The sequence below is a fragment of the Syngnathus acus genome, chromosome 21, assembly GCF_901709675.1.
Source record: "Syngnathus acus chromosome 21, fSynAcu1.2, whole genome shotgun sequence".
Lineage (NCBI taxonomy): Eukaryota > Metazoa > Chordata > Actinopteri > Syngnathiformes > Syngnathidae > Syngnathus > Syngnathus acus.
This window is the reverse complement of record NC_051105.1, coordinates 11989210-12045454: the sequence shown is the minus strand read 5'-3', so window position 1 is coordinate 12045454 and position 56245 is coordinate 11989210. Positions and strand designations below refer to the sequence as shown.

The 56245-nt window shown below is 43.5% G+C and overlaps 2 protein-coding genes across 4 annotated transcripts; both read left to right on the top strand.

Annotated features, from left to right (window-relative positions):
• Positions 1-3217: 3217 nt before the first annotated feature.
• si:dkey-3d4.3 (actin-fragmin kinase) lies at positions 3218-24572 on the top strand. Of its 3 annotated transcripts, none has more exons than XM_037239340.1 (8): positions 3218-3450; positions 7902-8094; positions 8602-8684; positions 8803-8881; positions 10442-10488; positions 13117-13237; positions 15995-16184; positions 24483-24572. In XM_037239340.1, the coding sequence occupies exons 2-8, from the start codon at positions 7935-7937 to the stop codon at positions 24568-24570; spliced, it is 768 nt and encodes a 255-aa protein (XP_037095235.1). In that variant the 5' UTR covers positions 3218-3450; positions 7902-7934; the 3' UTR covers positions 24571-24572. The 3 variants fall into 3 exon arrangements, with proteins under 3 accessions (XP_037095235.1, XP_037095234.1, XP_037095233.1); XM_037239339.1 differs by lacking the exon at positions 24483-24572 and adding an exon at positions 20192-21067 and having other exon boundaries at positions 7902-8029; XM_037239338.1 differs by lacking the exon at positions 24483-24572 and adding an exon at positions 20192-21067.
• A 10427-nt stretch (positions 24573-34999) lies between these two features.
• On the top strand, positions 35000-45035 carry inhbb (inhibin subunit beta B). Its single transcript, XM_037239343.1, has 2 exons — positions 35000-35935; positions 42661-45035. The coding sequence occupies exons 1-2, from the start codon at positions 35560-35562 to the stop codon at positions 43473-43475; spliced, it is 1191 nt and encodes a 396-aa protein (XP_037095238.1). The 5' UTR covers positions 35000-35559; the 3' UTR covers positions 43476-45035.
• The last annotated feature ends 11210 nt before the right edge of the window (positions 45036-56245 follow it).

Sequence of the window (56245 nt, the reverse complement as noted above, 5' to 3'; positions counted from 1 at the left end):
TTGCAGGAAATAAGTATTTGATACATCAGAAAAACAGAACTTAATATTTAGTGCAGAAACCTTTGTTTGCAATTACAGAGATCAGATGTTACCTGTTATTCTTGACCAGGTTTGCACACACTGCAGCAGGGATTTTGGCCCACTCCTCCACACAGATCTCCTCCAGAGCCTTCAGGTTTCGGAGCTGTCGCTGGGCCACACGGACTTTAGGCTCCCTCCAAAGATTCTCTAATGGATTCAGGTCTGAAGACTGGCTCGGCCACTCCAGGACCTTGAGATGTTTCCTACGGAGCCACTTCTTGGTTGCCCTGGCTGTGTGTTTTGGGTCGTTGTCATGCTTGAAGACCCAGCCGCGATCCTCTGTCTCCCTTGGTCTGGGGCGCCATGCACGATCTCACCTCGTTGGGCATCAATGATCATGAGGAAGGTGAGGAATGAGGCCAGAACTACACGGCAGGACCTGGTCAATGACCTGAATAGAGCTGGGACCACAGTCTCAAAGAAACCCATCAGTAACACACTACGCCGTCAAGGATTAAAATCCTGCCGTGCACGCAAGGTGCCCTTGCTCAAGCCAACGCATGTCAAGGCCCGTCTGAAGTTTGCAAATGACCATCTGGATGATCCAGATGACGAATGGGAGAAGGTCATGTGGTCTGATGAGACAAAAATAGAACTTTTTGGTTTAAACTCCACTCGTCGTGTTTGGAGGAAGAAGAATGATGAGTATAACCCCCAAAACACCATCCCAACTGTGAAGCATGGCGGTGGAAATATCATTCTTTGGGGATGCTTTTCTGCAAAGGGAACAGGACGACTGCACCGTATTCAGGGACAGATGGATGAGGCCATGTATCGAGAGATCTTGGCCAACAACCTCCTTCCCTCAGTAAGAGCTACAGAAATTACATGGGATTTTTTTTTAGTTTGTGACCAAAATATCGTTATATAACATGGATACAAAATGCTACTGTGTGCCCATAAAATAGATAATAAAGGGTGCACTAAATAATTTGTGCGTTAAATTAAGAATTTTGACATCTAGGTAAGCAAATGGCACATGCGTTTGCTAAGGACCTTAGATAAGTATCTATTACTAGTCTATTTCCATCAAAAGCCGGTAAAGCCAGGTTTTCCATATTACTTTAGTACCTTATTACCAGCCTAAAAGAAAATGAATGCCCCCCCCCCCCCAAAAAAAGAAGATAAAAAATAAAATTAAAATAAAGGTCCATGTGCTGTCTTTTCAATAATTACTTGCCCCTCCAGAGGTCTCTGCACACCTCTGGTTCAGAATTCAATGAAATCTCAAGACTCTCAAGTTGCTTCAGAGAAATGAGCTGTCCAGTGTTGGAATTCTTGGTCTCAGGTGCAGGTCATGGATCTTGGAAAAGGATAATGACCCAAAACACAAAGCTAGAAAGACCGACCCAAAAATGGCTAAGAGCAAAAAATTGGACTATGCTGAAGTATGACTACTTTTTACCGCGGCACCATTGAGAGCGTCCTCTCCAGCTGTATTGCTGTCTGGGGTGGCAGCTGCACTGACCAAGACTTGAAGGCCCTGCAGCGCATTGTGAAAACGGCTAGTAAGACTATTGGTGCTTCTCTCCCCTCCTTGAAGGACATTTACACCTCCCATCTCACTCGCAAGGCGACCAAGATTGTGAGTGATGTGAGTCACCCCGCTCACTCTTTGTTTGAACTTCTGCCCTCTGGGAGGCGGTACAGGAGCCTGCGCTCCCGCACCACCAGACTTTCCAACAGCTTCGTACTCCAGGCTGTTAGGATCCTGAACTCGCTCCCCCTTTCAGCGTAGCGTCCTGTTCTTGCTGTATGCTCACTGGCTCGGTTTTGCCCCTCATATTCAATGGGTTATTGGTCTGTTTTTATTCATCGCTCATTTTATTTTATTTATTATTTATTATTTATGGTTTGTGCCTTCTTGTTTTTGTTTTGTGTCGCCTACTTGTATGTCTCGTCACCGTGGGATGGAGGAAACGGAATTTCGGTTTCTTTGTGTGTCTTGACATATGAAGGGATTGACAATAAAGCTGACTTTGACTTTGACTTTGAAGTAGCCTTTAATGATCCCTGATCTAAAGCCTATTGAACATCTGCATAGGGAGCTGAAGTGTGCCATCTGGAGAAAGCATCCTTCAAACTTGAGACAAATGGCTGCTCAACTTGCTCATGTGGACATAAGTACCTACTGAGAGGCTCATGCCTCAGAAGGTTGTTCAACAAAATATTAAATTATGGGTGCCATTTTTTTTACCAGGACAGTATCATGAGGTAGTTTTTTAAACGTATTCTGTTGAACCACGATTGAAAACCACATTTTATTGGTTAATTAGAATAGAATAGAATAGAATAGATCTTTATTGTCATTGTACAATTAATTGTACAAACTCTAATTGTCATTAGAGTTGCATGTATAATGACTATCCTATTTTTGTTTTACTCACATTTAGAGAAAACCAAGAGCGTAATAATAAATTGCACCCCCAATTTGGGGGCCCCAATACACACAACAACCGTATTTTTCGACGGTTATCATGTGTGATGGCATGTGTAGGCGTCGCGCTGTCGCCATCTTCTGGGAAGTATAAGAAACGTCAGAAACTTATTGAGACTTCCTTACTCGTCCCATAGCTTCATCTTCTGAACCACTTATCCCCACGAGGAAGAAACAACCAAATCTAGCGGTATTGATATATATTTTTTATTTTTAAACAAAACCCAGTGATTTTTCCATTTTTTATACTATTTTTTCCCAAACGTAATATCCATATGTAGCTGTTATTCACCCGAGGCGCCTGAGGATGATTGCTCTCTCTTCACATAGGAGACACGGATCCTATGCAGTGGCTGGTTAATGTTCATTGCCGCATCAATGACGAAACTACTTTTAGGCACATTCTTCTGTTGGTATTTGAATTCAACAGTGGTATTTTGCGGTCACAGTCAATATTTACTATACCACTAACATTCTTGTCGTGCATTGGTTTAGCGATTTGGATTTAAAAGTTAAACGTGACATAATCGGACTTTTGTAATTTAGTGTCATCTGATGCCGAATGGTATATTGAACTGAAACTAAATTATGGATGGCATGTTAAATGCACTGAACCAACACCCTTCCTTCCCTTCGCTTTGTCCAGCCTCCGGAATACAGATGCGTTCAACGATAATGCGTTCATTTTGGGGAAAGCATCTGTGGCTAGGCATGTTTCTTCTTCAGAAGACAAGGGAAGCGTGGATTTAGTTAAATAGTTATACATTTTTACGTACCCCCCCCCCCTAAAGAAATAACACCAATTGTATTCCTGAGAAAACTAGCGTAAATCCAACCTCCTCACTAAACATTGAATTTACGAGGTAGCTTGAATGCATCTTCAGTCATTTTTGCGAGGCAGCCTTTGATGGAAGAGTAGCGGCAACGATTTCGTAAGCAATACATTTTATACACTATTACTGAATGTTTTTCGGATATGGAATCGTTCAAGAACAACCTACGCATATAGCGTTAAGTTTCAGTCACATCAGAAACCTTATAACCGAAGAGACGTCGACTCGTCCCACATCTTGTCTTCAACCTTACCGTTATTATTGTTTGCTTCGCAGTCGACTGAAAATTTGTAAAAAAAAAAAAAAAAAAAAAAAAAAAAAGCATATCACTGTTCGCATATGCTTTTCTTACATTCCCGGCAGTGCTTAAGGTGCTGCTATACGGCAGACAACTCCGACAACGATGCCTCTCAAAGGAAATTCAACCGTGGCGATGTATTACATGATTTAAAGTCTTCCTATCGCACGACACGGAATTTGGCGTTTGATTACACCAGTTAAAGTGGACGAAAATATAGAATTAAACTGCTTCCCCAAGTCGTTTTCTTTTCAGCTGTTGTGTAATTGAACACACTGTCCCAAAAACATGCATTCTAGGCTCATTGAGCACTCCAATTTGCCCGTAAGTGTGAGTGCGAATGCCGATGGTTGTTTGTCTCAGTGTGCCCTGCGATTGGCTGGAAACCGGTTCAGGGTGTCCCCTTTCTACTGCACGATGACTACTGGGATAGGCTCCAGCACACCCGCGATCTATTGCAATTTCACGATTGTTGTTCACCTTATATATACTCTACAGTTATTTAATAACCCTTAATAACAAAGACAGTTTGTAGCAAACAGCAGGTGTTTGGACAATGTGTGACCTTCTCTCGTGACTTTCGGGCTGTTTGCACAAGTGGCACAGATAAATTAAACAAAATAGTAAAGTTCAATGTTGGGAAGGTGATGAGACATTTTTCGAGAATACCCGAGTACTTGGTCATACATAGTAATGCAGTCTGGAACGTCAGCATAATTAAAAATAAAATATACCCTTATCATATGACTTTATTCAAATTGTAAAAGTGCAGTGTTATTGAACACATTGAATATGTTATTTAAGACCACCACATGTTACTATTTAGTTTCTGTTGCTATTTTTATTTTGCACTTTTATGAGATCAGTGTTACTCCAAAAACGGTTAAGTCATGGCTATTTTTTAGACTGCCAATTTATCTTGTGCGTTTGAAATCTCGAGTGGTGCGCTTCACTCCTAATGATAGCGCCTATAATAGCAGTCCCAGTTGGAACGCTTATAAGCTCTCCATAACGACTAAGAGACACTGACTCAACATACAAAACTCTTTGTGGAGCTGACTGGTAAATGGAATGGAGTTATGTGTTGTAGTTTGCTTATTCTTGATCATTATGTTAAATAATCATGGTTTCATTATTTCATTATACTTTCTGCCATGTAATGATGATGATGATGATGATAGAACTTTATTCATCCCACAGCAGGGGAATTTACTTGCCACAGCAGCGCATACGAGTGCAAGAAAACAAGTGCCAAAATTTCAAAAAGGATAAATAACAGACAAAGACAAAGACTAGTGCCGCTAGTAGAGACAAAACACACTTTTTTTATCAGGTGCCACACGTGTTGTAAAGTCTGACAGCAGAGGGAATGAAGGACCTGCGGAACAGTTCCTGCCTACACCGTGGGTGTAATAGTCTGCTGCTAAAGGAGCTGCTCAGGGACTGCACAATGTCATGGAGGGGGTGGGAGGTGTTGTCCATGATGGATTTCAGCTTAATCAACATCCTCCTCTCACCCACAACCTCAATGGAGTCCAGGGGACAGCCCAGGACAGAGCTCGCTCTCCTGACCATCTTATTCAGTCTCCCCCTGTCTCGGTCCGTACTGCCCCCACCCCAGCAGACCACAGCGTAGAGGATGGCAGAGGCCACCACAGAGTCATAGAAGGTCCTGAGGAGAGCCCTGCACACACCGAAGGACCTCAGTCTCCTCAGCAGGTGGATGCGACTCTGGCCCTTCTTGTACAGGGCGTGGGTGTGATCAGTCCAGTCCAGTTTGTTGTTAAGGCGAACACCCAGGAATTTGTAGTTCTCCACTCCCTCAATGTACGATCCCTGGATGTTCACCGGAGTGAAGTGGGGTGCTATCCTCCCGAAGCTCACAATCATCTCCTTCGTCTTGCCGGTGTTCAGCTGAAGCTGGTTGAGCTCACACCAGCTGACAAAGTCCTTGATGACCGTCCTGTATTCCAGATCGTTCCCCTCCGAAACATATTCAACAATGGCCGTGTCGTCGGAGAACGTCTGGATGTGGCAGTGTGCGGTGTCGTGGGAAAAGTCTGAAGTGTACAGGGCGAAAAGGAAAGGAGAGAGCACCGTTCCCTGGGGGACACCTGTGCTGCAGCGCACCACGTCAGACTCACAGCGATGTAACCTCACATACTGCGGCCTGTCGGTGAGGAACTTTGTTGTCCATGTAGCAGGCGCTGGTCCACACCCGCCTTCTCCATCTTCACCCTGAGCAGTCACAGCTGGATGGTGTTAAAAGCGCTGGAGAAATCGAAGAACATGATCCTCCCAGTGCTCCCGATGTCCTCCAGGTGAAGCAGTGTTCTGTGCAGTAAATAAATCACTGCATCGTCCATCCCAACAACAGGCCGGTAAGCAAACTGCAGGGGGTCCAGCTGCACTCCCACCAGTGAACGCAAGTGACCCAGGAGGATCCTCTCCATAGTCTTCATCAGGTGGGAAGTCAAGGCAATAGGCCTGAAGTGGTTAGGCTCCTTGGGGCGCGGCACCTTCGGTACGGGGACCACGCAGGAGGTCTTCCACAGGGCTGGAACTTTGTTCAGGCTCAGATTGAACAGGTACATGACCACGCCACTCAGCTGGTCCGCACAGTCCCTGAGCAGTCTCGGACAGATGCCATCTGGGCCCGGGGCCTTCCCTGCCTTGATCTTTCTGAGGTGTGATCTTTCTGAGGTGTAATGGAATAGCATTAAGTTCTGCATTTCACTATTCGGTTCTGGTACAAATAGATGATCAAAGATGTATTTGTAGTTAGTAAAAAATATTTCAACTGTGGCGTGTGGCATTCACAGTTTGGACTTTGTCTTAAAAGTTTAACATGACACATTCTGATTCAGCGTGGACCATAAAACATTGTAATTTTGTGGCTGTGGCAGAATGTAATGAATTATTGTAATTCTGGAATTATGGCCTAAAAATTTCAAACTTGGTGTCATTCGACCATAACAAAATATTCCAAAAAACTACTATGGTCAGTGATGCCAGTAATGTGTTACCAAGTAGCGTGTTATTTTTCTAATATACACATTTCTGAGGAACTACTAATCTACAGTTGTAACCGAAATGATTAGCCCCCCCATTAAGAAATTACACTTGATTTATTCACAGAACTTGCCAAATGCCATTAACAACACGTTTGTTGTTTGTGAAACAAATACACTACACAGCAAAAGTGAATCTTAGATCAGGATAAGCGAAAGAAGATGGATGGATGGATGGATGTTTATTGAAATGATTAGCAGGATAAGTGGAAGAAGATAGATGGATGGATGGATGTTTACTGAAATGATTAGCCCCCCCATTAAGAAATTACTCTTGATTTATTCACAAAACTTGCCAAATGCCATTAACAACACGTTTGTTGTTTATAAAACAAATACACTACAAAGACAAAAGTGAATCTTTGATCAGGATAAGCGGAAGAAGATGGATGTTTATTGATGCAATGAGTTTAAACAAAAAAGGGTAAAAAAGGAGAAATCCAAAATTATTACCCCCCTGGCCAGTATTAATCAATAGTGTACCCTTTTAGAGGCACAACTGCAAAGGATGGCACAGGTGTCCTGAGGGCTTTTGGGCCATTCTTCCAATGCATATTATTCTAGTCAACCTTGTGAAGAACTATCCGAAGACAACCATTATTTGAGGTTAATCAGAGGCAGTTTAAATGGTGGCAAATGTGTCCTGACGCCCATTTAACATGAGTTTAAATATGATTAATTGTTATTAACACAGCCACGTCCCAGTTATGCAACCACATTATTTCACTTCTGCTCTCAAAATGATTTAAAATACAATAACAATTGATTTATACAGGTATAGGACACATTAATGATGGAAAATCTTTTGAAATTATTTATTGCTCTTATTTTTTTATATCGCAAAAACTTGAGATGGGTTATCTTGACTTTTTATAATCCAGATAGAGAACGAGAGGTGGTAAGAGACATTTTATTCATCACCTAGTGAAATTCACTGAACGCAACATCAGCCCAGAATCCTGCTTCTTATTTATAATTTGCAATATGAATAAATCACATTACTAGCACACACAGAATGTATTAAACTCAAAAGTTATGGAATCGCTCTGTCTCAGAGACTGCTGTGCAAATAAATGTCTGCCACTAAAATTAACCTTTGAAATCCGTTTTCATGAGGGTTGTGAAAGTATGTGTTGCTTACGTCCGTTTTCCTCCTTTCTGGTTTGCTTTTCCCCATTTAGAAAATGGTGCAGTAAGGTTGGCATGGACTAACAATGAGTCAAAATAATCCCTGCCTGTGGAGCCAACTTCCACAGAGCATCAGTGCTCCTTGTAATCGCTACAAGCATGCCTGCTGCAGCTATGAGGGGAATGTCTATATTCTGGGAGGAAGAGACAACAGCACTCTGAGGGACTTTTGGAGGTACAGTGTAGGTAAGCCATAGACAAACGATGACTGTTAAGTATTTGATTTGAAGAAGCCATTTTAGGCATTTTCCCCAATTTGAAACAGTTCTTAGTTTTTTTTTTGTTTTTTCAACATGTCTGACGTGCTTACATAAAGGATAACCCAGGGATAAAAACTTACTTCACTCAAAGAGCGGTTCAAATGAGACATTAAAAGCCCAAAATGAATGTGACTTTTGTGGGTACTATGTTAATTTGAAACTCTATAATCGCAAAGTTGAAATGAAAGTTTCCTTCAATAATTTTAAATAAGACATTTAAAAGGCCTCTTTAGCCTACTTTTGATTATCTCTGTGTTCTGCACGGGCCAGCACACAGGCAAGGCAGGGCCCCGGTGCAAGCTTTTCCATATGCTTGGTATATTGTATATTGTAATACATGCTAAACAATTGGATTCGTCCCAAGTCTGCTGCTTTCACAAAGGTCTTTGTTACCATTCTTCTGAAATGCGTTTTTTCAATGCTTTTATTTTAGTCGGTAATGAATGGACAGAGTTGAGCTGCATGGGTGAGACCGCACCAGAAGAAGTGGAGGAACATTCTATGGTTGTTCATAAGGTGAAAATTATTTTCTATTAGTTCTTAAATGTTGTATTTTTTTTAAATATACATACATGCTTGAAAATGTCAGATTTCTCACAATGACTGGAATATATTTATTAATCTGAACTTTCAGGGCTTTATATATGTGTTTGGAGGCACATTGGATTCAGCATACACTCCGCTGAGATGTCCTCTCTGGGTGTTTGACATAGGTAAGGTTTTTAATGAAGACAAAACATGTTGCAACATGCTTGCATGCCAATGTGCTTCTTTCTTTTGCTACTTAAATTCACAAGTGGTGCATAGTCTCTTCAGAGTACACCCAAAGTTCCTTTTGACCTATTCAACGGAGCATATGGTATCTTCAGGACTTTATGCGGATACACTGCCCATCCACTCCCAAAATTTCCACTGTTCTATTTATTTGTATATAATTAGGACATGCAAAATTCCTACATTCATCAACTAAACTTTACTTTAAAAACAACAGCTGTAACAAAGTGCTGCACATTAGCTCAAACGCAATAAATACTACTGCTGCTATAATGGACCCTTTAGTATAAGGGATCAAACTCAAGGCCCGGGGGCCAGATACGGCCCGCCACATCATTTTATGTGGCCCGCGAAGACAAATTGTGCATCAAATTCGTGTGTCATTAGTAGAATTGCAAATAGTCTTCACTTTTAATAATATATATTTTTTAAAACATTTGACCAGTTTTTACTCGTCTGATTTGGAAACGAGTTATTTGTCATTTTGTTTTGTAGCTTTTACTGTATACAATATGAGGTGCTCATACATTTATTTGGGTTGACAGTCATAATGGCCCTCCAAAAGAAGCTATGACTACAATGCGGCCCGCGAAAAAAATGTTTGACACTCCTGCCTTATACAGTATAATTGACACTAACTATATATTTTTATTTTTGTTTGTTTTTTTGTTCCAAAAAACACGGGTAGCGCTGGCTAAAAGCATTCTCTATTGGGGGGAGACGACAGCAACAACAGAAATTGCCTCCTAAATAAGGTTGTGAAAAAATCTTGAAAAAAATCTGCAAATTGGAATATGCGACTGGCTACTCACTCCATTACTACAGTGGTACCTCAAGTTATGATCATAATATGCTCTGTGACCCGTTTGTATCTCGAAACATCTGTAAATTGAAGTAGCCTTTCCCATTTGATTGAATGGAAATGCAATTAATCCTCTTAAAGTTTTATTTGGTTTTAAAAGGAGGAACCTTTTGGATAAATGTCTGTGCATCACTCAATTTTTTTGTTATGGCAGAAAAAGCCTCATCCGGAGTTTTATCTTGCTTTGCTGAAAGCTCTTCTTGAATAAGGAATGTCCATTTTTTGTCCTTTCAATTATTTAAGACACATTTCAATACAGTAAAAACTACATATACATACCGTCGAACCTTTTCAACACGTGAATCAGAAATTTAGATGGACTGTTAGAATTGAACACACACCAGCTTTTGAGTTGCCTTTGCATAGCAGACAATCAAATTGAATGTGTTTTTCGGGAGGGCATTTACAGCCAACAGTAACCTTTAAGTCATTTTCTTAATGATGATATGACTACTACTTCTACCACTAATACTTCTACTACTACTACTACTACTACTACTACTAGTAGTACTACTGGTACTACTACTACTACTACTACTACTACTACTAAAGTTATGTGACAAAACAGCACAACTTGTTGGTTTATATTTTCCTTTGGAATCACATTTTCCAACATTGTTCTTTTTGTCTATTTAAGTAAAGCTCAAATGGGTGCACTGTCCAAGAAAAGCAAATGTTCCTAAGGTAAGGTTATGTTTTTGTTCTTTGCATTTTTTTCAAATTAATTTTGCTCTTTTACAAAAAGGTTCTGCTTCCTGTTGATGTAATGTCAGGTTAAAGTTGGGGAAAAAAATGAAAAATCTACGAACCTGCTTGTGTTGTGGTTTTAGAAAATGATGGGAATTGTAGTTATTTTACGAGAGCCGTTTCTTTAGGCTCGGCTTCCTAAAAAGCCCTCGTTCCGCTCCCATTGGGCTTCTCATTATTTTGTTGCTTCAATTAATTAGCAAATTGCAAAAACTAACACCCACATGAAAATATGAAAATCAATTAATGGTGACATGTGAAGTTGGCTTTTTTTTATTAATCGATGAATTGGTTTGACACTTTTTTTTAATGCATCAAATATCTTGGAAAAATAAATTATGATTTAACAAATTTAAAAAAAAATGTGAAAGTTGGGTTCAAATTAAAAAAAGACCATGGACCAAACAAAAACATACCAATATATGCTATACAATTACTGCTAAAAGAACAAAGTGTTTCTTTTGTCATCCCCTTTCACTTACTACTTCTGTCTTTGCAGTCTCAACTACCTTGCCCAACCACTCACCACTATCGTTCTGTGAATCGAGTGACAAAATCATCACATTCTCACGCTAGATCTCTATAAATTATATGTACTTAAATTTTACAATATAAGACATTAAGTGATGAAAACCACAAAAAAAGTAAAAATACTCATTAACATTTGCATGTTTATTGGTGGCCAACTTGTTAGCACATCCGCATCACACTTCAGAGGTTGTGGGTTTGACTCTTTTTTTGTGGAGTGTGCATGTTCTCCTGCATGTTCTCCATGTTTCAGTTTTCTCCCACAATCCCAAAACATGCATACCAGGTGGATTGAATGCTCTAAAATTCTAAATTGTCCATGAATGTTAATTTGAGTGTGAATGGTTTTTGTCTAGATGTGCCTTGCGATTTGCAGGCAATCAGTTCAGAGTGTACCCCACCTCTCGCCCAGCTGAGATAGGCTCCAGCACAGCCAGTACCCTAGTGAGGATAATTGATACGGAGAATGAAAGAATGAATGAATGAATGAATGAATTATTATGTTCAAAATCTGAGCGATTGATCAATGTTTGTCAGTGAATAAGTGAGTGAGCATGGTCTAGATCAGGGGTGGCCAACCCGCGGCTCGCGAGCCGCATGCGGCTCTTTGGCTGGTTTCATGCGTCTCTTTTACGTTCATATCAACATTTGTGTTTATTTTTTGTGCGTATTTGCTTCGCTTGAGTTCAATATGGTATTTTGGTCAAACGCGCATGCGCGTGAGGTGAAATCCCGCAAAGGAGGAGGGACAAACCCATTTGAGGAGTGTCAATTTCGCTCTCAAAATGGCAAGGAAAAAATGCACAGCTAAACGAATATATGACGATGAACACAGGATGTTTTTAACAGAGTTAAAGTTGTTTTTTGTTGAACGCAATGGCAAGCCATTCTGCCTGATATGTCGGACGTCATTAGCGCATTTAAAAGCTTCAAATGTTCAGCGCCACTTCAGCTCACTTCATGCCAGTATCGATAAGGACTTTCCAAAAGGGACTGAATTTCGCAAGCACAAGTTTAGACACTTTGAAAAGTCAGGCAGAAACATAGGTACAGTTTTTCAAAAAAATTACGAAGCACTCAGAGACTGTCACGCTTGCATTGTTTCAACTGGCTTGGAACATTGCACGGGCTAAAAAGCCATACAATGAAGTGGAGTTCGTTAAAAAATGCCTCAGTGACGTTATTGAAATCTTGTCTCCTGAAAACGACAAACTAAAACGAATGGTTTGTCCCGCCACACATAGTAAATGAAAAAACTTATGTTTTTGTTTGTGGAATTTGTTGAACTGAGAGTTTGTCTGTGTGAGACAATGCACACAATGTTCATTGTTGAAAATGTGGTCTTTGGTCTGTGGTTTTAGTACAGTAGGAGTCAATTTGTCATTATCATGTTGGTGCGTGACATGATAATGTCACACAATAAATTTGGCTGAGCAGAGGTGTGTGTGTGTGCGCGCGCGTGTTTGTGTGTGTGCGTGTGAGTGTGCATGTGTGTGTGTGTGCGTGTGTGTGAGTGTGTGTGTGGGGGGTATGTTCATGTGTGCTCATGTGTATGATGTGGCTCTTTGCGATGACAGTAAAAAATGTGGCTCTTAGTCTCTGACTGGTTGGCCACCCCTGGTCTAGATCAGTGGTTCTTAACCTTTTTCCTTGTTCGCACCCCATTCAATCACCAACCAGTTCTCGCACCCCTAACCCTAACCCTAAATAATTATTATAATAATAATCGGTTTACTTTACAGCTATAAAGTAAGGCTTAATTAGCATTATCCCTAATGCCAATTAACACAATGACTTCTTGATTTCCAGAATTTGTCACTTTTTTCGGTTACCCGACCATTATCCCCCCCAAATTTTAAATTTCCCCCAGGGTATCCTCGTACCCCCTAGGAAGCATTCTCGCACCCCTAGGGGGTGCGAGCACCCCCGGTTAAGAACCACTGGTCTAGACCTATTCCATTTCAAGTGCCTTGAGGTAAAATGTCACTACATAACTAAACCAACTTGTGTCTCTGTGTTACATTTTCATGGCTATAGACACCAATGCCAACCAACAGAAAAGGCCACAGTGCGGTGGTGATAGGTTCATCCATGCTGGTATATGGCGGCTTCATAGATATAAAGGGATCATCTCGAGAATTTTGGAGTTTGGATTGTGGTGAGTACATATAATCCATCCATCCATTTTCTACACCGCTTGGGATCGCGGGCGTGCTGGAGCCTCTCCCAGCAGTCATCGGGCAGTTGGTGGGGGACACCCTGAAGCGGTTACCAGCCAATTGCAGGGCACACAGAGACGAACAACCATTGAGTACATATAATAATAATACTAATAATAGTAATAATCAGAGATGGGACCAAGTCACACATGTGCAAATCTCAAGTAAGTCTCAAGTCTTAACCTTCAAGTCTCAAGTAAGTCCCAAGTCATTTTTGTCTTGGGCAAGTCAAGTCAAGTCAAGTCAAGTCCTTAAATAGGTCAAGTCCAAGTCAAGTCCTTAAATAGGTCAAGTCAAGTCCAAGTCAAGTTAACTGTAGTGTTTATTTATTAACTTGCTCCATATTAAGTCATATTTACTTACCGTTTTTTTCCATGTATAATGCGCAAAATTTAACTAATTCATTGTCCTAAAATCTGGGGTGCGCATTATACATGGGTACAATTTTTTTTTTTTTTTAAGAAAATCACGGTACAACAATTTTTGTCTCACATATTTCTTCGCTATCGAGTTTGCTACTGCATGCACAGTGATACTGACCGGCAGAATAACATCCGGTTGTTCCCAAAGATGATCTTTTTTCTGAAATAATTTTACATTTACGGACTTAAGTAACCCGGCCGGGTGATACCAAAGACTATAAAAATGGGACCCATTGCCTCCCTGCTTGGCACTCAGCATTAAGGGTTGGAATTGGGGGGTTAGATCACCAAATGATTCCCGAGCACGGCGCCGCTGCTGCTCACTGCTCCCCTCTCCCCCAGGGGATGGATCAAAATCACACGGGGATGGGTCAAATGCAGAGGACAAATTTCACCACACCCAGATGCGTGTGTGTGACGATCATTGGGACTTTAAAAAAATTTTAAAAAAAAAGTCCAAATTTGGGTGCGTATTATACATGGGTACAGGCTTTTTTCCAGCATCAACATGCCATTTTTATTATTATATTATATTTTATATATTATACATGGGGGCGCATTATACTTGGAAAAAAACGGTAATTCAGTTTCATCATCATATTCATTGCATTAAAGCTATGTATATATACACACACCTATTTAGATAAATCAAAAGCACTTACTTGGCAGAATGGCTCTTCAGATGACGGACAAAGTTTGAAGTTGTCGTCTGGCTGTCCGAAATGTTTTTGTTGCATATCTCGCACTGTGCTGTCCGTCTTTTGCCGTCATAAAAGTAATTGCGATAGCCGAAGGTGTTGACTCGCGGTACCGCTCCCGCTGACATGTTTGCGCATGTCTGATATAAAGGGGCGTGATTCTCCAATAAACACGGTCGGTAGGTAGACAGGGCACGACTGATTGATTGACAGGGTAGTGATCCAATCATGACAACGCCATTCTCAGCCTGCGCTCTTACCGTGTTATCGATAATACTTTTTTAAATGTATGATTAATTTTATATTCAAACTGAAAACATAAACTAAATAACACTGAAGTCATTCAAGTCATCGTGTCTCAAGTCAAGTCAAGTCCCGAGTCTTTAACTTCCAAGTCTAAGTCGAGTCTCAAGTTTTTTCATTTTTTGTCAAGTCAAGTCACAAGTCATCAAAACAGCGACTCGAGTCGACCCGAGTCCAAGTCACAGTGACTCGAGTCCCCATCTCTGGTAATAATAATAATAATAATAATAATAGTAGTAATAATAATAAAAGCCTATTTAGTTTAAAGGAGACAAAGAGGGCTGGAATGCCGGCAGGCAGGACGACGAGGCAAGCAGACGAGCCCGTCAGCAAGTGCGCCTCAGCGAAGCAGACTGGCATAGCAAGCTCGTGGTCGGGAACAGGCAGAAAGAAGGTTGAGCCAAATAGAGTCCAGAGCAGATCATAAGACAGGCTTTCGCTAAACAGTGATTCAGGAAACATGCATCGCGCTACAACGCGGATCAGCCAAACGGGAATCAGATGGCATAGCAGAACCAGGTGGCAGGCATACGTGTATCGAGGCAGACAATCCACTGCAGATAACAAGGGCATAGGTGGCAGCGATCAGCACTGATTAGCGTGTGCAGTTCTGCATTGGGTATGCACGACACCGCGGACCAGCGCGCGGGCATGTCTAAATGTTTCTAAAAGTCAGGTCCTTCATTCCCGCTGCTGTCAGACTCTACAGCATGCGTGGCGCTTGATAAAATTGTGTTTCGTCTCTACCGCTACTAGTGGCACTTGTCTTTGTCCTTGTCTGTTATTTATCCTTTTTTAAATTTGGCACTTGTATTCTTGTACTCTTGTACACTGCTGTGACAAGTAAATTTTCCCGCTGTGGAATGAATAAAGTTCTATCATCATCATCATCAACTTTAAAATGTTTAAAAAGTGTTTAGCGGACCAGCGTGAGGACGCGTCAGCCGGCCAGCGTGTCAGCCGGCCAGCACGGCTAGAGCACGTTTACGGTCGTGTTTTGTGTGACTTTGACTCATACTGAAGCCCTAAAGAATGTTTCTAAAAGTCAGTTTAAGTTTAAAATGTTTAAAAGTGTTTAAAATACAACAAATTGTTTAAAAATACTGTAAAGTGTTTAAAAACAAAATTATAAAAGTCTTGTGCGGATATCGTAAAAATATTGATTCCACATCACAGATTTTCACCTATCGCCCTATCTTGGACCCAATTATCAGCAATAAACGAGGGATCACTGTATTCTTTGAGTTAATATTTGTGTCCGTTTGCCTTACAGAAACCATGGATTGGTCGCTGCTCACCAGTTTGGACCAGGGATCTGTTAGCCCAGGTCCAAGACACAGTCACTCTGCAATGGTCTACCAGAGCTGCATGTACCTGTTTGGTGGTTTGAAAGGCTTGAGAGAGCAGAGAGATTTCTGGAAATGGAATCCTGCCACCTACACTTGGAGTTCACTCAAAACTAAGTAAGTTACGTTTGTCCTTTGGTTTTGACCCTATACAGACTTGATTAAAGCTGTGATAGCATTCAAGTCCAAGACCCAATGCCAACTAGGGTTGCCACTTGTGTATGACAAAAATCCTGTAAATTTTGACCATCAAATCGACCTTTTTATTTGGAAGCAAATCTAACCCAAAATAAAAATCACCCTTCTACGCTACAGTTGTATAGCTCTTATTAGTAAAAATGACACTTACTAGTTATTTGTTTAGTTAATTGCTTTATTTAATAGCAGGCCTTTGTTATTTTTAGTTTATTTTCAACATTTTTTGTTGTTGTGGACACCTGGAGGCAGTGTTGGGGGGGAAAGAGGGGAATAAATAATGGGTTCTGTTTTCTTATGTGGAATAAAATCAAGTAATGTCATTTTTCACTGTCTGTAAGAATAACCAAATGTAACAATGTAAAGTGTAATGTCAAACAGCTTACCTGATTGCTTAGCGTGTGGTGGGTGCTTTGCTTGTGCTTGCCTGTGCCTCTGCTGCTTGCTGCTCTTGGCTAAACAAATACATAGAAGGACATATAACTGAAATAACTTGGCACATACAGTACATACAGTAGTAGACAGATAAGTCTATTTGGATTCAATTTACCGTAATTTTTGGACTATAAACCGCACCGGACTATAAACCGCACCGGACTATAAGCCACACCAGCTAAAATTCGTTAGTTTTAAAAAATTAGTTTTTTTCTTATATAAGTCGCACCGGACTATAAGCCGCACCTGCGCACGAGTTTAAGATCAGGGGATGTTTGACAATATTTGCCATTCTTCACATGTCCTGAGTGTTAGTCACCTAAATATTGAACAGAGGCTGTGATTTACCGAAGTCAAATTCCTTGTTTGGCACGCTCAAACATGGCGAATAAAAACTCTTGAATCTTGAATCTTGAGTTATTTACAAAGAAAGACAGTACACAGAAAGACTTTTTAAAGTTTTAATAACATACTTTAACATGTCTTTCTAAAAGCTGCCTGTGACGCAGCAGTAGTACCGCAGCAACACGGAAGTGTGCAAGCGAGTTATCTACAAAGAAAGACAGGACACAGAAAGCCTTTTTAAAGTTTTAATAACATACCTTAACATTTCCAAACACTGCCTGTGCCACGGCAGTAATACCGCAGCAACACGGAAGTAACACAGCACTAATAGGGCTGGATTAAAAAGAACCTACCGGTAAAAGTCACTGAGACGCGGCGGTAACACAGGAGCAACACGGTAGCACAGCACGAACAGGTCTGGTTAAAAAAACGTACCAGTAAAAGTAAAAAAAGAGCCGTCTTCATCTTCCTCCTGTGCACTGAAACCATCGAAGTTTTCCTCGTCAGTGTCCGATTGGAATAGCGTTAGATGTCCTTCACCACACACTTTCTCAGTCTCTCTTTCGTCATCGCTTTTATGCATTTCTTCTAGCATTTTTCATTATGAGGGTCTGTTCATGGTAATTTTAATGCACGAAGCGCTAAGTTACATTAAACTAGCGAGCTACACGTATAGCTCCAGCGTAGACGCGACTGGGAAATAAAGAAAGAAAAGGGTGACACAACACGATGTCATCAACAATGGGCCAAATCGACTGCCTTTAACTTAAAAGCGGTATAATATGCATTTCTTTTGTCCCCCATAATGACGGTTTGTGTATAAATGCTTCCTTTCAGTAATGAGAGTCAGAGTCAGAGTCAGCTTTATTGTCAATTCCTTCATGCTAAGACACACAAAGAAACCGAAATTTCGTTTCCCCTATCCCACGGTGACGAGACACAGTACACGATTAACATACAAGTAAAACAACGGGGGAGAGAGTTCAGGACCCCAACAGCCTGGAGATCACAAACTTCGCCAGTGGCGAGCAGTGCTAGCATCCCACAACAGAGTCCCGGCACCATTCGTCACGGATGTAGACGCACAGCCCACCTCCTCGCGATGTTCCCCCTCGTACAATGGCCCGGTCCGCCCGATAGCACGCCATCCGCTCCAGATGCACAGCAGTTACGCACTGTCCGGTCCGTAGAACTCAGCAGGCATGTTGATGTCCAGCGATCGAACGTTCGCCAGAAGAATGGAAGGCACGGCCGGGCGAGCTGGGTTGGCCGCCAGCCTGGCCCGGACGCCCAACCGGGGGAGGAATAGCAGGCGAGTCCGGCGACGCTCCAGGACGGAGCAGACCGAGCGCCTTTAATGTCCCCGCTTCAAAGTCCAGATCACCACAAAACTCGCTTTCGCCGATGTCGAGCAGAACCAGCCCGCCGCACTTGTAGCACAACCCGGTACGACGAGACGAACACACAAAACTGTCGGACAAACCCACATTAACCGACAAAACAAAACACCGTTCGGGACAGAGAGAGGCCGCTGCGTGTGCACGCGCCGCCATCTTCATATAATGTCCGTCTTGATCTCGTTCCCTCTTCTTTGTCTGAATTATACGGCACTATTTGCCTGGCGGATGGACATGCGATCAACACACCACTTTTCTCCCCAGTGACCGTGTCACATATCTCTCGGCCAGCAAAGCGGTGCCACACAACAGCGGTCCACAGCCTTTTTACGAGTGTATAAAAGTGTTCAAGTCATCACATAAATCACGGAAAAAATCCTATACAAGCCGCACCGTACTATAAGCGGCAGGGTTCAAAATTTGAGAAAAAAGTTGCAGCTTATAGTCCGAAATTGACGGTAATTCACCAAATACTGAACGGTGTAAGGAATCACCTTCATGTGGCCAGAATTTGATGCATCCAAACAGATGCTGAAATACTGGGCTTTCTCAAGCTCTGCTGACAAACATCCTTGTCTAAATGCTGCCAACACGTTTTCAACTAAAGCCTAGGTTTTCGTGCAACCACAGGACATCTTTGTTGCAATCTTGATGTCACTGAATATTTTTGTATTCAATTTGTTTCCACAGTCAGTGGAGAGATAACTGTGACCATTGTGTAAAGTGTTTGTTAGTTCAGCCACCGTAACTTTGTCCTGTGATGATTTTGTTACCGTAAAGGACAAAATTGCCTTGGTTTGATGTGAACAATTTTAACAGGCCTGGCTGAAGTTGTCTCTGGTCAGTTACTGAGAAGACTTTAGGGTTAAACAAAGTTACAGCTCTATTTAGTGTAAGGACACCATTCTGCACCACTCAAATGCCATTTACCAGATACCGTATTTATTCTAATTATCGCCCAGGGCGATAATTAGAGAAGGTTTATGTCCAACAGGGGGGGTGGGCGATTAATAGAGAACACTTATTGTCTGATCGCCAAGGGGCACTGAAATGGGCGATAATATGTATATTTTCCTTATGTAGTATGCAATAGCTGCATCTCACTGGTGTTCTTAACACTAGAACAGCGGCTGTTTTGATCTACCTCTAACAGCGGGGTGCGTCAATTGACGCTCCATCGATGCGACACCTTACCGTCGTACATCACATGTTGCGCACGTCATGTTATCGCGATCGTCTTGTTCAAGCGCACGCCCCGATAACGTAATTGTGTGAGGATATTGTAGCGGAGTGACGAGTGTAATTGTATCATAGTTTATGGAAAAAAACAATTTAAAAGGGACATTAGACGTGCTGTCAAATCAGTCATATTTAAACTTGCGCAATGATGTCGGCATGCGGTCGCGGAGGAAAACGTAAGTTTTGGGGGGAATTTTTAGCAGCATGGGCGATAATTAGAGGTATCAATGTTTTTTATTTATGTCATCGCTAACACACACGATTATTAGAATATGGGCGATAATTAGAATAAATACGGTATGTACTATTTTTTTTAGGCTAATAGAATAATTAACCATTTACCAGATATGTACTATTTTTCTTAGGCTAATAGAATAATTGACAAGTGGAGTGGTGGTGTTTAAATTCTCGCATACGTCTTAAACAAATGATTACATGGTGATGGCATAAATATAACTACACCCCAAGAAAAATTTCAAATGCCCTAAACACACCTATTGATATGTTCCCCAGGTCTGGACCCTCAAAATTAATTGGTCACTCAGCGGTAGCCTACAAGGACAGCATGCTTCTTTTTGGAGGTGGAGAAAGCCTGAACTATCCAAAGAACTGTTTATGGAGGTACAACTTCTCCACTCATACATGGTGGCAAATAAACACAATGCCGGGATCAAGCTCTCCGGATAAGATGCACCACTGTTGTATTGGTCTGGGTCCCAAGTACACAGCCGACACCACCAGCATCTGCTCAGAGACCCACCCGAAGCTGCAAGAGGAAAAATGTAGGCCTTTCCAAAACAAATGTTTTCCTGCCCCGCTCACTTTTCTAGGGTCAGAGGGTGCTATAGAGCTTCAAACGTTCACTTTAGAGAAACGCCACCTCAAAACTATTAGTAATGCAACAGAACTGGACAAAAGTGTCTTACTGGAAAAAAATGTGCATCAGGGAGAAAATTGTCTAACATTTGAAAATAAAGCATTTAGTAAGCACTGGAGCTGCACGGAGGAGGAATTGCTCGAAGAAGAGGATGACGACATATCACAGCATTTGCCTGACCTGCTACTGGTGTTTGGCGGCAGACCGTGTTCCGGACTTAATCCTCTATCAGTTTGGCAAATGACTCTGTCTGACTCTTGACAGATTTTGAAGATCGCACAGAATGGGTGTGAAAAACAGTGTTACCTTGTTACCTGTAGTGTAATGTTGACAGATCTTATTGTTAAAAATATACATATATTATATTTGCATTTTTTTTGTTTAAACACTTAAATACTGTAATCAGGAAAAGAGTTTACATTTTTATAGTAATTTTAACAGCTCCATTAGCATAACCTTCCACTTGGAAGCTAATAAAGGGATTTTTTTGTTTATACTAATGCTTTTATTGACAGCGTGTTCCCATGAGTTACTCTGTATTGCTCCACACATACCTACAAAAAACAAAGTACATCTTCACATTACATATGCAGAAGAACAAAATCAGATTTGAGTATCTTACAAGGCCTTAAAATTTGATCAAAGCAAACCTAGAACATTTCTGCTTCATTTTCTTGAACAAGCACGCATTCATGGAACGCTATCTTGAGCTGCAGTCAGTAGTTAATCTATTGACTCAGATGACATATGTGGCACAGATACAGCAGTTCTGAAAGCTTCCTGCTGCTGGTCAGGTCCATGTCTTAGGTCTTGTTTTGTAACATATGAACACGCTTGTACTTTGTCCCACTGGTCTGGACCAAAGCCTAAAATGGATAAATGATGTATTTTAGATCCTGGTTCCTTTTAATGTTTATACCTTATATATTTAACATCAGGCCAAAAGTGGCCTCATAAAAACCATATGATTGAAATTTGAACTTGGTTGGACATCATTTGTGTCATGCACTTTCATGTTGAGTCTTGAATACATACCCAATAATATAGGGTTGAATCGATCCTTCAAAAAAACTGAATCGCCAGCAAAACCACAGGCGTCCATTTTATCTGAACCAAATCGGAAAAGTTTGAAACAGGGTTATAGTACTTTTTTTTCATTACAGTTAGTGTTTATTGTTTGTTCTAATTATATTTTAGAGCAAGTTTGTGAGTATTTATTACCAGTTTTTTTAAATATTTTGGTTTATTCATTGTGTTGCATTCTGGACCCTGTCGACTCCTGCCTTCTACCAATCGTCTCTCCTATGGAGGCTGTGCTGTTGTGCGTGCGTCCCCCGATGCGGCGTGGATCAGTTTTTGAGGGACCTTCACAGAGCTCGCCCAACAGAAGAGTCACGCACTCCTGCTGCTCTCACAAGGATGGCGTTGTTAATCGCCTGGTGATTGACAAACAAATTGTTTATCTTTCCAATGGATTTCCTCTGCCTGATGGAGACTTGGACTGGCACCCGTGAGCGAAGTGCGATGCTTGAAATTTTACTGCCTGCATGTTCTTACTTGGACACTCGAAGAACTTCGTTTTGTGGTAGAGGAAAGGCTACTATTTTTAAAAATAATTTTAAATGTAAACGGTGACACTTTCTTTTAAATTGGTGTGGCTGTTCCTGTGATCGGTGCTGTCATTTACCGTCCTCCCAAATACAGCCAGGAGTTTCTAAATGACTGCAAATAATCTTGCTGAAAGCATGTTACAGTATATGATCACATCCTATTCATGGAGAATTTGATTAATCATGTGTTCTGCCCCAAAAAAACATCAGCTAAAGATTAAGAGCAGTGTGTCTGGCCCTACTCACAAGCAAGGACATACTTTATATCTTGTCCTTGCTTAAGGGTCTACAGGTTCCAATTTGGAAAGTGTTGGAAAATGTGATTTCCATTCATTTGACTGTGGTGTTTGGTGTAGTGGTTTCCTGTGCTGCTGTTGAACCTACTGCTGGCAAATGCAGCCGTACAATTTGTAACCGTTTTACTGCTAGTCGGTTCTCTGCTACCTTTGATCAGCTTTGTGTTCCATCTTCCAACACAGAGGATCTTGGCTCCACTCATGTTGCCATAACGTATGGCATTATTGGATTCTGTGGCTGCAGTAAAAACAGTGTGGTCAAATACTTTTAGACTATTTTGCACATTTTGGACAATTTACCCTGTGGGGAACATGTAATATAAGCTAGCTAAAATAGCAAGGTAATAAGTCACCGCTTCCTTCCACCACTTGCTTGTTTTTTCATATGGATTGCCACCAAAAAAGGACAAAAGTAGACGAAGAAGAAATTTACCCAAAGATACTAAACATGGCAGAACCAACGAACCAAAATTTAAAAAGCGAGTGCAGGAAATTTCAGAGACATTGGGAGAGTGAATATTTCAAATAACAATAATGCACATCAATTCTGTTACTAGCCTATTTTTTCCCCACTATGTTCTTGCGTTTTTCTTGTTACCACATAGAGTACACACCGCTGTGCATAGTGCACACACAGTCATCTGATCTCATCTGATGTGGATTTGCTCCTTGATCAAGTGACGTTTGTCCAGATTTTTGGCACGAGTGCCATCGTATCACCGCAGCTGGATGGCCTGATTTACATACCGAGCGCAGCTGATACGCACCAGAATAATTTACAAAAATTATATACGCTTCTGTTTTTAAGTCCAGTTCAGTCTGTTATTGTTGATAACCATTTCAAACGAACATCAATAGGTATGATGCTAAGCCTAATAACTTAAATATTTAACAAGCTTGAAATATCCCCGTCCCATTTTCCCCTTTATTGTTTTTTTCTCTGAACAGTAAATCTTATGTCTAAGAAGAAATCTGAGGCTGCTATTCTGAGAATGAGCTACCAAAGCTTTTTATGAATAAATCAATCAGAATCATCTCCTCCTCATCATCTCCGGGGACTTCAATCATGCTTCCCTGGCCTCTTCCCTCCCCACCTTTACGCAATATGTCAATTGCCACACCAGAAACAATAGAACTTTGGACCTGTTGTATGCTAATGTCAAGGATGCATACACCTCATTCCCTCTCCCCCCACTAGGGCGCTCGGATGACAACCTCGTCCATCTGGTCGCAGACTACACCCCGGTGGTGAAACAGCGTCCACCTGAGAGGAGGTCTGTGATTTTGTGGTCTGAGGAATCTACTGCCAGGCTCAGAGACTGCTTTGAGAATACAGACTGGGAAGCTCTCTGTAGCCCCCATGGCAGTGACATTGACAGCGTGACCTACTGCATTATGGACTACATTAATTTCTGTGTGGAGACCACTGTGCCCTCCAAGTTGGTCCGGTGTTTTCCCAACAACAAACCCTGGGTGTCCTCTGAGATTAAGGCTCTGCTTAATGAGAAGAAGAGAGCCTTTGGTTCGGGGGACGTGGTGGAGCTGCGTAGAGTCCAGAAGGAACTCCGGCTGAAGATCAGGAAGGGGAAGGAGAACTACGGGAGGAGGCTAGAGAAGCAAATGGAGCTTAACAACGCAAGGAACATCTGGAGGGGTCTGCAATCCATCTCGGGCCATGGTTAAAGGGGTTGATCGGAAACCAGCTGGTGGGGACAAGGACTGTGCGGATGAACTCAATCTGTTCTTCAACAGATTTGATCCCGCACTTTTAATTTATTTTTCTAACTTTAATACACTTAAGCCTATATACCTAATTTCTAGTAAGTGGCCCACCCCCTCCTACGTATATGGTTATGTATGTGGCCCTCATTGAAAAACGTTTGGACACCCCTGGGTTATGTATTCAACTTAGATTTCCCCTGAAGTCCACATATGGGGATGACTACCTTTGTCGCCTATTCCAAAAATTAAGTGTTTTAAGCAGCCACACTCAGTTATTTATCCGAAATCGACACACACAGACCGGCGAACGTGGCCAGTGGCGATCAGAGAGCTTCCTCGCTGCACGGCGGGCCAGCCGACACGGTCCGCAGAAAGCCTCATCACTGAGCGCACAAGTCCAAATGACCGCACTGGTCTGTGGCAAAGCTCGAACCGGCAGCAGCAAAGTCTTCCCCGCGCACAGCGGCAAAGGGGAAACAGAACCGCAATCAGCAGCATTCGGAGAGTCCATGCCACAATCGGCGGCATTCAGGGAGTCCACGCCGCAATCGGCGGCATTCAGGGAGTCCACGCCGCAATCGGCGGCATTCAGGGAGTCAGGACCGCACTCGGCGGCATTCGGGGAAGTCAGGACCGCACTCGGCGGCATTCGGGGGAGTCAGGACCGCACTCGGCGGCATTCGTGGAGTCATTGCTGCAATCGGCGGCATGCGGGAGGCGGGGCCGCAATCGGTGGCATTCGCGGAGTCAGCGCTGTGCGCAGCAGCAGGAGCCACCACGTGTTGCAGCAGTGGGAGCGGGGTAAGGCGCAGCTGGCTCGAAGTCCGGCGACGGCCGCGGGTCCGGCGTTGCTGGCACGAAGTCCGATGACGGCCGCGGGTCCGGTGACAGCCGCCGGTCCGGCGACGTTCACTGGTCCGGTGGCGCAAAGGTGGATCCCGATGGCGGCCGCGAGTCCGGCGCCACTGGCAAGAGCTCCGGCGATGGGCGTGGATCCGGCATTGCGGACGGGAGCTGGTGGAGGAGGTTGGTCCAGACGCTGGTCGCTGAAGTGGTCGGATTATTCTGTCTCTCGTTGTTCCTGTCTTTCTGTTTTTCCCTCGGTCGTTTTCTGTTTGCCCTCCCTGTCGGTCAGTCAGTCATGTTGGTGTTTTGTGATGATGTTAGATTAGTTTGACAGTTCCTGTCTGTTTCCCTTAATGCTCCATTCCAATTCCCTTTTCCCTAAATAAACCCTAGTCCAAGCTGCATTTGGTTGCCCTGCTCCATTCCTATCCTGACACTACCCATACCTATAATACTACCATAATCATGAAGAGAGAAACAAAAGAAAACTGAAATTTGACCAGGATAACATATGATTTGAATACAGCAATAAAAAGTAAACTGGAAGTTTTAATGTGATTTGAATACAGCTATGATTTGAATACAGCAATAACAAATAAACTGGAAGAAATAGCAAATAAACAAAGTTTGCATTACTATTGATATCACTTTGTTTTGAATACAGCAATGCCAAGTTGATTTAGTTATATGTTTTAACACTTTTACTGCTGACATAATTTTCACATATAGACCTATCATGCTAATGTTCCATCCACTTTAGTGTCTCTAATTTGTGTTTTAATTTACTGTTCTCATTATCGTCGTGGTTGTACCATCATGTTACATGTAAAGCCTTTTGGCAGATGTGTCACGTCTTGTCCCCAGCCGTTCTACTACGTCTCTGTTGTCATGGTTTCTGTCTGTGCGCTCGCTCCTCCCCTCCTGTGTGCCCATGATTAGTTTGATTATTCTCACCTGCCTCTTGTTACCTGTCGTGTACATAAGTCCTGTCTGCCCCTCACGCCCCGTCGGATCATTGTGTTGTTGTTGTCTTGATGTCTTTTTGGTTCCTGTTGTCGTTTAATGTCTTCACGTCCTTTGTGTCACGTCCCTGTCTGTTAGTCCTCTAGTTATTTTGTTAAGTCATGTCAGTTTGCCGAGTCTGTTTTTGAGTTCCTCCAATAAACCCTGGTCCAAGCTGCATTTGGTCGCCCTGCTCCATCCGATCCCATGACAGAATGATCCGACCACTACAGCGACCAGTGCTTGGACCCCCCTCCACCAACAGCTCCCGTCCGCGACGCCCGATCCACGTTCGTCGTCCGAGCTTGTTCCAGCGTCATGGGCTCCGCAGCCGCCATCGGACTTCGATCCCGCGACGCCGGACCCTCGGCTGCCATTGGAGTGCTTCTGGCGTCAGCAGCTCCACGGCCACCGTCGGACTTCGCTCCAGCGACACTGGCTCTGCGGCCGCCATCTGAGAGCCTCCCAGCGCCATCAGACTCGCGGCCGCCATCGGGCTCCACCCCAGCGTCGCAGGACCCGCGGGCGTCGCCAGATTTCAAGCCAGCTGCGCCGGACCCGCGATCGTCCCTGGCCCCACTCCCACTGCTGCGGCGCGTGGTGGCTCTTGCTGCTGCCACAGCTCCGCCTTCCGAATGCCGCTGATCGCGGTCCGGACTTCCAAATGCCGCCGATTGCGGCTCTGACTTTCCGTATGCCGCCGATTGCGGTTCAGACTCTCCATTTGCCGCAGAGCGCGGCTCTGCTTTCCGTGTTGCAGCCTTTTGCGGTTCCGTCCCCGAGTTGCCGCCGTTTGCGGTTCTGTCCCCGAGTTGCCGCCGTTTGCAGTTCATGTCCCCGAGTTGCTGCCGATTGCGGTTCATGTCCCTGAGATGCCGCCGATTGCGGTTCATGTCCAGGAGTTGCCACCGATTGCGGTTCATGTCCCGGAGTTGCCGCCGATTGCGGTTTATGTCCCCGAGTTGCCGCCGATTGCGGTTTATGTCCCCGAGTTGCCGCCGATTGCGGTTCATGTCCCCGAGTTGCCGCCGATTGCGGTTATGTTCCAGAGTTGCCGCCGATTGCGGTTCAGACTTTGCCACAGACCAGTGAGGTCAGTTGGACTGGTGCGTTTAATCCGGCCCGCCAAACCTGAATAAATTGTATTATTAATTTTTTTTTGGGTCATTTTCCCTGCAATTACTATGTTTCCCCAGTAGATGGGGAAGCGCCCGCCCGCGCATTTACTCCCGGGAGCCGTGTCAGAAAGCTCGGTGCACACTCACAAGTGCGTGTGCGTACTCAGTAGTGCGTAGTAATTTCATCTATCAGTGCCGAATTTCGAGTGTAGGCTGTGACGTCAATATTCTCGTAATTCGCGCGCTGAGTTTTCAGATACAGTTTTACGCTAATGCCACCCACAAACTTTCCCCTGGAATCCTTCCATTAAAATGAGTGGCCCGAAGAAAAGAAAGGTGGACACTGAGTGCCGAATGTTAAAAAAGAGTGGACAATTTGGCTCGACCTACGTGTGTGAGAAGACGTTCAGCCACATGAACGTCAACAAAGCCCGTCACAGATCTAGGTTAACGGACCGACACCTCGGCTCTATCCTAAGAATTACCACAACCAATTTTACTCCAGACTATGATGCACTAGCAAAAAAGAGAAACCAACAATACTATTGATTTCTTTATTACTTTATTTAGATATATTCTTTCACTGATTCTTCAAGATGATGTATTTGGTCAGAATGTTTGCCGTTGGATGTGATTTCGCCTCATTAGATAAACATATTTCATAAATCTGACCTGCAGGCGCTGAAGTGATGGAAAATGTTATTCATCATAACAGTGTCGTATTTAATAAGAATCACTGATAGTAGTTTTTTGGTGAAATATTTTTTTAATGCTGTTAATAAATGCATTTGTTTTCAAAAAGCTTTTTTTAATATCCATGCTTTAGTATCTACTAAAAGTAAAAACCTTTTATGCAATGACCTTTACATGTCATTTATATTACTTCACACAAACACTACATCCATCTGCTCCTGGTTCGGCCCCCCGGTCAAAATTTAGAACCCAATTCGGCCCGCAAGTCAAAAAGTTTGCCCACCCCTGGTCTAGTTATTGTTTTGTTAAGTCATGTCAGTTTGCCGAGTCTGTTAGTTTGTTCTCTTCAATAAACCCTGGTCCAAGCTGCACTTAGTCGCCCTGCTCCATTCCGATCCATCACAAGATGCAGCTGTTCTGAAATACGCTTTATAAATAAAGTTGGATAGTATTATGGGAGGCATAGTGGTTGACTGGTTAACACGTACGCCTCACAGTTCAACGGTTGTCTGTTCAATTTCAGCCTTCCTCTGTGCAGTTTGCATGTTGTCCCCATGCCTTTATGGGTTTTCTCCAGGGACTCTGGTTTCCTCTCACATTCCGAAAACATGCATGGTTGGCCGCTTGTCCATTCCAAATTGCCCATGTGAGTGTAAGCTTGAATGGTGTTCAGTTCAGGGTGTACCCTGCCTACTGCACGAAGTCAGTTGTTCAGATGATGAATGTATTGTATTGTATTGTACATATACGTATACTGACTGATATATTTTAAAATGGAAGCGGTATTAAGACGCTACTATGGCTGCTTGACATTTTCTGACATTTTAGATGTCAAGCGACGCTGTAAAAAACAGTGGTGTATATTCAGTCGCTTGATACCCATATTTCAACTGGCTCATGGGCTATAAAGAATGTGCAATTTGTATTAAACATATCCTCTTCCAGTATAACCTCCTGACATGCATATCACGTCATTGGATTGGCTTGTAAATTCCGAGTGACACTCTCTTTCAGCCAAGTTACTGCAGACCTTCTCCATTTTCAAATTTGTAAACAAACAGAGGACCACGTTGACCATACTGGGGGTGGCGTGGCTCAGTGTCGAGTGGTTGTCTTCCAACCTATAGCTTGGAGGTTCCATCCCAGCACAAATGTTCCACTGTAAAATAGTGGTTCTTGTTTATGACCAGCGCATTTGTAAGGGATCGGACAGTACAGCCAAGTGCGTAGCGACAGAGACTTTATTGTAGGGGGGGGTAAGATGGGAACAGCTGGCGCTGGAGCGGCGATCTGGCTGGGGGGAACAAGCAATTCTGCGGGATCTCCGAATTGTCAAGTGAGTCAGTTTCTCAGGGACAGATGAGCGAAGCAGCATCACGGGACAGACTGACACTCGGGTCTGCGCTGGCGGCGCTGATATAGCGCTGTCCATGAGCCCGTGGCAGGTGGCGGCGATTCCACTGACAGGGGGGGCGTGGTCCTGTCACAGGTGGCGCCAGCACGTGACAGAACCCCCCCCCCCCCACAAGGGACGGCCCCCGACGTCCCCAGACACCAAAACAAAACAAAAAACAACAACAAAAAAAAGGAAAGCAACCCCCCGGACGACCAGGCGGGGGGGTCAGCACTCCGCCGAAACGTCCGACTCCTCGCCGGACGCAGGATCGACGGACGCGGGAGCAGAAGACCCCGGTACCGGCGGACAAGACCACCCCGGACCCTCACCCCGGTCCCCTCGTCCCTCCTCGGGCGCCCGCGCCGAGGACCCGGTTGGTCCGGATGACAGCGATGGAACTCTGTGATGAGCGAACGGTCGAGTAGCCAGCGGCTCGGAACCCAGGAGCGGTGTGCGTCGTCATAACCCTCCCAATTCACGAGGTATTGGAGGCCACGACCGCGCCGCCGCGATCAGAGCAAGGAGCGGACAGCGTAAGCCGGACCCCCATCAACGAGCTGGGGCGGCGGCGGCGGAACGGGCGCCGGCGCCAACACGCTCTCAAAGAAGGGCCGCACACAGGACACGTAGAACGTGGGGTGAACCCTCATGGACTCTGGAAGGAGAAGACGGACGGCGGACGGGCCAATCACCTTCTGAATAGGGAACGGTCCAACAAAGCGGGGCGCCAGCTTGCGGGATCCCGCTCGCAGCGGCAAATCCCGCGTCGAGAGCCACACACGCTGCCCCACTCTGTACTCCGGAGCCGGCGTCCGGCGCTTGTTCGCCTGGCGGGCGTAGCCTGAAACAGAGCGGAGAAGAGCGATCCGGGCCCTCGCCCAGGCTTGATGACAACGGCGGACACAAGCCTGGGCCGACGGGCACGCCGTACCACGCTCCTGGTGGGCGAACAAGGGTGGCTGGTACCCGAAGACGCAGTGGAAAGGCGAAAGTCCCGTGGCCGAGCTGGGGAGGGAATTGTGAGCGTACTCTACCCAAGGAAGCTGACCCACCCGCGCTGGTCCCCGGCGGCCATGCATCGAAGGGACCTGCCCAGTTCCTGGTTCAGGCGCTCCGCTTGACCATTGGACTGAGGGTGAAACCCCGAGGAGAGGCTGGCCGTAGCGCCGAGGAGTCGGCAGAACTCCGCCCAGAAGGTGGAAGCGAATTGTGGACCTCGGTCTGACACGATGTCCTGTGGGAGACCGTGGTGACGAAACACCTCCCGCACCATGATGGACGCAGTCTGCTTCGCAGACGGGAGCTTAGGCAGAGGGATGAAGTGCGTCATCTTACTGAAACGGTCCACCACCGTGAGGACCACCGTGTTTCCCTCCGAGGGGGGGAGGCCCGTGACAAAGTCGATTGACAGGTGAGACCAGGGACGCTGGGGGACCGGCAAGGGTTGGAGCAGCCCGGCCGGAGGACGAGTAGACGTCTTACAGCGGTTACAAATCGAGCAGGCTCTGACGTAATCGCTGGTGTCCACTTGCCAGGTGGGCCACCAGAAACGCTGTGCCACCACGTACCTCGTGCGTGCAGCTCCGGGATGACAGTCGTGCGCCCATTGCAGGACGGACGACCGCAGGCCTTCAGGGACGAACAGGCGACCCTCCGGGTAGTTGCTGGGGCCGGGTTGATCGCGTGATGCGGCTTCCACTTGGCGTTCAATCTCCCATGAAAGAGCCGCCACCCGAACCGAGCTCGGGAGGATAGTGGGAGGTGGACCCTGTCCCTCCTCCCCACCAGGAAACAAACGCGACAGGGCGTCCGCCTTCGCGTTACGGGAACCCGGTCTGTAGGAAAGAGAGAACTCAAACCGGTCAAAGAACAGAGCCCACCGTGCTTGTCTCGCGTTCAGCCTCTTGGCCGATCTCAGATACTCCAAGTTGCGGTGGTCGGTCCAGACAATGAACGGAGTGGTGGCGCCCTCCAGCCAATGCCGCCACTCCTCCAAGGCCAACTTGACGGCGAGGAGCTCCCGATTACCGATGTCATAGTTCCATTCTGAGGCTGACAAGCGGCGAGAAAAAAAGGCGCATGGGTGGAGACGATCGTCTTGGCGGCTACGTTGGGACAACACCGCCCCGACACCCACGTTCGAGGCGTCCACCTCGACCACGAACTGTCTGTCGGGATCGGGGACTTGGAGGATGGGAGCGGATGTGAACCTCCACTTAAGCTCCTGAAATGCCTGTTCTGCCCGTTCCATCCATTTGTACGGGGAGGCGGGGCTGGGAAGGGCAGTGAGGGGCGCGGCCACCGTGCTGTATCCACGGATAAAACGGCGATAAAAGTTTGCGAAACCTAAGAACCGTTGCAGCCGCTTGCGTGTTTCGGGAACAGGCCATGACGTGACCGCTTGCACCTTCCCAGGGTCCATTTCGATGGTTCCCTCACGCACCACGTAGCCGAGGAATCTGACAGAGGAGGCGTGGAACTCGCACTTCACGTAGAGCGAATTCTCCAGGAGGCGGCGGCGCAGCACCGCCCGAACATGCTTGATGTGCTCAGGGAGCGAGCGGGAGAAGATGAGGATGTCGTCCAAATATACGAACACGAATTTGTCCAGCATGTCTCGTAGCACGTCATTTATCAAGGACTGGGAAACCGCTGGGGCGTTGGTGAGCCCAAACGGAACCACCAAGTACTCGTAGTGTCCGCTCGGGGTGTTGAAAGCCGTCTTCCACTCGTCTCCCTCCCGGATGCGGATCAGGTGGTAGGCGTTGCAAAGATCCAGCTTTGTGAAGATGGTGGCACCCTGAAGGCTCTCGAAGGCGGAAGAAAGAAGAGGCAGAGGGTATCGGTTCTTTACAGTGATCTCGTTTATTCCCCGGTAGTCGACGCACGGGCGGAGCGTGCCCTCCCTCTTCTTCACGAAGAAAAACCCCGCTCCCGCAGGTGAAGAGGACGGCCGTATGATACCAGCCGCCAGGGACTCCCGGATGTATTCCTCCATAGCCCGGCGCTCAGGAGCGGACAGGGAGTAGACGCGTCCCTTGGGAGGGAAGGTGCCGGGCAACAGGTCGACGGCGCAATCGTAAGACCGGTGTGGAGGAAGAGAAGTGGCCCTGGCTTTACTAAAAACCTCTGAGTTCGTGATACACTGCTGGTACAGTGGAGATGTCGGGACTGTACCTGGGCGGGGCTCTACCGAGTGGGCTGGTGGCCGCCCTCAGGCACGTCCGATGGCAGCGTTCACTCCACTGCCGAACAACCCCCACCTCCCAGTCCAGCACCGGGTTGTGCTGCCGCAACCAAGGGTGCCCCAGAATGAGCTGCTGTCCTGGGAGGGAAAGAAGAAAAAACTGGATGGTCTCGTGGTGATTGCCGGAGAGCAGTAACTTAACTGGTTCCGTCACGAAATCCACCTCGCTGATCAGACGGCCATCAATGGCACGTGCGGGAATGGACGGGCTCAGAGGCAGGAAGTCGATACCCCACTGACGTGCCAGGCAAATGTCCATGATGTTCCCCTCCGCCCTGGAATCCACCAGGGCTGCCACGTTCTGGTCGCCCGCCGCAAGCTGGACACGTGCCTGTAGCGTGAGCGTGCTGGGACTGGGAGAGCCGGTGCTGGTCGAGCTCACGCGGATCCCCCGACGCCGCGTGAGCTCCGGCCTTTTAACGGGCACCCCGCCACCCGATGACCCCCCTCCCCACAGTAAAAACACAAGCCCAGTGAGAGGCGTCGACGGTGCTCCTCTGAGGGAACCCGAGCCCCTCCCATTTCCATGGGCTCGGCGGGTGGTGTGGTTGGTGGGTCCTCAGCAGACGGAGGAAGGTGACCACGCCGGTTCCGCAGGGGCCTCCGCTCCCGATCGCGCCGCCGCGTCCGGATCCGCCGGTCTACTCAGGCCGCCAAGTCCATCGCGCCCTTCAGGGTTCGCGGGCGATCGTAGGAAACTAGTTCGTCTTTCATGTACTCAGCGAGGCCGTTGAGGAATGTGCTAGCGAGCGCCCGCGCGTTCCATCCGCTGCTGCCGGCCAACGTCTGGAACTTAAGTGCGTACTCCGCGACCGATCGGCTACCTTGGCGCAGCGTCGCCAGTTCCTCGGCGGTGTCTTCAGCGGCAGAGCCCAGGTCGAATAGGCAGAGCAATTCCTCCGTGCATGCGTCGAACGAATCGCAAGCCGGGGCCATCCTTTCGTATTCGGCCAGACCCCACAGCCGCGCCTCGCCCGTGAGGTGGGTTAGGACGAACCCGACCTTGGCAGACTCCGACGCAAACGTGACGGGCTGGAGGCTGAACATTATACGGCAGTTAGTCACGAATGCCCTCACATGCTTGGGATCTCCATTGAACTTCTCGATGTTGCCGAGGCGGGGCTCCGGGACGTCCACGAGCCTCCTGGCCTCGGTTGACGGGCGGTGCGGGGGTGCCGTGACAGCCGGGGACGCAGCCACCGACAGTCTCTGGAGGGCTTGGGCCATCTCCTGCTGCTGTAGCTGTTGTTGTTGACCAACCTCGATCAGATTCCGGATGTCGGCGGACAGGCTGCTGATTGCGGTCTCGGCTCGCTCCAGTCGGCTCAATGCCGTCTCGTCGTTCGCTGGCTGCATAGCGTTGGTCAGTCTGTACTGTAAGGGATCGGACAGTACAGCCAAGTGCGTAGCGACAGAGACTTTATTGTAGAATGGGAACAGCTGGCGCTGGAGCGGCGATCTGGCTGGGGGGAACAAGCAATTCTGCGGGATCTCCGAATTGTCAAGTGAGTCAGTTTCTCAGGGACAGATGAGCGAAGCAGCATCACGGGACAGACTGACACTCGGGTCTGCGCTGGCGGCGCTGATATAGCGCTGTCCATGAGCCCGTGGCAGGTGGCGGCGATTCCACTGACGGGGGGGGGGGTGGTCCTGTCACAGGTGGCGCCAGCACGTGACAGCATTACAGTTAAATACGAACAAAATATGTGGTGTCCTATTAGAATAAAAGTAAGAGCACAAAAAGAATTGCACATCTATGTTAAGATTATTATGGTGATGATAATTATGACGATGATGATAATAACAATTATTATATTTTATATATATATATATATATAATATAATTATTATTATATAATTATTATCATTATAGCGAACTTCTTTGACAATAATGAGCATTTTACTGGCCAAAAGTAACAATATAAATATATCAATAAATCCTGGAGGCGCTTCGTGAAAAAAGTAATGACTGCGTATGAGCAGCAGATGGTGGTGTGTGTCAAGTAATGTATAGGAACAAGTTGCGCGAGTCACGTTATAAAATGTATAGTTTTAGCATTTACTTGCGTACAATATATACATTTGTGAAACGCCCTCAAACAGCTATAAATATATATATGTTGTGCAATATGAAACGTATTTAATGTGATTAATAAGTGCTTTCATTGAAATATGGTTTTAGTTTTAAAAATGCTACAAATTAATGATGACATGACGTGGTGCCTTTTGAACTCTCACACTGTCACGGAGTGGTTTTAATAAGGCAACCCTTTAGGGAGGGGGGGGGGCTGGGGGGCGTCTCTATGAATAGGCAACCTATGGTACGTACGACCATAATAAAAGCCTGTCAACTATAGCAGATTAGTCGTTGCTCTGAAACATAGTCTGCTAGTCCCTTGAGTCGAGTTGATTGAAATCCCAACGTGGTTCCGACTCTTCAATTCAAAAAAAAAAAAAGAGACCGAAAGAAAGAAAGAAAGAAAGAAAGAAAGAAAGAAAGAAAGAAAGAAAGAAAGAAAGAAAGAAAGAAAGAAAGGGAAAAGGGGGAAAAACAGCAATTGCAGAGCCCTTGTCGTCGTGATTGGACAGGGGGAAAGGGGTCTCAGTCAGGAGCATCTCGCAGGACAAAACTGGCTGGTCATCTACAGCAACGCACCGGAACACGGTACGGGCGCATAATCCCGGGAGCTACCCAACTTTATTTTATTTCAAGACTTTTACTGAAGAAGATGAGTTCCTGTACATATGAATGAAAAAGAGCGGACTACGCTTTTCCTTCCATTTTGGCGAGATCACCGAAAGTTTTGTCTCATTTTTGCCTGTACGCAAACTCAAGACTCATTGTTGGACAACACGCTGCATGCCTAATGAGTGGAGTTAAATAACTTAGGCAGCACTTGGAGGTTTGGAACGTTTTCACTAACTTTTGGACTCAGCGGTTGCGCACTCTCAGAAGTTGCTTTTTTTCCCCTGTTCTTTTTTTTAATTTTTTTTTAATTAACTATAGCGCGACTATTTAGTCGAATATTTTTTTCTCTTACGTGGACTGGACTTTGACGTGTACATTTGTGAAAATGACTTCAGCCAGTGTGGTGTTGTTAATTGCGTGCGCTTTCTCGGTGCGCTGCAGCGCACTGCCAGAGACTCAGAGCTCGCCGGTGGAGTCGTGCGCGTCGTGCGGCTTCAGGGCACCGGATCAGTCTGAACGCGTGAACGTAGACTTCTTGGAGGCGGTCAAGAGACACATACTGAACAGGTTGCAGATGAGGGAGCGACCCAACATCACCCACCCCATTCCAAAAGCTGCGATGGTCACCGCGCTGAGGAGGCTGCATGCCGGCAAAGTGCGAGAAGACGGTCGTGTGGAGATCCCAAGTTTTGACGGACAGGCGTCCTTCAACAACGAAGTTCAAACGGAGACCTCGGAGATTATCAGCTTCGCAGAAACTGGTAGGCTTCTAAAAAATATTTCATCACGACACCTGCATGATCTCTATCTACCTTCTGGCAGAAATTAGCGGCGACTAAATCTGTTTTTAAATACACAAGCAACAGGTACCATGATTAAATAAATTACATATATTTTCTTATTCAATGAGAAATGTATTTGTAAATGTTTATAATATTTGCTTCTGGGAATTAATTCAATCACAGATCATGTACGTGTCTGAGAGGAAAATAGGCAGATCCATCAGCTTATTATGCCTGATTTAAATAGATATCATTTAGCAACCCAAGCTGTAATAAGGTTGGTGTATAAACTTGAATTATTTTATCACACATTGTCTATGTACTGTCCAGCTATCTGTCTGTCCGTCCGTCTACCGATCCAACACATCCATCCATCCGTCCATCCATCGTTATACATACGTATATAGTAACTTGTACACAAACAAGGGAGTATGTTTTTCATGTTGTCTAAATAGAACACTCATTTCTATACGTGCACACACAGAGTGGGTGCTCCACAATTTTCTGCACTTGACAAAAATCTAATAATTGTCACTTTGCAACAAGAGAATCTTTAATGAAAGCAAAATGTTATTTTAATCAGACCGATATGCACTTTGGTACACTAAAACTACAATGGCATAAAGACAGGCACACTCACCATGCTTGCCTTTTCTTATTGGCCCAGCCGTTACAATTTGTCCGAATGGGCTGCTGTCAAGGAATGGGAATGATCAGAGCACCCTCATGACAAGGGAACAAAAGCCAGGCAGTTATTATTAGAGCACTATGTGTTCCTGCTGAACTCTACATGTCAACGATAAGGGAGGAAAACTGAGAAAACAAAAGAAATTGTGCAGAATAATGCATGTGACATTTGAGTCGTTGGAAGAGAATGGGGTGAGTGTGGGTGGAGGGGTGAATGCTGGCGATGCTGGAGGGTGAGGGCGGGGGTGATATTGTGTGTGTGCCTATAATGCAGTGTTGTAAAGCATGTTTTTGTCATTCTTAATGTCCACCGGGCTCCTTTGCTTCTTCTTCTTCTATTTCTGTTTTTTTTCTGTTTAGCTCTATTCTTCCTCACACCTTTGAGCTTTTGTGCGGTATTGTACGACAGAGCTGGCTTGGGTCCCTGCTCCCCAGTCCCCGTTTGCCTCCTGGCCAGCTGGCTCAAGACCCACAGATCACATACTGCCAGCTGGGGTGGGGCTCAGAGGCAAGGTCTCAAGAAAGCCAGGCAAACTTGCACCAGGAGGCTCAACTGTTGTTGTTGTTTTCCAGTCTGAGATAAGGCATGTTGACAAGTGAAGTATAGTGATCCAGGAAAGGAGTGGTGATGATGATGATGGTGATGATGATGATATTGTGTTGTTTTGTTGTGTAAGGGTGGTTTCGCTTCTCTTCTACTTCTCTAGTTCAAATGAGGTGAGGCAGGTGAGGAAGAAGAGGCCAGTTAGTGGTGGATCGGGGACTTACAATGTTTCTTAGTCACATTGGTACATATCTTGGATCAGAATAGGCATTTGCAAAACAGAAATTTCTCAACACAGTTAATTTAGAGAGACACAATGATTCTCCTGACAAAGCCATTTATTCTCAAAATTATTAGTACAGCTTCATAAGTGAATACGGCATTTGCATCAATAATTATGGGAGTGCCATCAGAAGTACTTGTGTCATTGTTTTTGGATAATGTTGTCAATCTAACAGTGTCCTTTGTAGGGATGTTCTGATGTAAACTGCGGCTAATGTTTTGCAGACAGTTATTCTAGATTTTACGTCACACCTTAGTGCAAGTGAACGATAGATTGCTAGGTGAGATTCATATTTCCCCTCAACTGTTTGCACTGTACTTTGCTGAAAGAACTTGCTCTGTACTTTGCAGAAAGGAAAAGACAGCACTGCATTGCACAATCAAACATCCAAAAAGTAGAAATGTGAACAATCTCTTGTACAACACTGTAGGAATTACACTGTAGTCCAAGGACCACAAATTTGTATACACATCACAACAAATATTTTTACTTGCTATGAGCTATTTCAGAAAATGGATCTTTGGTTGAACAAATGTTTCCCTTCATTAGGAGTCAAGATTCACCTGGGGAAAAATGTAATGAATCGAAATGTATAGAAATATATAGAGACATTTTTTGACAACTTGCCTAACCATTTCGCATGAAAATACTTGTTTAATATACTAATGCTAAAATGTTGTGGAGTGTGAGATAATTCAACAGAGACCCATTGTCATGCATTTTGATCAACATGGCATGAGAATTTGATAATGTAGCAAACAGCGGAACATTGTACATAATCCATTTGTGCCATAGTGCCATAATGGATGTGCCAAAGAGTTTGAAACTTGTTCAAAGAAATGAGAAACTGCTTTTCTGATGTGCACAAGTGACAATGACCTAAGTTCAACTCTGCTCAAAGCAACTGAGGAACAACTACAATAGAGAGGTTTCGTTCGGAGCTGCTTGGTTTCTGATAATTGCTGTCTTTCAAAATGAACGTTGGTGAGAGAGGATGCTTAATGATGGGAAGTAATCCGCTACCTCAACAGTGCGGTATCAGGTTGGCAGGTTTACTTTAGGACGACACTCTTTCATGTGGGAGGTGTCTCGCATCACGCTCTCAGACCTGCTCCAAATATTTTCCACAAGTATATGCTTCAGCCTTGACCTTTCACTGTATACCTTATGATCCAATACATAATTCATTAATGACTGCATCTCCAGTTTACACCAACAATAGCAGTGTCAAACCAGAGCAGAAGGAGCATTTACGTCAGGCCAAAGATTTGGCATTTCAAGCCAGGCCCACCATCCTCATCATGCCTGAACAATGGTAGCAATAAGCGCACACTCCTTGGCTCATGTTTAGAAGTACCGCGGCGTGGGCACACCCTCATCTTTTAGTGACACGCCGTCGTGTCTAGCGGCCGTGAGTAATGAGTTGCTTCACTGCCAGCTCGCCTGCTTCCATGCTTTCCTCACCTGGGCCACAGAGCCTTGTGGCGCAGGTAAGGACAAGCTGAAGCAACCCATTATCCACACAAGCCCACCCAGGTGTCCTAACTGCTGATATTCACGAGCAACCTCACTCTGCTGGGTCAGGTAAGACGTGTCAGGGCCAGTTCAAAACTGTCTGAAATAATGGATGAAAAGAAAAATCCTCAAAGGGACCATTAGTGGCAAAAAGTAATTTGCTTTGTAAGCTCCCCGTGTGCTTTCAACATTGAAATAATCTATAGAATAGAATAAATAGCTATATATATAGTACTCAGATAATTATTTTCTGGACCGAAGTAAAGCCTTTACATTCAAAATACATTCATGTCAGTTAATTGTTGATTTTTATAATATCATATTTTGAATTGTACATTTGTCAGAACAGTGTCTGCAATTTGTTAATACATTTGTTTGATTATGATGACGTTTTGGTAACTTTCTGCGTTTATCGTTCAAACTTTGTACAAGATAAGGGTTTTGACTTTTAGTTATGCTGAAGAGCAATTCTGTACACGAGTGCACAATTTAGACAGAAAATTATGAATGAAGCACCTTGTATTCAGGACATATCGCAACCACAAACAAACAAACAAACAAACAAACAAACAAACAAATAAATAAATAAATAGTCAATTTAAATTGTCAATGTAAACTTGTCGCGCTAAAATGAAGCACTTTTATTCAAGATCATTTCTTAGAAACCTCAAATGTGTCTCTGACTGTTAATCATACTGTCGCTGTATTCTTGTTTCTTTGAAAGCTCCCCCAGTTTTAAGACTTTCTAAAGCTTGGCGTTGTCGGGACAAGTACCATGCATGGTGATGTGTGTCCGTGAGGGGGGGTTAAATGCAGCTCAAAGGGGCTTTTACTGCCATCACAAATGAAAGCTGTAGTTAATCAGAGTCCTTTATGTAAGAATGTACTCACTGCACTCTTGATAGCCAGCAGGATAGGGAGGGCTGCTATTTTAATGTATTGCTTAGCATGGCGGTGGTTGTGTGCATGGATGGATGGAAATGTGTGTGCATGTACAGTGCTTGAGCTTGAGCTGGTCTGAACAAGTCTGTGTGTAAATGTAAAGCTGTGGTATACAGGAGCAAGAGGCATGGGGCGCCTTAAAGAGAGGGCCATCTTTGGTGGCCACATGTTGACACTGACAAACACTAATCAGTCTGCAAACAAAGTGATTTAGCCACTTTTAGGGCAATGCTTTGCTTAAGAACTTGTGCCAACGTTCCTGAAATAGAAACCTTTCAAGATGCCTTTGGGTAAATTGGAAGACATAATTGAGCTCTCATTGGCAGTTTTTTTTTCTCTGTCTACTAAACCCACCGTCACCTTTAGACTTCTGGAATCTCTTCTTTGTACCCTTTTAGAAAGTGGCCAGTGTCATGTAAATTGATTTTATCCCCCCCCCCCCATCATGCATTTTGCTGGAAAGCCACGTGTTTCAATAGTGGGCTGCTGCGCGGCTGTCTCCCAGTGCCTCACAGGGGGCTTTGTGCTGTCACTCTTAGGGTACTTGCACATGGAAGGAGGAGGGAATGGGTGGGGCTCAGTAGGGTGCTAACAGTGAACTCGATGAACCCCCCAGGGATCTTGGCTGTGTCCACCACCCTAACACCTTTTTTACTTACATCTTTATTCTTTCATGTTGTCTTCCTCAGTGCACATCTCTTCAATCTCTTGCTCTTTGGCCCTGTCACTTAACAAATTGGGGCTTCATTTACCCAACTGGGCAGGATTCTTGGTAAAAAGTGTATGAACGTACAAAAGCTGAAACATCATCAGACCTATCAAACTACAGTAGAACCCCGGATCTCGACGCTAATTCGTTCTCAGTGACGTGAACATAACATAACATAAATTACTCATGTTACGTTGTTGGCGCGATTTAATGAGGATGCTGCTAGTAAAGTTCCACAGTGGATTCGTGTTTATTGTTATCTTATACTGTGGTGTTCACATACAGAATTTCCCCGTGGAAAGGAGGTGTTTATGGGTTTTTTGGGAACGTGGTGTTTTTGTGGTAACGCACTTCTGTTGTTGTTCTTCCGATTCCTGGTCTTTTTCTTCGGCACCACAATACCATTGTTTTTATGCCGTTCATATCATTTTATTTTGTTGTATTTATCCGCCACACCTTAAAAGCCGGTGTAGGTACCACATCCACTCGGTGTTCAGATCGGCTCAGGGACCTAAACCTTTTGAAGACGTCATGCTATATGGTTAGCTGGTACGATGACTTTTTAGATCGTTGTTGGTCTGCTTTGCGGAAATTGGATTGTAATTTAAACACGGACGATTTTTGCGAAGAAAACTTCTAAAAACAATGTGCAGTCGTTAATTATTTGCTTTATTGATGCTTTCGACATTTGATTTTGATTTAATTATTTTTTTTCTAGAATTGTTTTTAGACGTTTTCTTCGCAAAAATCGTGACGTCATCAAACACCGATCCATGAAAATATTGTCTGACAATAATCTAGTCCGAAGTGCTAAAAAGGTTTGGGACCGCTGAGTTTGAATACTTGGGGCGCAAAGTTAGACACGGCAAAATAATTATTGTAATTATTTGTATTGATATTAAAATCACTATTAACACTACACCTAAATCTCGATTTTACTCGCTTTGATCCTATGCGACTTTCTGTCTAACGCGATTTGGTCATGGTCCCCAGTTATTTTTTTTTTTTTGGTCATAAATACATTTTCAAGTAGTATTTTGAATGGATGATATAAGGACCATACGAAACTACGAAGCCGTACTAGCACATAAACCTTAGCGCTAGTGGTTTGATGAATTAACTTGACCAATTTAAAGAGGTTCGAAGTGGGCTGTTTGATATTTTTCACTGCTTTATTACAGTGTTACGGATAGCTAGGATCGTTTTTGATTGGGAAAGGGGAAAGTTTACAGAAGCACCTCATCCACACAGTCACTCACAAGTCAAAGAGCATGGCCGGACACAGTAGTAGAATAAGTGGCTGCTTTATTCTCTCTTCCATCCAATTCGCATAGCATCAAAATGACATACTCAATCCACCTGATATTGCCATCTGCGTATTGCTTCTCTTTTGATAAAATCAGCAGTTCATATTTCATTTTACACACACCCTGTGTGTGTGTCTACAGTGTAATTTATATTTCTACATATTGTAAATTATTGTATTTACCAGTGAAGATGCAAAACCTGAGTAAAGATGATGAATGGCCTCTGGAAAAAAATAGTATACTGCATAATGAGCTCATGGCAAAATCAAATTACCGTAATTTCCGGATGTTAAGACGCATCTGAATATAAGCCACACCAGCTAAAATTAGTGGAAAACCCTGTTTTGTTCAAATGTAAACTGCACTGGACTATAAACCACAGGTGTTTTAAATGAAATGTCCTCATTTCTATTACCTGTATTACCAAAACAAATCCTTTTATAATATCATGAAAAATAAGCCACACTGGACTATAAACCGCAGGTTTCAAAGCATGTGCAAAGTAGCAGCTTATAGTTCGTAAATTACGGTAAATACAAACAATGTGCAGGAGGCTTCAGTGACTCATTGATATAGTATGGCATCTGTGAATAATTTGAGATACTATGTTCGCATTTGAAATTTCTGAGGTTTGAACAAACTACAAATACAAAGATATATGCCATAATTTCCTTGTTTGTACTGATGATGTTTTTATTTTTATTGTGTCCCCCGCAGATGAGTACACATCCTCAAAGTCCAGTCTTTTCTTCCTCATCTCCAATGAAGGCAACCAGAACCTGTATGTGTCACAGGCAAACTTGTGGCTCTTCTTTCGGGTGTTGCCGACTGGTCCTGAGAAAGGCCTGCGAAGGAAGGTGACAGTCAAGATCCGCTACCAGGAAACTGGAGCTGTGAGCAGTGTAGAAGAAGTGCCAGAAGGAGTGGGTGGAAGGGTCACAGGGCGCTGGGCCCTGGTGGAGAAGCGTGTTGAGCTGAAACGCAGTGGTTGGCACACTTTCCCACTCTTAGAGGCAGTGCGGGCAGTGTTTGGCAAAGGTAGCCGTCGACAGAACCTTGAGGTCCACTGCGAGGGATGTGAGATGGCTGGAGTAGCTCCGGTGCTGGTGGACCCAGGTGACCCGTCCCACCGGCCATTCCTGGTGGTCCGTGCAAGACAAGTGGACGGAAAACACCGCATTCGCAAGCGTGGGCTGGAATGTGACGGCACGAGCGGGGGTCTATGCTGCCGGCAGCAGTTCTATATTGATTTCCGTCTCATCGGGTGGAACGACTGGATCATTGCACCTGCAGGCTATTACGGCAACTACTGTGAAGGAAGTTGCCCAGCTTACATGCCAGGATCGGCTGCATCCTTCCACACAGCAGTGGTAAACCAGTACCGCATGAGAGGAATTAACCCAGGTTCGGTCAATTCCTGCTGCATCCCCACCAAACTGAGTACTATGTCTATGCTCTACTTTGATGATGAGTACAACATTGTTAAGAGAGATGTGCCCAACATGATTGTGGAGGAGTGTGGCTGTGCATGAGTCCATTTTGGCCCTTAATTTTCTCTGAAATGTCAGCAAGGCCTTTTGTACAAACAGGTGACGTTGTACAGTATACATATACAGTACAAGAAATCTATTGCTACTGTACGTGCAGGTGAGACACACTGTAGTGTAATCTAGTATCAAAATGTGCGGAGGCTTGGTTGCACCTGTTCTATATGAGTGTATGTATTTATCAGACTGAGTGATATCCTTGCTGTCTGAGTTTGAATTAGACGGCATTGGGAGGAGAAGGGAATGAAGATCACCAAATGGTACTTTTGCGCTACTTTGCCATTTTAAATAAAATATATTGGCCGAGCAACACCTATAAGAAAATAAGAATTATTTAAGGAAAGTGACATGATCAGCCAGTGACATTATTGGCTTTGTCCCCAGACTTCTCAACCCGTTCCTCAGGCCCCTAAGTACTTTAAGCACATGTCAGACTTTTTTTTTTTTTTAAAGCACTGACAATTCATCAGCTCACACAATTCAGAACAAAAGCACTTCACTCGAATGCCGACAGACACAGTCTGACTGTCCTCTGGTGGAATTAGACCAGCAGCGCTTAATGCCTCACAGGATTATTCCCTCCGCATTGCAGCGGCAAAAGAAAGTCCTCCACAGAGCTGCTGTCGTTATTTTCACCCTTAATTGCAGGCCTCGAACCTCAGCTTCCTGCCTATCAAGAGCGCTGCAGGCCCTGTAACCATGTGATGACCCGGACTAGACAGATCTGAGAAGTGCACTTCACTTGCGCACCGGGACAGAACTCATTCCTTCTGCCCAATAATGCTTTGTGGAAGTGGACACGCGGAGACAGAGCCATTCATTTTGGTGGGTCACCACAGTGCAGTGCAGCACTTGGAGAAACTGAAATGCACAGCCTGATTAGCACTTGTATAAAGAATTGCCTTCCAAGGGGTACTGAGTGTCCTGTCATATCACTAAATAAGTGCCACATGAGCTATGCAATGTATAGTAAACTATACCCATACTACAACATGCCCTGTTAGACTGAATGCTCTTCCTCTGAAAATTTCTGTGTATTTTGTGTTTGCTTTCTCACCCTTTTCCTCTTCAGTCCTCGACTCTTAATACTTGAAATGTAATCTTTCGCATCCTTTCTAAGGCGAATGATTGTTGTGATGTTTGCACTGAAAAGTTGCAGGATTAGTAAAACAAAAACTGCCATTGAAAAGTTATTTTTATAGTAAGTAAAGAAACTGAATTTTGTGTCAGAGGTATTTTACATAACTAATGGAACCAAAGAGGCCATGATATTAGCCATTGTACCAAGAGGGCATGGTCATTGAGTGTATGATACTGTTTTGATCATCTGCAAAAGGCCTACTTGTATCAGGGTACAATAAATGATTCTCTTAGTCAATAGGCAACATTTTTCATCTTTAGTTCTATTTTTTTTGTTTCAGTTTTCTATTTAATAAAACACTATTTTAGTTTCTGTGTAAGAATTATTTAGCCAAATAAATGATGTCTGTACAGTTTATGTAAAATAAAATGTTTTCTTAAACTATTTTGTAACTGTAAAACTCACTCTACGTGTCTTGTTTTTTGTTCCTCAGGAAAATGGGTTAGTCTCGAGGTTGTTGTTGCTCTGTCAGAGTCCCAAATACCTTTCTGAGGAAAGGTGTTTTGGCCTTATCCTATCTCCCCAACTGAAAAGGTGTGGCTGAAGGATTTGGAAAACAACAAGAAAAACACATGCTTCACACTTCAGCTTGCAACACATGACTGGCCACCATCTGTCAGGACTGATTACCTCCCATTAGCCAGAGCAGTAATTACACCTATGATTAAGGGTTTCAGTGTCAAGTATATTATCAGCCAGCACGCAGATTCACATACCTGACCGATTCCAATTTGTCTGCAGTGTGCACACAATGCCAATATGATGTATTTCACTGAGGTGCCTTGGTCAAATTCCTGCAATGGATTTGCTGCAAGCCGTGTTTTTGTTTCACAAGGTAGGTTCACCATTGCAACGACGCCAGGTTTCATGTGTCATCATCTGTTTGTGCCAACACCTAACAACAGCTAGATTATGTGAAATGTTTTGATTACATCTAAACGAACGCGAATCCCAATCATATGATAAATGCTTAAAATAGATCTATCAGGATCTGCTGATGAGAGATTTGTTTGGCTGCGGGGCAAATAGCGCATAAGGGAGGGATCAGTGTAACTCAATAACTGTACCTGGATGGCAACATGACTCACCAGAAGAAGCGAAAGAAAATAAAACAATAAAGGTCTGAAAGAATTTATACTTTCTAAAGCAATACTCTGCAGCTGGTTTGTAGCTGTCAACTTGCATGGCAACAACTGCACCGTCAGGATAGAAGCTGCAGTCCATGACAATAAATCGACACCACGCATCCAAAATCCTGTTATAGTCGTGTGATTCTCCAAATGCAAACACGCACGTAACATGTACAGAAATGACCTTTTGGGTTCATCACTTCACATCCTTTAATGCCAAATTATTCAAACAATAGACCCTGTATAGTGTCCCAAAGTCATTCACATAGACAAAATGTGTGTTTTTTAAACATGACACAACACCAATATGGTTCGCACTCACATAAGCACATACACACACGCACACAGGCACACAACCTCTCCAACCCTTAGGTATCAGCTTGAACAAATATTATCCTTCTGCCCTCCCTCTAATACCGCCACAGGTTGAGGTCATGACAGCTGCCAAGTTGACGGGGTCAACTGGTTTATCACTGCAATAGCTTTCATTCTTTCAATCCAGCCTGTTACGCACTCACTAATGAATTTATGACTATTCATTGCCTGGGGTTCAGCATTCCTCTGCATCACATTGCTTGTGTTTCACCGAGTGACGTGGAAAAATGCGCTAAATGAGATGATCATCTTCTTTCCCGATAGTTATAATACTAAAATCAATAAAAAGCAATGTAAATATAGACCTACATATTTTATTTCCTTAAACATACAAGACCAATCCGTGGAAAACATTTTTTAACAACATATTAGCACTTTGATAACAAACGAGTTCAGTGAACTAACACAACGGGCTTTCTATTACTCACAATTTAAGCATGACCTCATGTTTCAGCTTTTTAGAGATCATGTCGAGGCACTCTTATTCTAAGGATTTATGGTGCAGGGCCCCCTAAGACAGGAGGCTTATTCCTCTCCTGTTTACTTCTCCCTGCAACCCAAAGTGACATTTTGACCTTTGAAGAAACGTGGACTGTGGTCTTTGTAAGCTCTCTCACAGACGGATTACTGGAGGAGTAAAATGGCTTTGCAACATGAAAGCATATTTGTGAACATTAATGAGCAAAAAACTTCATCAATCCAATTATTTTTAATGGCTGCATTTTATCCCTGCATTTTATTCTCTGTTCCTCTTCTTTGTCACGTTAATAAAGCCAACAGCCGCGTAAAAAAACAAACATTTCAGTTAAACCTCATTTCCTGCGACTGGTAAACCATCTCTCTAATGTGTTTTCAGCAAGATACTTTGTACCAGAAGTTTTGTTTTCAACGTTACGCATGCACATCATTGTCAGTTCATATACATTTGGGGAAGCATGTGCATGTTGGATGAATACTATGGGCTGAAAGACATTCAGGTTGACAACAAAAGCAACACTTGACTGGTCACGCGTGGCCAACAAGGGTGGTGTGGAAGTTGTGTGTGTGCGTGTGTGGGGGGGTTGAACCATTAGCGCTGCCTCTAAATGTTTTCATCAGATTTGTAGCTCTGTTTAACTTTCACCCTCATGAATGCTGCAGTGAAAGAGGTGGCAGGGTCACAGTGGCACAGTGTGTGATGTGTAAGTGTATTTTTGTGAGTCCGCATGTCATAATGTCGGGGTTGTTCCTTCCCAATTTAGCAAAACAACTGAAACCTTGTCACCACCCCCCAAAAACTATGTCTCCCTGTCAACCCCTAAACCTCACCTCCTCACCCCACCTTCCACCGTAGTGACCTCCTGACTCCTTCCAGAGTACACAAAGCTCTCATTTGTCTATGGTGGCTAATGCTGGCCCGAGAATTGCTTCACATCCAGGCAGTGAATTGAGCATTGCAATGCATAATACAGGGTACCTACACTGGATGGATGTAATCAACGACAGAGATCCTCTCTCATTGATTTTTTTTTTTCACTGACCTATGTTGTTACTTTAGTTTTTGTGATTACCGGGTCCAAATTTAAATATCAACATCACAATTATCATATCTTTGTGGCAATTGCGGGTTACCATTTCAGCACAGCTTAGTATTGTTTGGACACACAAATTTAGTCGCTGAGTTGCTATTCAGGGGCATCCTTATTCCCAATATATATGTATGTGATTTCAAATTTGTAAAGGGTGCCAAGTTTGCTAGTCTACAAAGTATGATAAAATTACAACATAATGCGGCACAAGAAGGCATGCTATAATTACTGCCGTAGTTAGCGTTTTTCAATTGATTATTCATCTATTTATAGTATTTTTCGTGCAATTATTTACTACAATTATGACTCACTATTGCTAAAGTTAGTGATACACTATGCTGTGTTCTGACATACATACAAATTTGAGTTACAACCCCACCATTGGAAAAGAACTCGCATCTAAAAGCAAGAACCTGGCTGTATGCAACTTTGCTTTGTTTAAAAAAAACCAAAAAAAAACCAGTAGGTTTCTATCATCTGGTTTCTTTGTATGTGGAAATATCACCGACAGAAGATTGTGACTGATGCTCATAAAATAGCCGGGGTCTCATAGGAGATTATATTTTTTGAATTGACGCTACTTTAGATAAATCTCCCAATCAGAATTCCAAAGATAATTTTGGTAATCAGAACCATTTTAAAAACCTAAATTTAGATGAAATGAATCTGATCCACGATGCACTTCTGTTCATGGTTCTGTCAGTTGCAATTTACACTTTGAAGTAAGCCTTGAAAATATATACTAACAATCTTATCAATTTTACCAAGGTAGATGAGGTCGCATGTCACATGGCTTCTTTTGACTCAATGATATTTTTCAAGATATAAAATAAGAGGAAAATTCATGGATTATGTTCCTGGATTATTTCTTTTTGTTGTAGCAAGAGTCTTACTGGCGATTTCCCAGACAAGTGGCTTTAAGTAGCTTGGGTCAGAGGTCATATTGGTGCATGTTTTTTGTCAGCTCTCAACTTGTTGCATCTTTGAACCAATTTGCCTCGCCGCAAAGCAGTAATTGCTTAGCAGGGACTACATAATGTTGTTTGTGGCTGTTGTTTACCACAGAGCTGCGCTTTTGTACAGAAGCAATAACACTCACACAGAGACAAAGCCATCACCATGCGCATTTATATATATTTCATAAATTGAATCAATCATCACAGGTGAATAATAACACTATTTTCATCAAATGCACAATACTTGAAACTGGTGTGGGTCAACCACAGCATGTGGCCTAACTATCAGCACCCCTATCATTTAATCCATGCTCGGCACCCCTTCTCCAAATTATGCATGTCTTTAGACATGCTGTTTTTCTCTCCAGCATATCCCGAAGACCAGCTAAATTTAGTTCACTAATGGTATTTGGGACTGATGAGAGATTTTTAAACAATCTGTAAAAGGGAAAGGAATTCTGGTGACTAACGCTCCATGCGCTCACAGCACTTAAATGCAGAGACAGTATGTAAACAGTGTGGCCTTTGTTTCTGTCCACATAGTTTCTGTCTAGATTCAAGAGGAGTACTGCACTCTCATGGGCAAATGCAATGGGAAAATCAAAAACTGCCTTCTTCTATAGGGATGGCACTTTGTGGAGGGAGGTGTTTGAATAAATGTGAGCATGCTTTGTGTCCCTATGCGTGAGTGTGTAAAATATTTCGTGTCACGGGAAATTCCAAAAAGGGGGGGGTGGCTACAAGGTGTGGCCAAGGATCATCTCTGACCACTTTAAAGCAAGGCCATCATCAGTGTTCCTCTATGACTCTCAGCCCCAGCTGCATTTCTCTCTGAGGGTTTATTATTCCGGCAGGTGCCCTATTGTCCCTTCTTTGCGGGTCTTTTCATGAGCATACCAAAAACACAACACCGAAATATGCAGGGACAAGAATAGGAGGGGTAGTGGTAGTCATCTTAGTCAAAGTGGAAAAACAAAAAAGATCTGTGGCATCAAAGCAGAACTTTTGTTTTGATAGACTGCTGAGGTGAATTTGAACATGAGTGATGTTAAGGTAAATATTTGGTTTGAGTGATCACATATACCACGTTATACTATAAAGTAATTCTAAAAAAAATTAAGAGAGAAATATCGGGCCTAAACAATGTTTTACAAAATGTTATGGTCCACAAATGAGGCTGACGAAAGGGTAAATTGAAACATGATAGATGTTCCATAATTGGCACTGAGTTATTTTTTTCTTTTTACTGAGTCACTTTGGATAGTATTCACCTTTTAAGGTCATTGGGTTCTGGATGGTGTTTTCAGGCAACTAACACCCCTATAGCCATTTTTGACAAGAATTTAAATAAGGAAGTTTAAGTTGAATATATTTGTAAGACGTTAATGGTTTTTACAATGATTCAAAGTGACTGTCCATGCTGGTGTCACATCTATGGATGAAATATCACAACATCCACTACACACATCAAATCCTCAATCAAATACACCAAAATTGCATTAGGCCATCTGCACTGCCAAATAAACCTGCTTTTCAGAAGTCCAAAATTTTGTCTACTTTTGGCCATGAGATTGTTAGTTGCATCCTACAATACGCCAGAACGCCGAAATCACAAACACGTAAACTGGACGTGCCCCGCACTAAAAATTACCATGCGTCCCTTTTTATGCAGAGCGCAGTCTACTCTCTGTCACCAAATTGTTCAGGGTGGCATCTCTGTTCGCCAAAATGCCCAAATGGGCGGGAGCCGCTTTCCCAAATTTTACACCGGGCACAGGGACGCCTGTCTACCAAAATAGGCCCCAATGTGTCACTCATCCAAAGACATGCATGGAATTACACCTAAATCTCGACATTTTCAAGTAGAATTTTGAATGGATGATATAAGGACCGTACAAAAGCTAAATGACTCGCGCGTTAACCTTAGCGCCATGATTCGATGAATTTCATGACCAATTTAAAGGTGTTAGATAATAAGTTTGTTTGATCTTTATGACTGCTTTATTACAGTGTTACAAATAGCTAAGATTGTTTTTGATTCAGAAAGTTTGCAGAAGCACCTCATCCACAAAGTCACTCACAAGTCAAAGAGCATGGCCAGACACAGTCGTAGAATAAGTGGCTGTTTTATTCTCTCTTCCATCCAATTCACATAGCATCAAAATGACTTACCCAATCTGCCTGATATTGTCATTTGCGTATTGCTTCTCTTTTCGTAAAACGTAAACAGAATTCGATGTGTGTGGAGCAAACAGACCCTCTCGGTTGCCCAATAACATGGCAGACCTAGATTAATGTAATAAAGGACCCCTTCGGCTGCCTGAAAACATGCCATTCTAAAAAAAAACAAGACTTTCCACGACGCACTTTTGGGGTTAACGCCATTCCCTAATTATTGACTGCAAAGCCCGCATAAAATCAAGATTTAGGTGTATCTGCCAAGAAATATTTTTAAAAAAGCAAAAGCAAAACAAACAAAGCAAATACCTTGTATGTCAGGATGATGAACAGGTAGGGTGAAATACTAACATCTGTTGGCTGCCACATAGGCCAATTTCATGTAGATCTGCATGCACAGGGCATTTAAAGAATGGAGTGATATAACCACAATCCTGTTCATTTTAGTAGCATGTAACTGAGATACAGCGTTGGGCACAAAAAGCATTATAAGATTGACATCAGTGGATTCAACAGGCTTTTTGGAGTGACGAGGTTTTGTGTTTATCGCAAAGATCAAAATTAATCCTTGCCACCCTTGGCTTAGGACAAGTGAATGTGCCACCCATGGTTTTTAATTGTCCCTAATGGCTCAGATGAAGCACAAGCTGAGATACGATCTGAAGCTACTCCACCCACTCAAGTCTTTCTTCCACCAACACTTTTTTCATCTGGGAGGACAGGATCTGTACTGCTGCTGAACCATTGCAAAGAATGGACCCCAAATGTGGCAATTACAAAATGGACTTTAATATCTTGTAAATACTGTTGTTGACTTTTCAGATGAATTTTGGACATTCCATGTAGCCTTGCCAAGGATACACAAGTTACTGCTGATGTTGAATAGAATGTCTGTTAGCTGGCAACACACCTCCCCAAACAAATCCTTTTTAGCCTTGTAAGACTGCCAATTGACAAGCTCTTTGTTTCAACAAGAGCAGACACAGCCTTTAATTATATGCCAAGTTATCCAACCTCATAAAGTTGAATCATGACTCACAGTGTTTTCTCCAACCGCAGCAGATAATCATAATGACGACAAACCAGAGCCAAGTGCCTAAAATAGGTAGCACCTTCAGGGAGTTAGCTTGTTCTCTTTTTTAGACTGTCACCGCAACCATTTGTAGGCCTGCAGACTGAGGTAATGCATTGGGAGAGATTCCTGGTGCCTTACCTCACGCCTGTCCAACCGAGAAATGCCTCAGTTATCTCAGCCACTTCCTTTTCTTGACTATATACATATCAGCTGAGGTACGGATACATTGGCCTGGTCCTTGAGCACCAAGCCGTGATTAGATTCAGTGGGTGTAAAGTCAGGTGTTCCAAGAGCTTGAGTTCTATTTTAACAAGTTGACACTAGTTGATTTTAAGACATAATGTCAAAAGAGTTGAGAACTTTATTTTATCTTAATAAGTGGGTTTATCATCTTTCAATAGATTTATTCACCATGACATTCAACTTAATAGCTTAAATTATTTTCACTCTCATCTTATTCTAAAGTGTGCTTTCTGAAAGGATACATTTTATTCATATAGTTGTAGACACATCTAACATTTTAATGGTTTAAAGTTACCATTACATTTGTTGTTTTACAATTCTATATTCTGTACTAACCCTGCATTAATTAAAGTGTATTCATGGATTGACCATGAAATATGACCATAAAAGGCATGGGTTCTTTCTGTGCTCGTTTGCTACTTTATGTTTTTTACAACTCTGCTTGGTACCTTTGGTATAATCCTGCAACAGCATCTATTTAAATACACACTGTTTTACTATGTTAATAAATAGTCTGAAAAGATTGTGAAAACACAAAGCCAGTTGTGTCCTATATTTTTACCCATTACTGTCCCTGATGAACAGACCAAGATGTATTGCATGGTTTCCCAACACCGGTAGGATCGGTAGCAACTGTTGCATCTGCGTTGGCGTTATAGACAATCCTCTAATAATATCTAATAATCATCCCACCAGCCGACAAAGGTGCTAACAAAGATTTTCAACACCTCACTCCAACTCGTGTCTACCCCTACCTGCCTAAAGAGTGCCTGCATCCTCCCCACACCCAAGACCTTCACAGTGACAGGTCGGCGTAACTCTGATAGTCATGAAGTGCTTTGAGAAGCTGATCATGGCCCAGATCAAAAACTCCATCGATATCACTGTGGACCCTCACTGGTACTTGAGGAACCACTCCACTTATGATGTCACCTCATTACGTGGTGCACCCAGTTGGTATTTGCCTTACTCTTTTGAGCGTGTTGTTTTAATACTCTACCTGATGGATAACCTTGGGATAAGAAGGCGTGCTGTTTATATATTCATGATTTATTGTCCAATATCTAAAAGAAAGAAACCTATTCGTTATGAAGATAAGTGAGGCTAAAATGTTGTTGTTTTTGCCACTATTAATTAATTAATCAATTGGGCCCTAGGTTTAGTTACTCCTCAACCTCCTTTTGCGATGATACTAACTGATGTTACAAAGGCAAGGATTATTATTTTGGGCTCAGTGCACATAAGGAGTTTTCATATCATAAAAGGTTGTTATCATCAATATACCCCACACAACTCTTAAAAAAAAGAAATCAAGCATTTTTAACAGTTTCATTAGTTTTACTATTTGTTTTATTGATTAACAGTTATTTCAAGTACCTTTATAGCTTATCTTACTACTTCCTAATCATCACTTTAGACTTCCTATCTGTCGATTACAGGTCAGCAGCTAAAACTGTTTTCACAAAACGTCAATCAAATGATAATGTTGCTAAATTTCAAGCTATTGGGCCCTTCTGTGACACATTGCCCTGCATCATCTCAACACACTATTTTACATTGTTCTGTTATCCTGCTGAAATTGACGAATATGTGACTGGCACAGGTAGATTTTTACGAGCAAATATCGATTGAGATTTGTCGGAAGGACAAAAGCTTCCATACATTTACAACACCGCTTTCCTGTTCAAGATCGTGGTGGGTGCTGGAGCCTATCCCAGCTGACATCCAGCAGACTACACTCTGAAGCGGTCACCACCCAGGTGTAGGGCACATATAGAGACAAACAACCATTCACACCCACACCCATACCTTCACTGAGTGGGAATTGATCCCACGATGCCCGCACACAAATCAGCGATTCAAGACAAAAACATATAAACCCCCCAAAATGAGTAATGACCTTCCAATTCACATTGGAAATGAAAGAATAACTGCCTGGAAACCCCATATGTTTATGTTTTCATGGGATTTATCAACTGTGGGCTTGTAAAGCTCTCAATACTCTTTGGTGTGTAAGGGCTATCCAAATAAATTTGACTAGACTTGAAAGATACTCATATCATCTGCAAAAGGGCCCTCTGTAAGACCATTATAGCCCATGACTCATCTTCAATTGAAATTCTTAAAACAAAACAAAACAATACATTTATCTTCAACAGTGTAGCTTGGCCGACAAAATTCTTGAATGCTTTGATCCAAGTATTTCCATTACTCTCAGCAGTAATGATTTAATGAAAGATGACTGTTTGTGTACATTAATAATCACAACAATACTGTCAATTTCTTTAAATAAAGGGACAATGTGCATTATTTTCTGGCATCAGACGTGCAGTGATACACGAATAGAACGCAATGACTTAAGCACATGCATTTTGAAGCACGTGCACTACGGTGCCACAGAGAACACAAGTCGCAAGTCTACCACAAGCAAAATGTTATCATAAACGACTTCTCGTATTCTCAAAAGTGCTGAAGTAAGTGCATTGTATTTGTTACACACACTGTAGTCTTTGATCCAGCAAATTTGCTATGTTTGTCACCTTTGGTGATCCGTAGCAGGAAGATGGCGACAAGACATGTCAGTATCCTGCACGGTGAGGTGTAACCCATTGAATATGATTTGATTACTAGACCTACAATTATGTTAAAAAAAAAAAGTTGATGCGGCCTCAAATCTGCGGCATTAAGCCGATCATCGAACTGTGGCCTCGGGTGTCAAGATGCCAAATGCCCCTGTCAGGTACTGATCATGTTAATCTCTCACAACTAGGAAACATTCTCAAATGGTCACTTTTACAACATTCTTGGAAAATCATAATGTTCCATCAGTGAGCTCTGATCAACAGAATCAGAATCAGACATTTATAATGTTGTACTCAGGGATGAGAATTTTCCGCGGATCCGCGAATTTCCGTGTTTTTTTCCGTCGAAAGTATCGAATCGTGTAAATCCGTTGAGAATTTTTTTTTTTATATATAGGGGGTAATGGAAGCTGCCGGGAAACGTTAGCCTCGGCGACTCGCGAGCATTCGCCCGCCCGCCGCGACGGCATTTTTTGGCACATCTCAAGGCAAAATTAGTTAAGATGTGAGTACGGAAATCGGCTTGATTGATTGAACTTTATTTATATATGTATATACATATACATTCACACCAGTATATATATATATATATATATATGTATATATATATATATACGTATATATATATATATATATATATATATATATATATATATATATATATATATATATATATATATATACGTATATATATATATATATATACGTATATATATATATACGTATATATATATATACGTATATATTGTATTTTTCGGACTATAAGTCACGTTTTTTTTCATAGTTTGGGTGGGGGGGCGACTTATACTCAGGAGCGATATATATATATATATATATATATATATATATATATATATATATATATATATATATATATACACACTGCTCAAAAAAATTAAAGGAACAGTTTTTTATCAGGGTATGGCATGAATTCAATCAGACTTTTCCGATCAGGTTTTGGTCAGGTACGTGGCAGAAGGGGTTGTTAATCAGTTTCAGCTGCATTGGTGTTGATGGAATTAACAACAGGTGCACTAGAGGGGCAACAACGAGATGGTCCCCAAAACAGGACTGGTTTTGCAGGTGGAGGCCATTTCAAGTTCCTCCCTCTTGATCTTTGTTAACTATTTTTCCACAAGTGTTGGCTTTAGATGGAGTCAATATCACGACTGGGAGCATGAGGCGATTTCTTAACCCTCCTGAAGTTGCGCAGATTGTCCAACTCCTCCAGGATGGCACATCCATGCGTGCTGTTGCAAGAAGATTTGATGTGTCTCCCAGGACAATATGCAGAGCATGGAGGAGATTCCAGGAGACAGGCAGTTACTCTAGGAGAGCTGGACAGGGCCGTAGATGGTCCTCATTCCATCAGCAGGGCCGATATCTGCTGCTTTGTGCAAGGAGGAACAGGTTGAGCACTGCCCGAGCCCTACAGAATGACCTTCAGCAGGCTACTGGTGTGAATGTCTCTGCCCAAACAGTCAGAAACAGACTTCACGAGGGTGGC

What these genes read in the sequence shown, in the direction of transcription:
- inhbb (XM_037239343.1), top strand. Translation starts at nt 35,560, where the DNA reads ATGACTTCAGCCAGTGTGGTGTTGTTAATTGCGTGCGCTTTCTCGGTG. An exon ending in TATCAGCTTCGCAGAAACTG is followed by an intron (nt 35,936 to 42,660) that starts GTAGGCTTCTAA and finishes TGTCCCCCGCAG; the next exon opens with ATGAGTACACATCCTCAAAG.
- si:dkey-3d4.3 (XM_037239338.1), top strand. Translation starts at nt 7,935, where the DNA reads ATGAGTCAAAATAATCCCTGCCTGTGGAGCCAACTTCCACAGAGCATC. An exon ending in ATTCTATGGTTGTTCATAAG is followed by an intron (nt 8,685 to 8,802) that starts GTGAAAATTATT and finishes CTGAACTTTCAG; the next exon opens with GGCTTTATATATGTGTTTGG. An exon ending in GAAAAGCAAATGTTCCTAAG is followed by an intron (nt 10,489 to 13,116) that starts GTAAGGTTATGT and finishes TCATGGCTATAG; the next exon opens with ACACCAATGCCAACCAACAG.